Source organism: Mustelus asterias, chromosome 13 (assembly GCF_964213995.1).
Source record: "Mustelus asterias chromosome 13, sMusAst1.hap1.1, whole genome shotgun sequence".
In the NCBI taxonomy this organism is placed as follows: Eukaryota; Metazoa; Chordata; class Chondrichthyes; order Carcharhiniformes; family Triakidae; genus Mustelus; species Mustelus asterias.
The window spans coordinates 87924807-87996895 of NC_135813.1; the positions used below are offsets into that span (position 1 = coordinate 87924807).

A 72089-nucleotide genomic window follows, 5' to 3' on the forward strand; every position below is an offset into this window, starting at 1 on the left:
CACAACACCAGGGACCCAGGTTCGATTCCCGGCTTGGGTCACTGTCTGTGCGGAGTCTGCACATTCTCCCCATATCTGCATGGGTTTCCTCGGGGTGGTCCGGTATCCTCCCACAGCCTGAAATACATGCTGGTTAGATCCATTGGCCACGCTAAATTCTCCCTCAGTGTACCCGAACAGGCGCCGGAGTGTGGCGACTCGGGGATTTTCACAGTAGCTTCATTGCAGTATTAATGTACTTGTGACTAATAAATAAATAAACTTTACTTTATTGCAGTGGTAATGCAAGCCTAATTGTGAAACTAATAATAATTTTTTTATAATGGAGAATTTCACATTTATTTACATTATGCTCCATTTGCCAGATCTTTGCCCACTCTCTGAACTTATATATTTCCCATTGTCTCTTCCTTATGTCTTCTTCACAATTTACTTTCCTACCTATCTTTGTGTCATCAGTAAATTTAGCAAACATACCTTTGGTACTTCATCCAAGTTGGGTATATAAATTGTAAAACGTTGAGGCCCCAGCAGTGATCCCTGTGGTACATCACTGGTCACATCCTGCCAACCAGAAAAAGACCCATTTATACCAACCTTCTGTGCCCTGTTAGCCAGCCAATCTTCTATCCATGCCAATATGTTATCCCTTACACCATGAGCTTTCATTTTCCGCAAACGTGAGATATTGCTTCAGTCAATATATCGTATTATGGGGAACTATTTCATATCACATTTAACCCGAATGGGATCATCTGAAATCACGCTCCAGGTTCCATACCATAGCTGCGATTTTGCACCTATGTTCGCTGCAAGCACAAATGGCAATGTGGGCGCAAAATATTGTGAGACTCGGAAAAAAGGAATCTCGCCAGCAAGATCTCAGTTCCGATTCTCCTGTCCCCATGGGTGATGTAACAAGGTTCCCACCCATGGATGTCAGAAACCTCATTTCACTATTTTTACATAGAACTAAGAACAAAGAACAATACAGCACAGGAACAGGCCCTTCGGCCCTCCAAGCCCGCGCCGCTCCCCGGTCCAGGATTGAATCCTGAATCCAGGATCCCCGCCCAATTTTCCAGCCTATCTACATACCAATATCCTATCCACCGAACTGTCCCTCACAGCTACGATGCTTTGTTCATCACAACCTATTAACTCACCCCCACCCCCCCATTCCAGACCATGTGATCTCCAGGGAGAGGCGAAAACCCAGAGTGAAAACCCCAGGGCCAATATGGGGAAAAAAAAAATCTGGGAAATTCCTCTCCGACCCCCTGAGGCGATCGAAACGAGTCCAGGAGATCACCCTGGCCCTGATCGGAAAATGCTTCCCAACCCTAGTCATTTCCACTTCCACGAACACCATATGAATTCCCTGCCCCCGAGACAGGTTCCCAACTATCCGCAGTCTCGCTCTGTACTGGCACCAGCAAGATGATCATAGAACGAAGCCTTGAAACGAGAAGCAAGGAACAATTAGCCCGCGCCGCTCCCTGGTCCAAACTAGACCACTCTTTTGTGGGCTTTCCCTCTGTATCATCTGCCCACATTTGGAATATCCCCCTCACATCACTTTGGCGAGGTTTACAACTGCTGTTTGAAAACGGGAACCAAGTGGAGGGCACCCACTGGGGGCGCACAGGTATAGACCCTGAGGCTAGAGGAACGTGCCCAAGCAGTACTCTGGCACTGCCTCCTGTGTCAGGGGGCAGCTCTGGGGGGCCCCAACAAGAAGGTCCATTGGAAGGAGGGGTTCATCATGTCTGTGGGGGAGGGGGTTACCCGTGTCTGTGGGGGAGCGGGAAGTTCTTGTGCTTTGTACTGAAGATCAGGGCACCCCTTTTGATCTTGAGATTGCTATCTACCGGCTTTTTCAGCCCCGCCCTGTCAGCGTTTTGGCATGGGCCACACCTGCCGACTTTGTCTGTTCAGAGTGCTGCATTATCTGGCAAGAAAAGCCTGCTGTGCAGTCTGCGAGCTACATGCCAGTTTTCTCACCTCATCCAGCACTCTGTGCAAAAAAAATGGAAAATTCTGCCCCACATGTCAGCGACCCCAGAGAAGATGTTAGTTCTAACTTGACTAACATTAATTAAATGCTCAAAATGAAAGGGATTGCATGCAATGAGTTCTATATATATCATTTAAAGTGATTTTTATTCAATTAATCCAAATCCATGTGGTTTATTTCTTTCCCCATTGCTTTAGATCTGTACATTTATTTTATTTAGCGAATGCAAAGTCCCAAAGACAAGCAGGTTCTTCCAGTCCTGCTGCGTTGAGTGTAGATAGGCCTCTGCTGAGTCTGTGGATTGGACGCTCTTCCATGATGTGGTGCACAGTTTGCTCTCTCCTGCAGGCACATAGGGGGCTGGCACTAATGCCCCATCTGTGGAGGTTGGCCAAGCAGGGGCCGTGGCCACTCCTGGACCTGTTGAGGGTGGACCACTCTTTCCTTGGAAGGTTGAAACTATGCAGCTGTTGGGTTGGGTTTGAGACCAGGTGCTTGTTTGTTGTATCCAATGATTCCCATTCATTTGTCCAGGTGGAATTTGCATTGAGGTCCTGCATGGGAGGGTTTTCCCAGATCAGCCTTCTTGATGGGAGTTGTACCTTGGAGGGGCTGAATAGGTCAGCATTAAGGTGTGGGGCATTGCAAACTTTTTTGATCATTTTGTGGATTGTTGCAAGTTCGCGGAAAAATGGAAGAGTGAAGTTTGCCAGGACAGGGAGCCAAGGGAGTGGTGTTGAATGCAGTGTTCCAGCGATGATACGCATGGTAGCATTCAGCTGGGTGTCAATTGTGTGTATGTGTAATGATCTTGACCAAACAGGAGCGCAGTATTCTTCAATTGAGTATGAGAGTGCGAGTGATAAGGTTCAGAGAGTGGTGGAAGTAGGACCCCACATTGAGCCAGCGAGTTTGGCAATCAAGTTGTTTCTGAGACCTTGGCAGCAGTTGTTTTTAGGTGTTCCCGGAAGGTCAACGTCCTATTTAGGGTCACTCCAAGGTATGTTGGAGTTGGATCGTGCTTTAACTTGTAGCCATTCATTTGGATGTTGATCTCATTACTAACTTTTGCATTGTGAAGATGGAGAAGGCTGGACACTGGATATTGCAGGGTTTGCCTTAAAGTCACCATGTGTTGCAGTATTGTTCAAGTTTTGACAAGTCCTCATTCAGGGTTTGGTCCAAGGTGTCAAAGTGGGGGGCTTGAGTTGCGAGGCAGGTGTTCACATATGTGAATTTTCAGGAGGTAGTTTTTGGAAGATCATTTGTTTACAGGTTGAACAGGGTTGGAGCCAGTACTGAGCCTTGGGGGAGCCCATTGTTATGTCTTTTCCATGTACTTTTTGCCTGTCCAAGGTGGACTCTGAACCTTCAATTGTTTACCAGTATAGTGATGCTATTGGTCACCCAGGGGGGTGGTGAGGGCCCATGACAGCTTCAGGAGGAGACCAGGGTGCCAAATGATGTCGTAGGTGGTTGTGAGGTCGAGGAACACAGCACCTGTCAAGTTTTTCTGAAATCTGTTTTCAATGTAGGTGGTAAGGACCAGTACATGTTCGCCTGTGCTGCTATGGTGTTGTCTTAGTTTACCCCAGTGTGTTTTTGGTGTCACAGATGGTGTCGTTGTCCTTGGTGCCTTAGCTATGACAAACAAGTGTCTGGAGACATGGTTGCGAGTAACTGAGGGGCGGTTTTGAGTGGGTGGCTTTTAGGCTGCTCCGGGGCAAGGGATTAGGCTCCTGCACTACCTGCTGGAGTGTATGAAGCTTAGCTCGACTACAGTTTCCTCCCACTTAGTGCGGTGCGCAGCATCAAGGGTCTCGTATCTCTGGAGCCCCTGATGCTTCCTATGTCTTTAGGGGGGCAGCACTCTCTTCATCGAAGCATGGAATGTAGACGGGTTGGTAGCCTTGAGCTTATTAAGATCAGGACATGATCTTAATAAACAACAAGGTGCACATTTAGAAGAGTGAGTAAGCTACACATAATGGGCCCGATTTTACCATTGTGTCGCGCCCAAACTTGGTAAAGTGGGGTGTGAGGTGATTAGCGCGATCCGCACCCGGGTCCACGCAGATGCCCACTTTATCAAGGCCCGCAAATGGCCGTGATCCGAACTGCGCCTGAAATGGGTGCAACGTCAATTTAAATGCATTTGCATACATTTAAATTGACTTAATGAGCCGGACGCCCAATCTTACCGGCATTTCCCCCTTTACCGTCGCGTTCGACCATCCAGATTCAGCGCAAAACAGACATGCTCAGCAAAGGTCTGTTTCGAGCGCTCCAGTTTCTGAAGAGATAAGTTCAGAGCTTCCAATGGCTCTCTGACTCAGATCGGTGGTGGGGGAGCCGGGAGGGAGGCGGGCCAGTTCGTTCTCTGGTGGGGGGTGGGGGGAGGGAGGAAGAGGCAGGTCAGATGTATCTCTGGTGGGGGGAAAGGGAGGCCCGATCATTCTCTGGTGGGGATGGGGGGTGGGGTGGGCCAGATCGTTCTCTGGTGGGGGGAAGGGGGGGGCAGGGAGACCAGATGGTTCTCTGGTGGGGAGGAGGCCAGATCGCTCTCGGTGGTGGGGGGGGGTGGGAGGAGCAGGGAGGCAGGCCAGATCATTCTCTGGTGGGTGGGGGGGTAGACTAGATGGTTCTCTGGTGGAGGGGGCAGGGGAAGAGGGGGTCTACTGCCACTCTGCGGGCGATCGGTGGGGGGGAAGGGGGGCAAGGGGTCGTGATCGGTCTGGGTAGTTGGGGGAGGGTGGGTGGATAAGGGGGACAGTTATGTTGTGGGGGTGGGGGTGATGTCTGTGGGGGCCATCACTCCCACTTTTTGCTCCCGGGCTGCTTTATCCGCTTTTTGCTCACTGGGAACGATGTGACAGGGGCACGTTTTTCAAATTTTTTCTCACTGTGCATGCGTCGTTGAAGACTCCGATCGGAGCTGCCGCGTTTTGGGCGCGATAAGCCCCGCCCACTGAGCAATTCAGACTCACGATTTTTTTTCAGGCTGAGTGCGTACTGGGGCGCCTGAGAGCAGTTTTCCAAGTCGGGTCTGAATTGTGCCCAGATTCAGCACTTGGAATGAAAATGGTGAAATCGGGCCCAATGTGTCATGCATTCAGTGTGAACATTTTTGGTTGCAGAGTTGAACAATAAACACTATCATATTTCTTAATTTTGAACTTAATTCACTTCTTTCTATCAAATCCAAATCCATAATCAGGTCCCAACAAGTACAGCTCAGCCCCCATCCTTCTTTCCAATGATATTTAAAGTCAGATCAGAATGTGCCAACACCTTTCCCTACCTTAATAAATCAATTCAAAAAATGTTTCCTCATTAACTGTCAGTGTTGTTTACTTGTGTGGTTTCCCCAAACTAATTTTCCAGTTACAGAAGATTGAGATTTAGCTTCAATAGGTGTGAGATCAGGAATGAGTGAATCCAAGGAATAAAGCACTGTATCAATTTTAAATGGATGGAGGTATTATTGGGATGACATCACGCTGCATATTAAAAAGTAAGGCTTGCATAACCCCGAGACATCCAAGGAGCTTCACAGCTAATGAAGTACCTTTGAAGTGCAGTTACTGTTGCCATGCAGGAAGTACATTTACCAGCTAAAACTAGTTGAAGAGTTCATATGAAATTCTGTTGGGCACATTTTTATTAAGTCACGCGAGCCTATTTATTTTAGAAGGATAAATATCTTTGCAAATCAGTTAACAGCTAATACTTTCACATGCTACTATTGCAGTTTGATTTCACTGCACATCTTTGTAGATTGACCTTGCCTTTCTGTTGTTAAGATTAAATCCGTACCAGATTAGAGTGAAAATTCTGTTCTATTGTGTGCTTCTGTCAGTGTTCTGCAAAAATTCAGTAACTTCCTACGGGTAAGTCCAACTGTGACTGTTAACTTGATTTGTGTTTGCAGCTGTATTAATAAAGAAGAGAACTTAGACTGTCATAGCACCTTTCACCTCAGAGTGTCCCAAAGCACTTTACAGACAATGAACTATTTTTTTTGTGAAATGTAGTCACTGTTGAAGTGTAGGAAACATGGCAGCCAATTTGAGTTGATTCAATTTGATTTATTATTGTATTAGTATGAAGTGAAAGTATTGTTTCTTGCGTGCTATGCAAAGCATACCATTCATAGAGAAGGAAGGGAGAGAGTGCAGAATGTAGTGTTACAGTCATAACCAGGGGAAAAAGAAAGATCAACTTAATGTGAGGTAGGTCCATTCAAAAGTCTGACGGCAGCAGGGAAGAAGTTGTTCTTGAGTCGGTTGGTACGCGATCTCAGACTTGTATCTTTTTCCCGATGGAAGAAGGTGGAAGAGAGAATGTCCGGGGTGCATGGGGTCCTTAATTATGCTGACTGCTTTGCCGAGGCAGCGGGAAGTGTAGACAGAGTCAATGGATGGGAGACTGGTTTGTGTGATGAATTGGGCTACGTTCACGACCTTTTATGGTTTCTTGCGGTCTTGGGCAGAGCAGGAGCCATACCAAGCTGTGATGCAGCCAGAAAGAATGCTTTCCATGGTGCATCTGTAAAAGTTGGTGACAGTCATAGCTGACGTGCCAAATTTCCTTGTGCACAGCAAGATTCCACAAATAGCAAAGTGATAATAACAAGATGATTTGTTTCTAATGAAGTTGATTGAAGGTTAAAAACTGACCTGGGAAGAACTTCTCTGCTCTTCTTTGCCATGCGATCTTTCACGTCCACATGAGAGCACAGGCAAGACCTCGGAATAATGTTTCAAATCAAAGACAACACCACCAACAGTGTAGCATTCCCTCAGAACTGCACTGGGAGTGTCAACCTAGATTTTATGCTCACAAATCTTAACAAGTAACTCTTATTTGAGTGGTGGATGGGATAATTTATATGAGCACTTACTACCAATGCAACAAGACTCAATGTATCGGTAACAGCATCTGTAAATTTCAATACAGCTCTTCCAGCTTTGATCACCTATCTGCTGTCTTCTACGTCTTCATAAAAGCTGACCCACAGAGTAAAAAATACATCTCTAAAGTAGTTAGCCAGCATTCAAATATATAAGACTTTTATTAATAGAAAAATATGAGATGAGGAAAGAATCTTTCTGCCCATTGTTGACCCTTAATTATTGAGAAAGAGGATAAAGTTAAACCGCTTTGACTTTTTAGGATTTAATTTTCAAAATTCCCAGGGGGTTCTCTGATCTACAGGAAGTAGCTTGAGAATTAAGAGCTTGGTTGGAGTTTATATTTATCTGATACGTTTACTGGTTGCTGAGAACAGCTTTATCCTTTCAATGCACAAACTGAATAAGATAAAAGGTAGATGATGGGTAATCCTCTCAAACTGTTCATAATAAGAGTTTTTGTGCACAGCTGTCCTTTTTTTGTTGCAGACTAGTCCTAATCCTGAAGTACAAGTAGAGGCCGGCAGTGAGACAGGTTTACAAGGCTGGCTGTACAACCCAAGAGGTGACTGAGCTACAACAAGCAAAGTGCTGGAGGTACTTGGGGCTCTTTTCTTCCTATATGCCTTGAAGATTTCTCACTCCTGGTCTGAAGGAACAACCAGACAATTACAGGCTCTTTCTCTTTAGTTTATATTTCTACTTTTTGAAACTTGACTTCTGCAGTGTGATAGATGCTGACAAATATATTTGGCCCTGAAATTCCACAGGATTTCTTCATTTTCTCCCCCCATGGCTTCAGTGAAACGCTGAAGGCATTTTATAGCCATTGTTTATTGTCTGTTTATTTTCTTATTTTACATCATTATTTCTAATAATCAGATATCACAAGGTATGAAAATGAGACACACATGCAGAAGAGTGTTGAAGCAAGACAGAACATATTAATTAGGGGCAGGAGTAGACAATTTGGCCTCTCAGGTCGACTAAGAGGGAGATTATTCTGCATCGAACATAGAAACGAACATTTGAAATAGTTGCAGAAGTAGGCCATTCACCACCGTTTAATAAGATCATGACTGAACTGTTTGTGTTTCAAGTTCCACATTCCCATCTACCCCCTATAACCTTTGATTCCCTTCCCTAACAAAAATCTATCTACTGCTACCATTTCAAATATTCAATGACCCCCCCTTTCACCACCTTGCGAGGCACAGCGTTCCAAAGACGCACATCTCTCTGAGAGAAAAAATGTTTCATCGTCTGTCTTATATGGACAATCAACATTTTTAAACAGTGCCCCCTAGTTCTGGACTCACCCAGGAGAGGAAACATCCTTTCCATGTCCACTTTGTTAATACCATTCAGGATTTTATATACTTCAACCAAATCACTCCTCACTTTTATAAGTAAATTCCTGTGGAAATAAGCCCAGCCTGTGCAACCTATCCTCATAGGACAGCTCGCTCATTCCAGCTATCAATTCAGTAGACCTCCTCTGAACCACCTCTCATGCATTTACATCCTTCCTTAAATAAGGAGACCAAAACTGCACACCAGTATTTGAGAAATATTCTCACCAATATCCTGTATAACTGAAGCATAGTAAGAAGTCTCACAACACCAGGTTAAAGTCCAACAGGTTTATTTGGTAGTACGAGCTTTCGGAGTGTCACTCCTTCTTCAGGTGAGTGAGGAGTTGTGTTCACAAACAGGGCAGATATAGACACAAACTCAATTTACAAGATAATGGTTGGAATGCGAGTCTTTACAGGTAATCAAGTCTTAAGCACATGTTAAAGAGATGTGTATTGTCTCCAGCCAGGACAGTTAGTGAGATTTTGCAAGCTCAGGCAAGTCATGGGGGTTACAGATAGAGTGACATGAACCCAAGATCCCGGTTGAGGCCGTCCTCATGTGTGCGGAACTTGGCTATCAGTTTCTGCTCGGCGATTCTGCGTTGTCACGTGGAGACAATACTCATCTCATTAACCTGTGCTTAACCCTCTCTCCACTCACATTGTCTGTATCTTTAAGACTTGATTACCTGTAAAGATTCGCATTCCAATCATTATCTTGTAAATTGAGTTTATGTCTATATCTGCCCTGTTTGTGAACACAATTTCTCACTCACCTGAAGAAGGAGCGATACTCCGAAAGCTTGTGCTACCAAATAAACCTATTGGACTTTAACCTGGTGTTGTGAGACTTCTCACTGTGCTTACCCCAGTCCAACGCCGGCATCTCCACATCATAACTCAAGCATAACATCCTTTCTTTTATGTTAAATTCCTCACCTAATAAAGGATAGCATTCCATTAGCCCTTTAGATTATGTGCTGCAACTGCATACTAACTTTTTTTGACTCATGCACTAGAACACCTTGATCCCTCTGCACCTTTGAATTCTAGAGTTATTCTTTGTTTAAGTAACACTCTGCTTTGTTATTCCTCCTGTCAAATAGAACAACTTCGTACTTTCCCACATTATACTCCATCTGCCAGATTTTCACCTATTCACGCAACCCGTCTATATCCACCTGTAAACTCCTTGGGCGGAGTTTTCCCATCCCATCCACCACGGGAATCGTAGTGGGTGGGGGCAGACCATGCAAAGGTCCGTTGACCTCGGGCGGGAATTTCCGGCCTTGAGGCAAGCACGACTGGAAAGTTCCGCCCCTTACATCTTCTTCACAACATACTTTCCCACCTTTCTTTGCAAAGTCATCTGCAAATTTAGCCACCATGCCTTTACTCCCCTCATTGAAGTCATTGATGTAAATTGTAAAAGGTTGATGCTCCAGCACATTCTCCAGCAGGACTCCACATGTCACATCCTGCCAATCAGACACAGACCCATTTATGCATACTCTTTGCTTTCTGCCAGCCAGCCAATCTTCTATCCAGGCTAATATGTTACCTCCTACGCCGTGTGCTTTTATTTTCCACAAAAACCTTTGATGTGGCACCTTATCAAATGCCTTCTGGAAATTCAAGTACAGTACATCTACAGCTCCCCTGTATCCACAGCATATGTTGCTCCTTCAAAGAACTCTAATAAATTGGTTAAACAAGATTTCTCTTTCACAAAACTGCGCTGACGCTTCCTGGTTACCTTGAACGTTTCTAAGTATGATGTGGAGATGCCGGCGTTGGACTGGGGTAAACACAGTAAGAGTTTTAACAACACCAGGTTAAAGTCTTGGAGATCCTCTCCACTTGGAGCCGGCAGTTTGCGGTGTCGATGGTAGTCATGATGTGGAGATGCCGGTGTTGGACTGGGGTAAACACAGTAAGAGTTAACCTGGTGTTGTTAAAACTCTTACTGTGTTTCTAAGTACCCAGCTATAACCTATTTAATGGTTGATTCTAACACCTTCTCCATGACAGACATCAAGCTAACTGCCCTATAGTTTCTTGTTTTTTTGTCTATCTTCCTGCTCGAAAAGAGGGATTACATTTGCTGCTTCCAGCCTCTTGGAACCTTTCCAGAATCTACGGAATTTTGGAAAATTAACACCAATGCATCTATTAATTCATTAAAGTTTTTAAAGTTTATTTATTAGTCACAAGTAAGCTTACGTTAACACTATAATGAAGTTGCTGTGAAATTCCCCCAGTCGCCACACTCCGGCGCCTGTTCGGGTCAATGCACCTAACCAGCATGTCTTTCAGACTGTGGGAGGAAACTGGAGCACCTGGAGGAAACCCACGCAGACATGGGGAAAACGTGCAGACTCCGCACAGACAGTGACCCAAGCCAGGAATCGAACCCGGGTCCCTGGTGCTGTGAGGTAGCAGTGCTAACCACTGTGCCGCCATGCCGCCCACCATTAGCCACCTCTTTTAAGACCCTAGGATGAAGTCCATCGGGACCCAGAAACTTGTTGGCTCAGTACCGCTTTTCAAAAGTGCCCGTCTTGCCACGGACCCTCTGAGTTCCGTGGATCCCAGTTTGGAAACTCCTGGAATAGACCCTAATCACTGACCAGATACTCACCAACTGCCAGCTCCTTTCCCTGTAGTACAGTAAAGAACAAGATGAAAAATGTAGAAGCCAAAGGAAACAAATATTCCCTTCCTCCCTCTCCCTTCCCCCCTATTCTCTTCCTCTCCTCCTCCCTGCCACCTCCCCTCCCGCTTGACACTCCCATCCTCTCCCCTCCCCTCTCACCCTCTCCCTCACTTTCCCTCCCAGTTAATTACAGACCAGATTAGATTTTAAAAACAAAATTAACATTTTAAACTCCCCCACTCACCAAGCTCTCAGGTTGGCACTCAGTTTCCTCAGCCGTATTTGCATCATTTTACACCTGACCTCAACAGCACCAACAACATTCATTTATAAAGTGCTTTTAACATAAGATGCCCAAGACACATCACAGGTTTGTTATCAAACATAATTTGTCATTGAGCCACATGGGGAATTATGAGGACAGACGACTGAAAGCTTGGCCAAAGAGGCAGATTTTAAAGGGGGAGAGTGGTGGAGAGGCAGAGAAGTTTAGGGAAGAATAATCCAGATCTTAGGACCCAGGCAGTTGAAAACACAGACGGTAACAGTGGAGCATTTGAAATGAAGATGCACAGGTGAGAATTGGAGGAATTCAGATCCTGGAGGGTTGTAAGGCTGGAGGAGAATCCAGACACAGAGAGGGTCAAGGCCATGGACATAAGAAGCTAAGAACTAGGAGCAGGAGTAGGCAATTCAGGCCCTCCGCTCCACCATTCAATATGATCATGGCTGATCTTGTCTCAGCCTCAACTCCACTTTCCTGCCGGTTCTCCATAATCCTTCAACCCATTACTAATTTAAAATTTGTCTATCTCATCCTTAAATTTACTCAATGTCCTAGCATCCGTTACACTCTGGGGTAGTGAATTCCATAGATTCATGACCCTTTGAGATAAGTAGTTTCTTCTCATCTCTGTTTTAAATCCGCTACTTTTATCCTAAAACTAGGACATCCTGTTCTAGATTCTTCCACAAGAGGAAGCATCCACTTTACATCTACTTTGTCAATAACTTTTATCATCTTACATACCTCAATTAGATCTCCTCTCAATCTTCTAAACTCTAGAGAGTATAGGCCTAAACTGCTCAATCTCCTCCTGAAGGGATTGGAAAGCAAGGATGAGAATTTTAAAAATAAAGATACTGCCAGACTAGGAACCAATGTGCGTCACTGAGCCTGGGGAAATGTGTGAATGCGGCTTGCTGCAAGTTAGGATATGGGCAGTGGAGTTTTAGTCAGCTCAAGGTTACAGAGGGTGCAAGGTGCAAAGCCAGCTCAGAGACCCAAGTTAGCTTGATGCTGATGCTATATGAATAGAAATGGAAAATGCTCAATTTCCCAGTTTTAACACCTTCACTTTGATGAAGGCACAAAGCACCTGTCAGAATTAACTATAGATGACCTGTAGATGAATGTAGACACTGAACTACAGAATGTGCCTGTGACGTTCTGCAGGTCAATTGTACAGTCATGTGGATAAATAAATCAGATAATAAGCAGACTTCAGCTTGGATATTTTACTTGCATTACACTGGCTTTCCTGAAAACACACTAAGCAAATTTGGCATGTCCACTATGACTCTCACCAACTTTTACAGATGCAGCATAGAAAGCATTGTTTCTGGTTGTATCACAGCTTGGAATGGCACCTGCTCTGCCCTAGAACCGTGTTCTGCGGCACGGTAGCACAGTGGCTAGCACTGCTGCTTCACAGCTCCAGGGACCTGGGTTCGATTCCCGGCTTGGGTCACTGTCTGTGTGGAGTTTGCACATTCTCCTCGTGTCTGCGTGGGTTTCCTCCGGGTGCTCTGGTTTCCTCCCACAGTCCAAAGATGTGCGGGTTAGGTTGATTGGCCATGCTAAAATTGCCCCTTAGTGTCCTGGGATGCGTAGATTAGTGGGTAAAATATGTAGGGATATGGGGGTAGGGCCTGGGTGGGATTGTGGTCGGTGCAGACTCGATGGGCCGAATGGCCTCTTTCTGTACTGTAGGGTTTCTATGATTCTAGACCACAAAGAACTACAGAGGGTTATGAATGTAGCCCAATCCATCACACAAACCAGCCTCCCATCCATTGACTCTGTCTACACTTCCTGCTGCCTCGGAAAAGCAGCCAGCATAATTAAGGACCCCACGCAACCCGGACATTCTCTCTTCCACCTTCTTCCTTCGGGAAAAAGATACAAAAGTCTGAAGACACGTACCAACCAACTCAAGAACAGCTTCTTCCCTGCTACCATCAGACTTTTGAATGGACCTACCTTGTACTAAATTGATCTTTCTTTACACCCTAGCTATGACTGTAACACTACATTCTGTAATTCTGCACTCTCTCTCCTATCCTTCTCTATGAACGGTATGCTCTGTCTGTATAGCACGCAAGAAACAATACTTTCACTTCATACTAATACATGTGACAATAATAAATCAAATTTTTAAAATGTGAACTGGAGTGGGAAATTGAATGGAAACTGCTCTACTTGCTCCCCTGCTATGGAATTTCCTGTCAGAATTGATGGAGATCTATAGTTCATAGTGAGTGGGCATATTTTAATAATAAACTAATGAAAGCAAAGTGCCAAATCGCATAGTTCCCATCATTTATGTTTAGCAGGCAAATAATGTTCAAGAAACTCGACAGTATTCAGACAGATTAGTCCACTTGTTTGGCACCTCATGATACTGGAATCACTATGCATCATCCCAGCACTAGCAAGTACACTGTACCTGCTCTATGCATGTACAGTTCGATTCCCGGCTTGGGTCGCTGTCTGTGCAGAGTTTGCACGTTCTCCCCTTATCAGCGTGGGTTTCCTCTGGGTGCTCCGGTTTTCTTCCACAGTCCAAAGATGTGCGGGTTAGGCAGATTGGCCCTGCTAAATTGCCCCTTAGTGTCAGGGGGACTAGCTAGGGTAAATGCATGGGGTTATGGGGATAAGGCCTGGGTGGGATTGTGGTCGGTGCAGACTCAATGGGCCGAATGGCCTCCTTCTGCACTGTAGGATTCTATGATTATTCACAGAATGCACTATCATAACTCAGCTAGGTTAGTTTGAGAGCACCACCCAACCTTGTGACTTCTACCACGGAGAAGCAGCAATGTTGTCAGAGCACCATCACTTCCTGGTTGCTCTGCAAGTCACTGCCATCCTGACATGGGCATACATTGCTGTTCCTTCACTATGAGCTGGGCCAATTTCTTGGAATTCCCTGCCGAATGCCATTATGGGAGTTCCATCAGCTCGAGGACTGTGACCGGTCAAGGAGAAGGCCCACCACCACCACCTTCTCAGGGTATCCAGGGATGGTTAATAAACAAGGCCTTCATCCACAACCTGAGAAAAAGTCAAGGAAAAATGTAGTCAATGGTCAGAAATCCTGGCCTCAAAGTTAACCTTTGAAGATAATTTACTGACAAGCTTTCCTGAAAAGTATAAGTATCTAATTCTTGAAGGAGAGATACATTACAGTTGTGCTTCAGTTTAATAATATTGTGAACAATATTTATTCTTCTAACATTACTCAAATTGGTTTCCAGCTTCCTGTTTAGCTGTGAAAATATATGATACTATATTATGTTCGCTTCGGGGCTCGTTCATAATCATGAAGATCATTACAGAAGTACTCAGGGCTAACTAACACATGCGTGCAATATTTTTTCACATTAAACTCTATTGCCTCCAGTCACAGAGTTGTATTTTATGTTGTTTGAATAGAGGGTGTTAATTATAAACTGGCACATTTTGGAATCAATATTGTACAATGAGTGAAAATGGCTGAATTTTAATCATGTTTTCAGAGGAAGCTTTCTTTCAAACCAGTATTTGATAAGGAAATAGGGAAACAGTTACAATTATTGATTGTCCTTGGTACATTTCTCACTATTACTGTGTGGCTCTCAATGGCAGCACTACAAAAGGGACTTCTGTAATATTAGAAAATTTCAGTAAACACAGGGAAATAAAGCGAGCATTTGAATTATATTTCATAACAAGAGAAGCAAATTTATGTCTGGCAGCTGCTGGCATTGCAAAGCATCAGAAGAAATCCTCCCACCGAACAGGAAATTGAGGGTATGCCTCTTATCAGCTCCTCTGGGTTCCCCTTTATAATTAAAAGTGTGATCTATAGCATGTAGAGTGCTGGCAACTATGAATAGGGACAGTGTGAGCTGGCCCATGAAGGCAATTGCTATCAACCCTTTCACTACCACAAACCTAAATCCACAAGAAAAACACCCATCCCATTTCACTTCAGACTAGTGTTTCATTTTTTATCTGTCAAAATTAAATAATGAGTGACACTGACACCGCTATTGATGTGGATGTCAAGATGCCGGCTTTGGACTGGAGTGGGCACAGTAAGAAGTCTGGTGTTGTGAGACTTCTTGCCACTGATGTTGCACAGGCCCAGGAGCCGAGACATGCCCCTGTCTACATCAATTGGGGTGAAGTAGAAAGGGTCAAGTTTTTAGGTGCCCAGATCACCAACAACCTGCCCTGGTTCCCCCATGCCGACACTATAGTTAAGAAAGCCCACCAAAGCCTCTACTTTCTCAGAAGATTAAGGAAATTTGGCTTGTCAGCTACGACTTTCACCAACTTTTCCAGATGTACCATGGAAAGCATTTTTTCTGGTTGTATCACAGCTTGGTATGGCTCCTGCTCTGCCCAAAACTGCAAGGAACTACAAAAAGTCGTGAATGTAGTCCAATCCATTACGCAAACCAGCCTCCCATCCATTGACTCTGTCTACACTTCCTGCTGCCTCGGCAAAGCAGCCAGCATAATTAAGGACCCCATGCACCCCGGACATTCTCTCTTCCACCTTCTCCAACGGGAAAGAGAGACAAAAGTCTGAGTCACGTATCAACTCCCCTGACTCAAGAACAGCTTCTTCCCTCCTGCCATCAGACTTTTGAATGGACTTACCTTGCATTAAGTTGATCTTTCCCTACACCCTAGCTATGACTGTAACACTATATTTTGCACTCTCTCCTTTCCTTCTCTATGAACGGTATGTTTTGTCTGTATAGTACGAAAGAAACAATACTTTTCACTGTATGTTAATACATGTGACAAAAATAAAGCAAATCAAATTAAATGTATTTTCTATAGCTGTCTGTAAAGCACATGTGTCCTGCACATTTGGTGAGCAATACTTGTGGGGATGGGGTTGGGAAGGGGAATGATGAGGAAAAGGTGCAGTGGACAACACCTCTTTGAAAGGACAAGATTTCTGGGAATGACTGCCAAAAGGTGCTGGAAGCATTCTTGCTTATTTTTCTCACGGAAAGGGCCTACAATTTTATAAAGATGATGTTTGCTTACTGGGAGAAGGTAATCTCCCTGTATCTGTTCTCACTAATACACCGCTTTGTGTCTCTTTCTAAAAGGTAACCATCTTAGCAGGAACTGAATACTTGGTGGTAAGAAAACAATAAATAAAAAGAAGTCAACGCATGACATGCCTGTGGCACAAACACACCTACAAATTACACACAGCCTCTATCACTGGGTAAATGAAGACTCAATGCTCCATCATAACTGTGTTTATTATCCCTTTCAGTGTCCTTTGTACTGCAAGTAATACCCACAGTGAGCATCATAGTTACTGCCAATGATTGGTGCTGTTGCTATCCTGTCCTTAAAGAGTTCCAACAATGAGCAACACGTGATTGCTGCACTTTCAGGTGCTGGAATGCAAGTGAGATTGATAAATCATTATGGTCAGGCACATAAAACAGCAACTTACATTTGCATAGTGGCTTAAAGGTAGTAAAATGTCCCAAAGCAAAAGTACTTCGTAGAAACATTATCAAACAAAATTTGACACTGAGCCACATAAGGAGATATTAGGACAGATGACCAAAAAATCTGATCAAAGAGAGGCTTTAACGGTGTCGTAAGGGAGGAGAGAGTAGTAAGGAAGCAGAGTGTTTCAGGGAGGGAATTTGAGAATTTAGGGCCCAGGCCAATTGTGTCTGCACCAGCTCTTTTGAAAAGCAATCCAGTTACTACCACTCCCTCACTTTTTTCTCATTTCACTGTAACGTTTATTCATCTTTTTTTTAATCCAATTCACTTTTGAAGGTTGCTGTTGAATGTGTGTTCACCAATCTATTAGGGAATGCCTTAAATAGGCATTGCATTAAAATGTTTTTTCTCACGTCAATCATCTTAAATCTGCGTCCTCTAGTTATCAAATATTCAGCCATTATGGATGATTTTCTTTAGACACTTGAATAAGTTCCAGATTTAACAAAGGCAAGGCAATGACATAGCGGTATTGTCACTGAACTAGTAATCCAGAGATCCAGGGTAACGCTCTGGGGACCATGATTTGAATTCCACCATGGCAGATGGTGAAATTTGAATTCAATGAAAATCTGGAATTAAGAGTCTAATGATGACCATGAAATCATTGTTGATTGTCACTAAAAAAAACCCCTCTGGTTCACTAATGTCCTTTGGGGAAGGAAACCTGTGTCCTTACCTGGTCTGGCCTACATGCGACTCCAAATCTACAGCAATGAGGTTGACTCTTAACAGTCCTCTGAAATGGCCTAGCAAGCCACTCGGTTCGAGGGCAATTAGGGATGGGCAACAAATCACATGAACAAATTTTTAAAATTTCAATGACACTTGTTGCTCATCAGCGAGAAAGGGAAAGCTGATGGAGAGAGACGCAGAGGTATTATAATGTGTGATGGTAAGTATTGGACTAACGTTTCCCATTCCCATGGGGTGAGTTTCTTAGTAAGAAGTTTAACAACACCAGGTTAAAGTCCAACAGGTTTATTTGGTAGCAAAAGCCACACAAGCTTTCGGAGCTCCAAGCCCCTTCTTCAGGTGAGTGGGAATTCTGTTCACAAACAGGGCATATAAAGACACAGACTCAATTTACATGAATAATGGTTGGAATGCGAATACTTACAACTAATCAAGATTCGAGCACAGGTTCGAACAAGACTTCTTCACCGCACGGGACCTTCAACCGATGCTATACACTAGATACATCGATGACATTTTCTTCCTTTGGACTCATGGTGAACAATCACTGAAGCAACTATATGATGACATCAACAAGTTCCATCCCACCATCAGACTCACCATGGACTACTCTCCGGAATCGGTTGCATTCTTGGACACACGCATCTCCATTAAGGACCGTCACCTCAGCACCTCACTGTACCGCAAGCCCACGGATAACCTCACGATGCTCCACTTCTCCAGCTTCCACCCTAAACACGTTAAAGAAGCTATCCCCTACGGACAAGCCCTCCGTATACACAGGATCTGCTCTTATGAGGAGGATCGCAACAGACACCTCCAGACGCTGAAAGATGCCCTCATAAGAACAGGATATAGCGCTCGACTCATTGATCAACAGTTCCAACGCGCCACAGCGAAAAATCGCACCGACCTCCTCAGAAGACAAACACGGGACACAGTGGACAGAGTACCCTTCGTCGTCCAGTACTTCCCCGGAGCGGAGAAGCTACGGCATCTCCTCCGGAGCCTTCAACATGTCATTGATGAAGACGAACATCTCGCCAAGGCCATCCCCACACCCCCACTTCTTGCCTTCAAACAACCGCACAACCTCAAACAGACCATTGTCCGCAGCAAACTACCCAGCCTTCAGGAGAACAGTGACCACAACACCACACAACCCTGCCACAGCAACCTCTGCAAGACGTGCCGGATCATCGACACAGATGCCATCATCTCATGTGAGAACACCATCCACCAGGTACACGGTACATATTCTTGCAACTCGGCCAACGTTGTCTACCTGATACGCTGCAGGAAAGGATGTCCCGAAGCATGGTATATTGGGGAAACCATGCAGACGCTGCGACAACGGATGAATGAACACCACTCGACAATCACCAGGCAAGACTGTTCTCTTCCTGTTGGGGAGCACTTCAGCGGTCACGGGCATTCGGCCTCTGATATTCGGGTAAGCGTTCTCCAAGGCGGCCTTCACGACACACGACAGCGCAGAGTCGCTGAGCAGAAACTGATAGCCAAGTTCCGCACACACGAGGACGGCCTCAACCGGGATATTGGGTTCATGTCACACTATTTGTAACCCCCACAGCCTGCCTGGACCTGCAGAGTTTCACTGGCTGTCTTGTCTGGAGACAATACACATCTTTTTAGCCTGTCTTGATGCTCTCTCCACTCACATTGTTTGTATCTTAAAGACTTGATTAGCTGTAAGTATTCGCATTCCAACCATTATTCATGTAAATTGAGTCTGTGTCTTTATATGCCCTGTTTGTGAACAGAATTCCCACTCACCTGAAGAAGGGGCTTGGAGCTCCGAAAGCTTGTGTGGCTTTTGCTACCAAATAGACCTGTTGGACTTTAACCTGGTGTTGTTAAACTTCTTACTGTGTTTACCCCAGTCTAATGCCGGCATCTCCACATCGTGAGTTTCTTACGCAGCTGTTCAGAGGTGGTGAGCAATGAGACAAGATTCTCCAACTCTCTTCTTCAATGGAATATGGCAAGTGTTCACTCACTGCTACCCCTTGAGACTGATATGTTCCAAATGATAAGAGTAATAAAATGAGTATTAAAATTTGCTTCATTGCTGTAACCAGATGCTAAAAGGGTGGTAAACTGAACTGTTTTAAGGTTGATTTGCAGGTAAGTACAGTTTAGATATAACATATAAGCCATGCAATTTATGAATTGAAAGGAATAAAAGTTTCTACTGATACACTGACAAAAATTTCAACTAAACTTACCCTCATCTGCATAAATGAGGAGGAGATGGGTTTACAGCCAACACAGCTGGCATGCTGCTACATATTCCTTCTTTTTGATTTTTCTAGCACTTTGACTCGATTGCTGCAGGCAATGGTATTCTATCATTTTTCTGAAGTTCCATGTGTACATAACAAAGTATTTTGATTCATATGTGGTTTCAGTTCTTTACTCAGAATCAATGGAGCACGTTTTGACCTGTATTTATTCACTGTGTGGGCTGGGTGCTCTTCCATTCATTTAACCCTTTAAAGAAAGAAAACAAACACTTGCATTTATCTTGTGCCTTTCAGGACATCCAAGCACCTTTTACAACTTCAGAACACCCAAAGCACTTTTCAGCTGATGAAATGCTTTAGAAACGTAATCCCTATTGTAATGTAGGAACCTTTTAGCACTCAGGTGAGGAGAAATTTCTTCACCCAGAGAGTGGTGAATGTGTGGAATTAACTGCCACAGAAAGTAGTTGAGGCCAAAATGTTGTCTGATTTCAAGGAGAAATTATAAATAGCTCTTGCGGCCAAAGGGATCGAGGGATATGGGGGGAATCAGGATATTGAATTTGATGATCTGTCATGATCATAATGAATGGCAGAGCAGGCTCTAATGGCCAACTCCTGCTTCTATGTTTCTAATATGGCAGCCAATTTGTACACACAAAGCTCCAACACAAGCCCCATCATAGAAATCATAGAAACCCTACAGTACAGAAAGAGGCCATTCGGCCCATCGAGCCTGCACCGACCACAATCCCACCCAGGCCCCACCTCCATATCCCACCCACTAACCCCTCTAACCTACACATCCCAGGATACTAAGGGGCAATTTTAGCATGGCCAATCAACCTAACCCGCACATCTTTGGACTGTGGGAGGAAACCGGAGCACCCGGAGGAAACCCACGCAGACACGAGGAGAATGTGCAAACTCCACACAGACAGTGACCCAAGCCGGGAATTGAACCCAGGTCCCTGGAGCTGTGAAGCAGCAGTGCTAACCACCGTGCTACCGTGCCGCCCCTCCATCAGCACATTTAACACACTTGTTTTGGTATCTTCCATGATTGATGGGGACCGCAAGGACAGGAGGATGGTGAATAAATACGGATCGTATTATTTTATTTACATTATATTTGTTTTATGGTTTCGATTTAAATTAAAACAAGAGGCACTTTTGTTTGGCAACACTGGTGCAACACATCATCTCCTCACAGTTTTACAAAGAAAACCACACCTTGAATCCTGTAATAAAAACAGAAAATCTTGGAAATAGCCAGCAGGTCTGGCAGCATCTGCGGAGATAAAAAAAAAATCTGAAATAAAAAAGGCAATGCTGGAAATACTCACGGGTTAGATAGCAACTGTGGAGAGAAAAACAATGTTAACGCTTCAGGTCTGTGACCTTTCACCAGGACTGATTTTGTCACGATGATAGCTGATTGTCGGTGTGGGCTGGAGTATTAGATTCAATACGGTACTCTGGCAAGGTACTGTAAGGTACACTATGTACCACATATGGGGCAATTGACCTGAGGGTTGAAGGTCAGACAGCACATGTTAGAGAGTTAGCCAGCATGGTAGATTAAGTGCAGTTGTTCTTGCAGTTAAATCTGTGACTTGGAGTGTTGTTCTTTCAGCTTGAATTGTAACATTGGTGACGAGGATTTAAAAAATAGAGGAATTTGCTGGAGCTGTTATGTCTGCAGTCTGGAAAATTGAGCCTGTTTGACCCAACAGATGATGCCAGTCATCATCATCATTGTTTGGTCCTTCAGTATTGAAAAATACCATCTTCATTTATCAACACCACAGAACCCAATGCATCCAGCCTGAATCTAAGTCCCCTACACCAATGGAAATGGGGGATCCTCCAACGCAGTAAGCCCAGTAGCCACTGGGTACACCCTAAGGATGCCTGATACCAAACACACTGAGAACAACAACCTGAGGGCATCCCAAGCACAGGCAACTGGCACAAACACATGCACAGGGTGCCTGAGTAAGCCAAATACAAGGTTCAAGGACAAACGCCATGAGCTAGTCTACAAATGAACCATGTTTTCAAAAGTGGAGTGGAGAGGAAAGAGATGCTACATGCCAGCAGCAGCAGCTCAATCGGTGCTTTGCACGAAATAAATAGCTATGCTTTGTTAGCTATGTTTAACTCTGTATGTTGCAAATAGCTTACACCCTGTAACTGTTCTCTTACACTGTTACACCTCTGAACTACCAGTTGTTCCAACTTAAACAGGGAAGATGTAGACTGGGTGGTCACATGGATGCTGGGATGATGTGGGTACAAAAGGGGGCACGTGTCTGCAGTGTGGGAGTTCTTCCCGGGGCGCGGGCAGATGCACATCGTTTAAGAGCTGCTCAGTGCGTTAATAAACCCTCATTGTTGTTAGTATTTGTTGTCAGTTATTGCAACCTGATAACAGACTTCTTCAAGAAAGGCAGTTAAACAAAGGAGTATAGGATCAAACTAACGAAAAGCAAATCTGCCACATAAACATAGATCAACATGGAGAATAAATTCTGGTTGAGGTAGTGGATCTTTGGAGTAGAAACTACAAAGGGTCGTGAACGTGCAAACATGCAAACCAGCCTCCCATCCACTGACTGTCTACACTTCTCACTGCCTCGGAAAAGCAGCTAGCATAATGAAGGACCCCACGCACCCCGGACATTCTCTCTTCCACCTTCTTCCGTCGGGAAAAAGAGACAAAAGTCTGAGGACACGTACCAACCGAATCAAGAACAGTTTCTTCCCTGCTGCTGTCAGACTTTTGAATGACCTACCTTGCATTAAGTTGAGTTTTCTCTACACCCTAGCTATAACTATAACACTACATTCTGCACTCTCTTGTTTCCTTCTCTATGAATGGTATGGTTTGTCTGTATAGCGTGCAAGAAATAATACTTTTCACTGTATACTAATACGTGTGACAATAATAAATCAAATCAAGACACATTTAAAACCATCAGCAGCCGACACTACATTACCCAGCATGCCCCGCAGTGGCCGGAAGTTACTCTTGGAAGGGATTATTCGGATTTGTGCAGCGTTCATTCGCTTACATGGAAATTTAACCGGTAAATAATGTCGCAGGACGAGTGTGAATCTGAAGGTTCCCGGTCGGGGTGGGTTTCCGCGGCGGCGCGGCTCCCTGACAGGCCTGGGCCCAGGCCGCGGTTGCCTTGACAACGAGCCGAGTAGGCCGCAGGCGGCAGCCCCGGCACCGGGCTGAGGAGGATAGGGGAGACCCGGCACCGGGCTGGGGAGCCGCTCTCACTGCACAGCCAGACCGGAGAAAGCCCTCAATGTAAAGAGGGACCCCCCTGTGAGGGAAAACGCTTCAGTGATTTTTTTTTGGGGGGGGGCGGGGGAGAGATTCTGGGGTGGAAAGTCCCACATGCAGTCTTGGGGAGGGGAGCCCCTCACTGGAGGAGGGAGGATCTTGGGGAGGGGAGTCTGGAGTCTTATCTACACAGGGGAGGCCCTCAATGTAAAGCAGCATCTCTGGGATGGGAGTCCACCTGTACAGGGGAGGTCTTGTGGAGGGGAGATTTGCTCTGTGTAGGGGGAGAGGAGTCTATCATACAGGTGGTCTGGGGGACCCTCAATATAAAGCAAGATCTGAGGGGAGGGAGTCCACCTATACAATGGAGTCTTGGGGAGGGGATTCCTTCAAAGTAAAGGAGGGGAGGGGAACCACCCCTTGCTAGTGAATGGGCTGCAAGAGTGACCTTCCTTCATCTCAGTGGGCCGCAAGATCGAAATCGGGCTTGTTTACTAACCATGACCCTTGAATAAGATTGAACACATTTAATACACACTGAATATTTCATAAGTTATAAAAAAAGCTTAATCATTCATATATTAAAACTACAAGTGGTAAAAACAAAATAAATCTTCACACTTGATTGGGCGCAGGGGGTGGCACGGTAGCACAGTGATTAGCACTGCTGCTTCACAACTCCAGGGACCCAGGTTCGATTCCCGGCTTGGGTCACTGTTTGTGTGGAGTTTGCACATTCTCCCACTGTCTGCATGGGTTTCCTCCGGGTGCTCTGGTTTCCTCCCACATTCTGAAAGACATGCTGGTTAGGTTCATTGACCCGAACAGGCGCCGGAGTGTGGCGACTAGGGAAATTTCACAGTAACTTCATGCAATGTTAATGTAAGCCTTACTTGTGACTAATAAATAAAATTTACTTGTGAGAGCCGTGCACTCTTAAAGTAAATGTTGTGTGCAATCCGCATGCATCTCACTTCACGTGCCCTCCCTTCACGTGCGTATCAATTCAATCATACCCACAGGAAAAAAACTCTGTGGATGGAAGCCTGTGGAACGTGGCTGTGTGAGCAACAGTTAACAAAACGTCTCATGGGCCGCACTCAGAACCCTGGGCCGCAGGTTGCCCACCACTGCTGTCTGGGGGAGGGGAACCTCTTGCTGTGCAGGAAAGATCTTACTGAAGTGGGGATGGAAATCCATCATTGTATAGGTGGTCTAGGATAGGAACTAATCAACGTACAGACAAAGGTGAAAGGAGCCCCTAAATTTATACAATTAACTATAAAATAAATGAATTAATATTTTCAATTAATTTACTTTGGTTGAAGAACATTAATTAGTAATAGGAGTCAGCCACTTAACCTCTTGAGCTTATTGTGAGATCATGGTTGATACGTGACCTAAATCTATATACCTGCTTATAGTCAACAAAAATTCAGATTTAAAATTGACAAATGATCTTGCATCAAATTCATTTGCAGGAGAGATCCAAACCTCTGCTGCAATTTATGTGTGAAAACATTTCCTAATTTCACACTTTCAAGTAGAATCATAGAATACACACAGTACAGAAGGAGACCATTCAGCCCATCAAGTCTGTACCGACCACAATCCCACCCAGGCCCTATTCCCGTAACCCCACCCATTTACCCTGCTAATCCTCCTGACACTAGGGTCAATTTAGCATGGCCAATCAACCGAATCTGCACATCTTTGGACTGTGGGAGGAAATCAGAGCACCCAGAGGAAACCCATGCAGACACAGGGAGAAAGTGCAAACTCCACACAGATAGTGACCGAGGCCAGAATTGAACCTGGGTTCCTGGTGCTGTGAGGCAGCAGTGCTAACCACTGTGCCTTCGTACCGCAGTGATTCAGTGAGCTATCTGTGGTGAAGTAAAGCTTTTAATCATGGTGTGTGAGCCCAAAGCTGTAGTTATACTGCTAATTCTGTGCTATTGTGAAGTGTTTTTGGATGGCCGTCGGTGCAAAAGTGGCAGTGTGACCCAGGAACCAAATCCTAAATAACTGCTGAGCACACACAGACTACTAATGTACTGTTGTCTTACTGCTTGGGTGTGAATTTGTTGGAATAGAACTGTACTGTGGTGTGAGACCATGTTGACAGGTGCTGAAGTGAACTCCTGGATGCATTATCAACTTAGTACAGAGTCTTTTTAATGTATCATTTCAGTAAGCCCATTACACCCCCAAGATAATATATATTTCCGAAGGTGTGGTGCCAGAACTGCTGACAGTATTTCAGGTGTAACCGGGGCTTTGTGTAGCTGTACCATATGACTGTCAAGTTTCCAAGATTATTACAGTGTCTACACTCTAAAAAATACCTCTGACTGTAAAGCAAGTCGGGAAATCATGAGATTGTGAAAATTGCTATATAAATGTAAGTTCAATCATTTTTATACTTGCGTGGACTTAATGATAAAGTTGCAATATACAGATTAATATCCACACTAGATGCTAACTGAAATCTTTCTGTTGGCTAGGAGTTTTCAAAGTACAAGTTTCCTCCATATCATAACTGACCAAAATTAATATAATTAACATTTTGGAGTGGAAAAACTAATAATATAGGTATGTAAAACTAAGTTACTCAATCTTTCTGATGTGAAAGATGTTTTACTTAAAGGAGCAGTATGTCTTACTCTATATTATTAATATTGGGATGTATATATACCTATATATATCTATGAAATTGTTGCTTAGAAGTTAGTTTAATCTAGGGCATACTTATGATGCGTTAATGCCTATAACACAGCCGTGTGTAACTTATCACATCCTCAACAGTTACTTTTGAAGTGTCCTCACTTATTTGGTAGGTAAACTAAGCTGCTAAGCTCCCACATGAACAAATATAGGTAATATTTGGTTAGGGACATTAAATTAATAGTTGGACATTGTGATAAAGAAGGGATATCATTATGATCCCATTTTTTAATTCATTCATTCATGGGATGTGGGCATTGCTTGCTAAGCCAGCATTTATTGTACATCCCCCATTGCCCTTGAGAAAGTGATGAGCTGCCTTGAACCACTGCATTCCATACAGTGTAGATGCATCCAAAGTGCTATTAGGGAGAGAGTTCCAGGATGTTGATCCAGCGACCGTGAAGGAAAGGAATATATTAGCAAGTCAGGATAGTGAGTTGCTTGGGGGGGTGGGGGGTCTTCCAGGTGGTGGTGTTCCCATGTTCCTGCTACCCTTGTCCCTCTAGATGGTAGTGGTTGTGGATATGGAAGCTGTTGTCTAAGGAGGCTTGGTGAGTTTGTACAGTGCATCTTTTAGATAGTACACACTGCTACCACTGGGCTTCAGGGGTGGAGGAAGCGAATGTTTATGGATAGGGTGCCAATCAAGCGGTTGCTCTATGCTGGATGATGTCGAGCTTCTTGAGTGTTGTTGGAGCTGCACTCATCCAGGCAAGTGGAGAGTGTTCCATCACACTCCCTACTTGAGCCTTGCAGATGGTGGACGGGATTTGGGGAGTCAGGAGGTGAGCTACTCATTGTAGGATTCCTAACCTCTGACCTGCTCTTGTAGCCACAGTATTTATGTGGCTAGTCCAGTTCAGTTTCTGGTCAATGGTACCCCAGAATATTGTGAAGACTTCTTTGCTGAACTCCTAATTTACCTAACAGTTGTGAGCTGGAAGTAATGGAAAACTCTGTGATTGTTCTACTTCAAATATAATCTTCCCCTGATAGTAATTTGAGCTGAGAAAATCTTGAACATGTTTTGCAATTTTTTCCAAGTTATTTGAACAATGCTGAATGATCTGTCTACTGTGTTTAATTTTTAATTCTCCTAATTTTATTAATAACCTCATTTATAACTGTGACCTAGCATAAGCAGTCTGAGAGAGGTTTGATCCATCGTTCAGGGGGATCAGGAATTTATTTATGGTGGTAATCTCTGTCAGTTGCAATGTGTAATTCATAGGGAAGAGCTGATTGTAAAGGGCCAAATTCTAGTTCATGAGTAGCTCGGTCTTCCCTTTGAATGTGTTCCTTTGCTTTGGGCAGAAGGAAACATGTTTGGGATGTGCTTGACTTGTAATAATCCCATTAATCTCTGAGAACCTTGTGATGAAGTTGTGCTGTTGGACTTGCTGTGCAGTTTTCGGCTCAGTTGCCTCGTAGTAGCAGAGCAAGTGAAGTACAGACCTATCTTGAATTTTGTTGCCTTTGGGCACTAGACAGTGAAACTTCACTTAAAGAAATGATGAGCTTTAATTTCATATTGTTGGCAGTAAATTTATCAATATTGCAATATCAATATGACAATTTTTTAAAGGTTCATTTTCAGTCCTTCTGATAGGTGCTGCTTTATTCAATGTGGGTGGGCTGATGGAACTGTAACTGCATGTTCCACCCGCCCATAGTTTGACCTTGTTTCCCAAGCAATATAGGATGCAGAAAGACAGCATTAGCTTATTAATCATCTCTGAGGCTGATAAATTGGATGTTTCTTTTTCTAATGTTTAAGGTAGTCTAACATTTAGGATTATGTAACGGGATCAGTAGATTTAATTATACAAGTTTAAGGGAATGGATGACAATGCTGGGGAATAGAACATTATATATATACTTTTTAGGAGTACAGTTCTTCCTAAGAGGCTTTCAAATATGGTCAGGGAGAGCTATTTTGTTTTGTGAGTCCAGACAATTGAAAATGTTCACTTTGTGTGCATGCTTTGAACATTTTAGATATGGCTTACCAGAAGAAAATATCAGGGCGTGTAACTAAAAAAAAATATCCGTATGATACCTCTCCCTTAAGAATTTTTCCAGCTGATATCACATGGTGCATCTGTATTAAAAGATTATTTGAAGAACTGCAGTTCTGCAACATATTTCATTCCCAGGTTCGGTAAGGCAGGAATGAAGATAGAAAGTGCTGGAAATATATCTGTGGCGAGAGGAACAAAGTTAGTGTTTCGGGTCAATGAGCTTTGATTTGAATGGGATCAGAATCTGTAAGGGAAGGATCCTCTTTATATAACAGGCCTGTTTCTGCAGCACCAAGTTTCACTTTTGAATGATTGCCCCCGTGTGAAATTGTACAGTTTCAAAGACATGATTTGCAGCTCTGTGGTTGTTGCTGTCTCAGTTTTTGCAATAACTGAGAAAGTGCATGTTGGCCAGTGAGTATTACCCAAATTGTACAAAATGGCTGGATCACACTCCTGTAGGCCAAAAGAGGTGATGGCCGGTACCTTTCACAGCAAGCCGCATTCTCTTCATGTGATTGTCAGAGAAGGTGCTTCTGTCGAAGGTGCCTAAGGGAAATCTGCTTATTGATGGTGTAATTGGCCTGGTGAAGCAAGAGCACCTACAATGTACGTTGCTGGTTGCTGCTGATGGCAGAAATACTTTCGGCACTCAGTCAGCTATGTAAATGTAATCGTGCGCGTGTGTGTGACAGCAGGCAAGCTGAAAGTTTTCAGTATGTACAAGTGTTCAAAATATATACTGAAAGGGCTGGGTGTGGCAAACTGCTTTCTTATGTTTTGTTCAGTTCTGTAATAAGAGCACAGAATGGCATCCTTGGTTTAAAAAAAGGGTTATCTTTATTTACATAAAATAACTTGCATTATGCAGTATCTTCTGTGGCCTTCAGGCACACTGTTACATTTACATAACCATTGAGTGCCAAAAGTATTTCTGCCATCAGCAATGTACGTTGCCAGGAGGCTAGTCACACCATCAACAGGCAGTTTTCCTTTTCACACCTTCCAAAGTGCCCATCAGCCACTGAAGTACCTTTGAATTGTAATCACTCATAATGTGTGAAATATGGCAACTGAACACAGCAAGAGATAATGATCAGTTAATTTTATTTTTAGTGATGTTAGTTGATGGAATAAATATTGCCTGTAACATTAGGAAGATCTCTGTGAAATAGTGCCATGAGCTCTTTGATGCTAACCATAGGAACATAACTAGGAGCAGGACTAGGCCATCTGGCCCCTCGAGCCTGCTCCGCCATTCAATTAGATCATGGCTGATCTTTTCATGAACTCAGTGCCACTTACCTGCCCTTAATTCCTTTACTGTTCAAAAATTTATCTATCCTTGCCTTAAAAACATTCAGTGAGGTAGTCGCAACTGCTTCACTGGGCAGGGAATTCCACAGATTCATAACTCTTTGAGTGGAGAAGTTCCTCCTCCACTCAGTCCTAAATGGGCGGCACGGTAGCACAGTGGTTAGCACTGCTGCTTCACAGCTCCAGGGACCTGGGTTCGATTCCCGGCTTGGGTCACTGTCTGTGTAGAGTTTGCACATTCTCTGCGTGGGTTTCCTCCGGGTGCTCCGGTTTCCTCCCACAGTCCAAAGATGTGCGGGTTACGGTGATTGGCCATGCTAAAATTGCCCTTAGTGTCCGGGGATGCATAGGTTAGAGGGATTAGTGGGTAAATATGTCGGGATATGGGGGTAGGGCCTGGGTGGGATTGTGGTCGGTGCAGACTCGATGGGCCGAATGGCCTCTTTCTGTACTGTAGGGTTTCTATGATTTCTATGATAATGTTGGTGGATAGTGGAGCACACCCTTACTCTCAACGTTACTCTGAATATAGATTTTCCCACCCTGTTGGAGCCACATTGATGCTGTACAGAGATCTTGGTTCCTGATTTCTAAGTTTCTTCTAAGTAAATCTGCTCCCCCTTATATGTTGAGGCCATGCCCCCTTATTCTAGTTTCACCTGCCAGTGGAAACAATTTCCCTGTTTCTATCTTATGTATTCCCTTCATAATCTTGTATGTTTCTATTAGATCTCCCCTCATTCTTCTGAATTCCAATGAGTATAGCCCTAGTCTACTCAGTCTCTCCTCATAAGTCAACCCTCTCAACTCTGGAATCAACCTAGTGAGTCTCCTCTGTACCCCCTCCAGTGCCAGTATATACTTTATATCCTTTCTCAAGTAAAGGGGGGGGGGGGGTGCAAAGGGGGGGTTCTGTTTAAAGTCACATCTGAATGATGGCACCTTGGACAATACAGTATTCCCTCAATACTGCACTGCAATCACAATCACTTTGGGCATTATATGTGCAATGTAACTCTCAGATGCTGCTTTTGAAGTACTCTTAGGTCTCGCCTTGGTTCACAAAGAATTTCCAATAATTTTTCTGTTAAAAGCCAGAGGGGGAAGTTGCCGTGCTTCTCTTTGGCTCCAGAACCTTTTGTTTGGTATGTGAAGTAAAAAGCAATTCGCAAGACCCCATTATTAGACATCTGAGAATGACTTTTCAAAGGAATAATTTATTTTACTATTTAGGGAGTAACTCCTATATTTTTCCCCAAGATCTGTATCGGCATCACTCGAGCAGTAGATAGGAGGCATACAGAGGCAGCTGAGAAAATTCTTCTGCTGGTGAAATTTGCCTGTTAACCAGTGGGGCATGTAGAAATCAGATTCAAATTCCAGTTTGAAATCACTTAGTCTGATAATATTTACATTTCACAATCTAAATGGTTTTTGATTTTGCTGTGCATAAATGATTGTTGAATGAGTGTTATTTTTTAGTGATGTTGATTAAGGGAATAAATAAAACATGTATTTTCAAGGAATATAGGGTGTGAGATTGGTGCCTTCCTTGAGCCCTGATTGTTTTCTCTGATTTTAGGTGTGGGTGTGTTCTAATGTGATTGGCAAGAAATTTGAGCGTTGCTTGATGTTTGTGGAATGGATATGTTTTCAGGTCTACCTTCCAGTATACAAATGTATTTTCCTATAACGGAGTGGTGTTGTCCTGTTTTTGGGGCCAGCCTTTGTTTGCAGCTCACTGCTAGCACTGGTTTATGGCATGTGGTCTCTCAGGATATGTGGTGAGGGATTAATGATTGTGGCCTATTCATTGCAAGCTTTATCTGGTTTATGATGATTAATTGATTACTGGGAAATAATCCAATCTGATTTTCAAGTTATTTTCCAGTCCCAAGTGTTTTAGTTACTTCACACAGTTTTTATAAGTTTTTTGTGTACTGATGTCTCGTTCACATCCAAGTCTGTAGACTAGAAACAGTAACAGCTTCCACTGGATTAACCATAAACATTGTGGAATCAAAATAAAAGCGATGTTGATTAGTATTTGAGAATAACATAATTTCTTGTCAAAACTTTACAATCTGGAAGTAGAATTGGCAAGATTTTCATGTGTTGACTTTGAAAACTTCCTCAAATTTCACCAGAATTCCTGTTTTCAAACTTTATCTAAATCCCTGGCTTACAGATTCCTCTATAAATGCTCATGCGTAACACAATCATGGCGGTTTGATTCTAATCAATCTACCCTGCCATTGTCAAAATGTGGGACCTGGACAGAGTCCATTCCGCTGACAGCGATCATTTTTCTTTTACTCTATGCGCCATGTTCTGTTATGAATGCGTTTCAAAAGTTCGGTGTGCCATTTACCCAATTTTAACGCACAATAGCTAATCAGTATCTTTCTGGAGAGGTAATTTGTGAAATAATGCAGGGGTCAAGGGTGTCACTGTCAGTCATATGGTCGCATCCACTCCCGAGAACGCATCGCTGGCATGCGGCTGTGGGACCTGGATCTTTGAAGCCTGGAGAAATTGCCAAGCAAGTTCTTCCAAAAGCTGAGCTTGATAGTGGTTTCAATTGAATTGGGGTCTCCGGTCTCTCAGGTGCTGACAGAAGCCTGGGCATGTGATTATTTCTGATTTAATAACATGAAGGGGAAGCGAGCTTTGGCTGATAATTAGGCCTAATTAGTGAGAATGTGTTGATGGACAAGCCATCATATGGTCACAAGGAAACAAACTTTCTTTATCCAAGGCTTAGAGTCAGATTACAGTTCCTGTGTTATCTGCTTCTGCTGACTACAAGGCTGACTCTTGGTTACTTCTTCAAAGAGGAATGGGATCCCACAATATATGGGATTGGGATGAGAATATTGAAAAAGAAAATCTCTTTGATTCATTCCAACTAAATTAATTATCTTTCCCCTCCCCGTACCCCCTCCGCCCCCCAATCTTAAATTATCGCTGTCTTAAAGTTTAGATTACAGAAGTGATCCAATTTCAGCTTTGGAAATGTGATGAATAAGAATCTGTACTCAATTTATTTAGTCCGAAGCTGTATATTTTTTATGCGAATATAAAACGTAGCAAACGTTTGTTGGATTTTTGAAAAATGTGCTTTCCTTGCATTTTTGTAACCTGTTAGTCCTCAGTATAAGTTAGAAAAAGTGAAACAAATGCTGTGTTCTAATTAACTTTAGTCGTCATCACATAGTATAACTCTACAGCTAAAATGTGAATGTTTTTATTTACAAATTAAGACAATATATTGCAGACTAATTTATGTAAACTGTGTCCTGTCACAGTACGCAAAGTTAAAATATTTGAATATTAAACCATGTGTTAAGTTTTGATACCATGTTTTGAAATCTTGATATTATGTCAAAGTTACTGTACTATATATAAATGTTAAAAGTGTCTGCCTGCTAATAATGTAGCATCAATTGTGACATTTTATGGCACTGAATATTTAGCCCATGTCAACCATGTGAAATTAATTACTTTGTGCAACAAAAGTAGCGTTTCTTATATTTGGTCAAATGTTGATAAGTAAAAGCCTTTTAAAAAACCTCTGCTCAAATGAGAAGATAACTCACACAAAGTATACTTCCTAATGTTTAGTGGTACATGGCTGTGAGAACAGCTATCTTAAATGCTCAACATTTACTTAGGAAGCATTCCTGGCGCTGGTCTTAATTAGGGAGGCTGGGCTGACAAATCTGTGTGGCTGACAGATTAGCAATGCACAATTAAGAGAGGGCTCCTTAACCAAGCAGTTTTCTAATCAAGACAGGATATCCAATTCTTCTAAATGTTGCTGACATTACCGTAAAAGCTAACTCACGTGAAGGTTTGAAAAATATCATGAGACTTATTATTCAGAGGAAAATACATTTTTATGTGCAGATGTTACACTCTTGGCCCGAGGAGCTAAATTAAACCATCCAGAAGGAGGAGAAACAGTTGGTTTTGTGTGTGACTTGCACCTGATATCCTGTTTTTATGAATGACTCTTCAGCCAGGAATCACAACTGAATATGTGTGAAACTTACCAGTGAGCCAAGTAGCAAAAGAGAATAAAAGTTAGCAGTTGACAGGAAACTGCAGGAGGTGGGGTCAGGGTAGGTAGCTGCCAAATATTTTCTCAACATTTTGGGGGGTGGGGGTTCAGAGTGTGGGGATAAGGAATCCCCTCCCCCATTGTCCTGAGTGACCACTCTCCTGAAATTTTACATCTTTGGAGATCTGTTTTCATGAGGTGTCGCTACCGTTATTGGGCCACTGACATCCTGCAATGATTTTCAATTGAAGTAGTCCGTTCTTCCCCTTCCAAGATGTTTTTCTTTGTGGCTGATTTACACTTTTGGTTCACTTTAAACCCCTTTGTTTTGCATTATTGTCTGTGTCTGCAGCTGGCATTACTGTATTTGGTCACCTATTTTTCTGGTTAAATGGGGCTTGTGTCCTGTTATTCTCCCTGCTTAGTTTGGGGTTTTCTAAAGGTATTGTTTGGGTTATCATGTCATGTTTGATGTTGCTGCATTGCTTTCCAATTTATCACATAATACTACATTAGTGACATGATCTACAAGTGTGGCACGTCGGGAATTCTGAGACCGGGGCACTTTTGTTTTACATGTAACTTATACAAGCTTTGGATATACTGGGACATAATATTAAAACTTGCAGGTCACCCAAAAGTTTGTCAACTGTAAACATGACTTCCAGGGACATCAGGAGAATATTTACAGGTAGACTGTGTAGATGGATATTAGATCAAATTAATTTGGAGAAATGTGAGGTGCAGCTTTGAAGAGTAGGAGGTAACCTGCTCTGTGTATGCTGATCTTGAACAAATAAGGAAATGCACTCCCCCTCCATTAGTTTCTTTATTATTGTCACAAGTAGGCTTGCATTAACACTGCAATGAAGTTACTATGAAAATCCCCTATTCGCCACACTCTGGCACCTGTTGGGGTACACCTGAGGGAGAATTTAGCATGGCCAATGCATCTAACCAGCACGTCTTTCAGACTGTAGAAGGAAACTGGAGCACATGGAGGAAACTCGCGCAGACACGGGGAGAACGTGCAGACTCGCGCAGACAGTGACCCAAGCCGGGAATCAAACCCAGATCCCTGGCGCTGTGAGGCAGCAGTGCTAACCACTGTGCCGCCCCATACAGGCGTATAAGGGAAATTGTCTTGCCATGATTTGGCAATTCTCATTAATTGCATGGTTAAAATCAGAAATTTACCAAATGAAAAATTATAAATGTGGAACTGTATCTAATCGTTCAATTGGACAAGGCTACCCGGTGATGTTAATGGTTTTTAAGCATATATTATGCCAACAGAATCTACTTTGTACCATAACTCCACTTGATGAATAACCATTTGTGGTTTTCTAAATCCACATGGTGATTACAATTATTTATCTATTCAATGCTGTTGATTTGCTTTTAGAATCCATTTCTGCTCTTCTCATGTGATCCATATTTTGTGAAATGCAGAAGAAAGTCTAGATTCTTTAGAAAAGGCAGCGATAGGCATAGCTAATGCATCTGAATTAAGGAATACTGGATCAATTTTTAAACCATCGTTGCATTAATCATTGTATGTTCTCTCCGCAGATTGTCGTGGCAACTCTTATGGCCCTGCAACCACCTGATCCAAAGTTTGTGCTTCGAGGGACTGGAGCTTCAGTAAATACTCTGCATTTCTGCTGCAGAGATCAGGAGGGCTGTGATCCTGTACTCTTCTCAGGGTGAGATACATCTCCTGTGGTGCATGGAGTAGTCTGTTGAAACTTAATACGAAAGTAGCACGTGTGTAACTAATAAAATGGAGAATTTCCTATCATGTTAAGGATTCTGCTACCAGTTCTGGCATCCTGTGGTATGTTGCTGTGTGCAGGAAGATTCTTGAGCCAACTTACTGCAAACTGCTTATGGTGACATTCCAACATCGTCCACTGCCATGATTTCATTAGGCAGCTGTTTTTTTCGTAGCGGCACTGACCATTTTAAAATTTGCAATGTACCATATATCCTCTTGTAAAAGTCAACCCCGTGATCCTGACCTGAAAAAACACTACTTTTCACATACCTCATGTAAAAAATTGACTTTGTTTTTCAGAGATCAAAATCCAAAAATTTTAAAACCAAAGTATAATCCTGGAGATGTTATTGATTTGATTTCAGTATAAATACTAATGAAAAGGAGTGCCGGTTTACTAAATGAATAAATGTTAGAAAACTAATATGATGAAATGTATATAGTTTGTATTGCTATAACATAAATAAATGTTAGATAATTAATATGAATTCCTTAGTGTTGCTGGTTTTTACTTTATTCCATTGTGACGGCCTCTTTTGGATTTCACTTGGGCCTAAACCAAGTGGACATGTCAATCGCTTTAAAACATTGCCTGTGTAAAAATCGACGCTGTGGCTTTTAGCCCAAAAGAATTGGTCTAAAAAATTTGACGTTTATACAAATATATACAATGTATAGTGATAAACTGATGTTGGGTATGCAAATGCATAAATTATTTTCTAATGAGATATTTTTTGGGAGGAGGGAAGGGGTTTCATTTTTAAATACATCAATTTACTAGGAAACCAGTAAAAATAATACGGCACAGTGTTTTTGGATTATTCAACAGCAATCTTGCTAAAAAGACAAATAATTACTGACCACTAATGTGCCCCTGGTGATTGGCCTGCCCTCTACTGGTGGCTAGTTTAATTCTTTGTGCTGCTCTTTAAGTCTGTAAGTGCCTTAATGGCTCAAAACGTTTAGATAAGAACAGTTGTATCTGAATTAACTGTGGAGTTTGGAGGAACATCGGAACAGAAGTTAGCTAATCAGCTCCTCAAAACTGTTCCTCCATCCAACTAGTGATGCCTGCACATTGGCTGAATAATATAGTTTTTCAATTCTTGTGCACTAATTCCTTGTGAAATAGTTGATATCAAAGAAACCTTATTGCAGTGAGGTGCTAGAATGCAGATACTGCATTGTATGCTGTTTGTAGATCCTCTAACATTGTGGATGCAACAGTGCTCCAAGGAATGGCTCAGTCTTATATCTGTGTACATCTTAGAAGGAATCTGAAGCAGGGCTCTAATCTTCCTAAGGGTTACAGGCAGAATTGGGCTCCCAATTGCATTGTGCCCAAAAGAGGTGCTGCATGCAATATACCTCAACCATTTCTAAATATTTGGTGTTGAGATGGTAGATATGCACCCGTTGACATTTTGCCAGGGCAGTCAGGGTTCTGTGCATCCAGCTTCTGCTTTGTGCGAAAAATATGAACGAATATTGAGTCTGTAAATATGAAACCGTAGATATACTGCACAGAAGGAGGCCTTTTGGCCCACCTTGTCCGTACTGGACTGTGCAGCATTTTCTGCTTTCTGGTCACTTCAGCTCAAGTTGATAGAGAGGCCAGTTGATGACAGGTGAATAGACCTTCTGTGTAGAGATCAGCAGATGATAGCTTCGGCAGAAGCAGTAACAATGACAAGAGGCCTTAATTAATATGTGTCATTCCAGCAAAAAAATAATCCTGAGAACCACAGTCATTTACAGCAGCGGCACCGCGAGCTTCAGTATTCTGCACTGAGTGACAAAAACCTGTGGAGAAACTAACCCCTGCAGAAAAATCAGATGCCTATCACAAACTGTCTTTCTAGCAGAACCTATCATTAAAATCAAATATAACTTGTAAAGTGTGCTGAAGTTTTAATGCTCACAAAATATAGGTAAATTCTTTCCACAAGTAGTCATTTGCTCTGTATCCCAAGGCAAGTGAATGGATTTAAGATATGGATCAGCCACAACTAAATGAATAACAAGGCAGGCTTCAGAGGCCGAATAGCCTTCCACTGTTCCTATGTCTGATGCTTAGAAACATAGAAATCATCATAGAAATCATAGAAACCCTACAGTGCAGAAACAGGCCATTCGGCCCATCGAGTCTGCACCGACCACAATCCCACCCAGCCCTTACTCCCATATCCCTACACATTTTACCCGCTAATCCCTCTAACCTACGCATCTCAGGACACTAAGGGGCAATTTTAGAATGGCCAATCAACCTAACCCGCACATCTTTGGACTGTGGGAGGAAACCGGAGCACCCGGAGGAAACCCACGCAGACACGAGGAGAATGTGCAAACTCCACACAGACAGTGACCCAAGCCGGGAATCGAACCCAGGTCCCTGGAGCTGTGAAGCAGCAGTGCTAACCACTGTGCTACCGTGCCGCAGTACAGTATATTAAGGAATATACTGTACTGCTTTCACTCAGAGGAAACTGTGTAGCGCAATTAGGTGATTTTCAGTAAGGTACAGCATAATCTAAATGATTATTGGTTCATTATGACACATAGATAGTTCTGTGTTAAAACCAAAGAGAACCTCCTAATAAGGAGGTCTGGCAGATCTGTAAGTTAGCGTAACTGAGAAAACAAGGAAAAATCTTTGCATGCGGCAGTTATATCCTTAAAGTGGATTGAGTGAGTGTATTCACGGTGGCACAGTGGTTAGCACTGCTGCCTCACAGCGTCAGGGGCCCGGGTTCGATTCTGGGCTTGGGTATGGAGTTTGCACGTTCTTCCCATGTCTGCTTGAGTTTCCTTCGGGGTCTCCGGTTTCCTCCCACAGTCTGAAAGGTGTGCAGGTTAGGTGGACTGGCCATGGTAAAATGCGCTGGGTTACAGGGATAGGGTGGAGGGCAAGGCCTGGGTGGGATGCTCTTTCGGAGAGTCGGTGCAGACTCAATGGGCTGAATGGCCTCTATCTGCACTGTTGGGATTCTATGAATCAATTTTTATCAAGAAATGGGAAATTGCGATGATATGTGGTACATAAGATTGTACTTCCTTGAGATTTTTATAACAAAATTATTAATGAATTATTATTATTATACTGGCATTGGAGGTGGTACAGCAAAGGTTTGTAGCATTAGTTCCTGTGATGAGAGGTTTGTTCAATAATTTGAGGCGAAGTAAATTGGACCAATATTCTCTGTAGTTTAGAAGAATGAGAGATGACCTCACTGAAACATACATGAATCTGAAGGGGCGTGTCGGGGTAGACACTGAGAGGTTGTTTCACCAGCTAGGGAATCTAGAATATGGGTAGAGTCTCAGGTTAAGGAGCAGATCATTTAGGAGAGAGGGAAGAAATTTCTTCACTCGAACGGGTTGTGAATGTTTGAAATTGTCTACCCCAGAGGATTGCAGTTACTCCACTGTTGAATTGATTTAAAGCTGGGGATAAACAGATTTCTTAGGGAATCAAGGGATACGGAAAACAGGCAAGAAAATGGTTGAGGCTCAGGACCAGCCACAGTCATATTGTTATGACCAGATGAGAAGTAATGAACTGGCTCCCCTCTATTCAGTCTCATTGTGTGGTTACAACAGAAGTTTAAGTTTAATTTTCACAAGTGGATATGACTTTTCCAAATCAGAATATATTTAACTATTTACGCAGTGAGCAATATGGAGCCAATCAACAAGGTTTCCTTGAGTTAGAGAAAGAGCAAGTGTGTTAAATACTAAATTTGAGATTTAAAAAAAAATAAAAATGTGTGTGCATGCATGCACGCACACATACTGGTATCAGGAATAAGGGAAGTTAGAGTACAGTAAAAAAAAATATACAGTTAAGTGTCCTTTGATTGCCCTTGAGGGGGTAGACTTTTAATCTTTGCGGCCGATTTGGATTAGCTGGTTTTGTGGATGTGGTCAGGTGTAGAAGATGTTGCAGTTACTACCAGATTTGTAGTAGTCTTCCAAATCTGATAATACATTTGTCCCACTTTGCTTTTACACCTTCAGTTTGGAAGATGGCCTTGCATTTTTAAGTAGTTAGTTTTGTCTCATTTCAAATTGCAAAGCTTCTAGTCCGTTCAAGGTTAAAAACAATTACTTCTGAAAATTAAAGGGACATAGCCTCGTGATAGTATTGAATGGCGGAGCAGGCTCGAGAAGCTGTACCTACTCCTGTTTTTTATGGTTTTATAAAGGAGTATAAACTATAGTCTACATTTCCTTTGTTTGCACTGTTTGATTTCAGGAAGGCAAGTTGGAGTTGAAAATGCATTTCATTCCAGCAGATGTCTGGAACTGATTTGAACATCAATAAGGAGTGAAAACCAAGCCCAAATTATCAATAACAAAATGTCCAAATGGGCTATTTACCCAGCCTCCATCTTGTGTGGATGTTGTCATAGATTTGTCACCAAATTATATGTTTCACCTCTGCGTGCTAGGGAAAGGTAATAATCAAATTGTTTTGAGGGTTGATCTGATTGCAAATTACTACATAATTTAAGCTTATTGTAATAGACTTTTGTGCAAATGCCCCAAAGAATAATTCCTTGTGATCTTTTTGCTCCAAAGTGGTCATTAAAAAATAATTACTAGTAAAGAAACTAAATGATAATTGCTATTGTCTGGTGTTGTGGCATTGCATTGAGTTTGATGTGGGATTTGGACTAACGATGCCTGTCAACAAACTATTGGGTCTGAGCATGCCAAATCACAGGTGATTTCCAATGTTGCCTCACACCATTATTTACAACAGTATATTTGGAATTTTTCCAGATACTTATCTGTCCTTTCCTATTAATGGGTCATGCGGTCAGGTTTCTTCTTGATTTGAGTGTTCCTCACGAAAGAAGAATAAAAACTTACAATTATTTTTCCTCCAAATGTGTGTGTATTTTCATTAGGACTAGAAGTAGCTTATTGGGCAGCACAGTGGTTAGCACTGCTGCCTCACAGCGTGAGGGACCCGGGTTCGATTCCCAGCTTGGATCACCGTCTGTGCGGAGTCTGCATGTTCTCCCTGTGTCTGCGTGGGTTTCCTCCGGGTGCTGTGGTTTCCTCCCACAGTCCGAAAAATGTGCTGGTTAGGTACATTGTCCTTGCATAATTGCACGAGAAGCGGTTTGAAGGAGTTTCACTCGACTAATTCCTGGGATGAGGGGATTATCTTATGAGGAAAGGTTGGACAGACTGGTACCATATCCACTGGCTTTTAGCAGAATGAGAGGTGATCTTTTTGAAACACGAAATGCTGAGGGGACTTGACAAGGTGAATGCTGAGAGGATATTTCCCCTTTTTTGGAGAGACTAGAACTAGGAGTCTCCCATTTAAAATGGAATTGAGGTGAATTTCTTTCTCTCAGAAGGTTGTGAATCTTTGGAACTCTTTTGCCTTGACAGCAGTAGGGAGCGGAGCATTGAATGTTTTTATTGCAGACTGATTCTTGACTAACAAGTTGAGTCAAAGGGTTTGGGGATTGGCAGGAAAGTGGCATTGAGGCCACATTCAGATCAGCTGCGAGCTTATCAAATGGTGAAGCTGGATCAATGCTGAATGGCCTACTCCAACTTCTAATTAGTATGTTCGCAAGGCCTCTGCAAATGCATTTGAGTTGCGTGACATTGATCTGAGGTAGCTTCTGATTTCTGGTTTCTACCCTCTGTGGGGCATGTTAGACGCTAGTTTGATGCTTTATCCTTAGTTCAGTTGAAATCAGGAGCTCAGTCTGCAGGAGATCGCGAGTGTCAGTTTGCACTGCACCACTCTGATAGCATATTGTAGCTCCCATGCTGAGCACCATCACTCTTCATTATGCAATATTTTGTAATGTTTGCGCTGCACTAGCGTGCACTAGAGTAGACCATGGATTGGCCAGTGAAAATCTTATTTTCCAGCGTATTTTTGCCATTGCAGACATGTTAGAGTCAACACTTAGCTTGTAAATCAACCAAGAATCTCTGTCACTGAATATTACTGATGCCCTGAGCTTTGTTTGCCGAATTAGATAATTATGCTTAAGCTTTTTTGTTTTGACACGATGTACAATTTTATGTTGAACTTATTAATTCAATTTTTCTTTGAACAGCTCAGCCAATGGACTAATACACATCTGGAACTTAAAGACACACAGGGCAGATAAAGTGCTGGAGAGCCACAGTGGACAATCTGTTTTATGGATACAATCTTTGCAAGGGAGGGATTGTCTCATCAGGTTCGTTATACTCTGAAATCTGGTCCTTCTCAATGGATAACGCATATGTAAATGTAGAAATTGCTAGTTGGTGGTTGACATTCCTGAGAATCACAAATGTTTTAGGGCAGAGGAAGTTAGATTAAGGTGTGGCTCAGAATAACAGAGGGTATTGAGGTGGGCGTTGCCTCTCTTGTTGCTCCAACAGAGATCAGCTAACTCAGCACAGACTTGGATCAAATTTGGTGTCTTCTGACTTATTGGTTAAGTCGCTGAGTTGTCAGGGGACCTTTCAGAACACTTAATAGGAGGAAATAAATTAACTTATAAATTTGCATAAGGTAATTGAAAAAAAGTTAACCTTTTATCACAGTGCTTTGTTATAAAGATTCAGTGAAAACATTAAAATCTAGTCAAAAGTGTAATCTTTATTATGTCACTTAGTTTATAATATGTGACACCTTCTCCAAATATCCATTATACATTGTTTTACAAAGACCTGCATATGTAAAACACGGAGTTAACTGATCTGCATTATAGAATAAGCACTACAATTCAACTTGATTGCAATGTTATTCCTGTTCACTATCTGATTAATCCTGCCAGAATGTAAGTGCATGTGTGTGGTGTGTGTGTGCGCGCGCGCGCTTGTGTGTCTGTATTGGAGAAGTGTTGAAGGATAGGATTAGACTCAGTTGTATGAATGAGTAGCCTGCTGATACTCACAATAATGCTGCTCTATCTGCCTTGGGGCCTTTACTCTCCTCCTGCTTGGCTGTGGCATGTTGTGCCAACATCTGATTGACTGCTGTTCTTTCTGCTATTCCTACTGTCCAGCAAAAAGCTTTTGGACCTATACTGTTTGTTGTTCTTCCTTTGGTGAAGGGTCCAGCTCATGCTTGACAACTGCCCATGACTGAAATCAGAAGCTTGCATTGAGCAAAGGATTGTAAAGTTGGCAAATTATGTTACAATTGTATAAAACGTTGGTTGGGCCACATTTGGAATACTGGGTCCAATTCTGGTCACCACACTACTAGAAGGACGTGGAGGCTTTGGAGAGAGTGCAGAAAAGGTTTACCAGGATGTTGCCTGGTATGGAGGGTATTAGCTACGAGGAGAGATTAAATAAACAGGGATTGTTCTCCCTGGAAAGACGGAGGCTTTATAATTTATAAAATTATGAGGGGTATAGATAGGGTGAACAGTTGGAAGCTTTTTCCCAGAGCAGAAATGACAATGATAAGGGGGGAAAGGAGATGTGCGGGGAAGTTGTTTTTGCACAGAGGGTGGTTAGGGCCTGGAATGCACTGCCATGTGAGGTGGTTGAGGCAGTTACATTAGCAACATTTAAGATTTATCTTGATAGGCATATGAACAAACGGAAAATAGAGGGATATAAGCAATTAGTTAGATAGGTAAACATGATCGGCGCAGGCTTGGAGGGCCGAAGGACCTGTTCCTGTGCAGCACTATTCTTTGTACGTACAGATTGGTCCTATCGCACATCAGTGCTTTGCGGTGATGCATTGTCTAGAGTGGCTGTAAAGCAAAACTTTGCATTGTGGTCTTTGCTTAAAATATAGGGAGGTTTAGGAACACATGGAAAGTGGTCTCTTGGAATAAGTACTCAAAAACCACTGGCATCCGTGGAATCATACACACCTTGAGTCGTTGCTGTTGGAGAGGAGTGACCTAAATCATTCTGAACTATAGGATACTCTGTTTATGGCTTGGAATTGTTTAAAAGAAAAAGGTTCTCAAATGTTTAAGCCATAGCTTAATTTCGCATGAGTTAAAATCATTGCAATAAGGAAGGCTTTCTTCTGATTGCAAATTATTGCTCATTTAATGAAGGAATTAAATGAGAATATGTTGCGTTCCATATTTTCATACAGCCAGGGACGAGATTCAGCTGTCTGCACATGGAACCTATCCGAAGGGCGCACTGCAGTGATTGACTACATTCCTTTGGATAGCTATGGATTTTGTCAATGCTCGCTAATGCAAAAAGATGTTGACCATTACCTTTTAGCTTCACCGGGCAGCACCTTGTCAGAGGTAATTGTATAATGTACCATACAGTTGTGCTACTCATAATACACAGATAGGAGGTGCCCTTGATCAGGGTCTGTTCAGGTAAGCTCTCATGAATAGTCTGAATCAATGTTAAGTGCCTTCTTTTAACAATGTCTCAATCTCATTTACCAGCATGCATGTGAGCAAAACTAATTTATTTTTTAGCACTTTTGGCACATTTTGTAACATCTTGTAATCGGTGTTGGCTACACTGTCTTGAAATATTTTTTAAAGCTGAATTAAAGAGCATTAAATAACTCTGAGCTACCTCTCCAGTCAACATAAGAAGAGCAAGAATTTGCTTTTCTGTAGTGCCTTTCACAACTTGGGATGTTCCAAAGTGTTTTACAGCCAATAAAGCACTTGTGAAGTGCAGTCACTGTTGTAATATAGGAAACCCAGCAGCCAAATTCTGCCTTGCCAAATCCCACAAATGGTAATGCGATAATGGACAGATAATTTGTTTATGTGCTGTTGGCCAGTACACTGGGGATAATTTCTGGAAGTACCATGAGATCTTTTACATTCAAGAGGGCAGATATACAGTGCCTTGGTTTAATATCACTGCCAAATGACAGCACCTTTGACAGTGCAGCGCTTCCTCATTACTTCAGTAGCCTTGATTTTGTACTTGGGTCCTAGGGCAACGTGGTGACACGGTGGTTAGCACTGCTGCCTCATAGTGCCAGGGACCTGGTTCGATTCCAGCCTTGGGTGACTGGCTTTGTGGAGTTTGCATGTTCTCCCTGTGTCTGCGTGGGTTTCCTCCGGGTGCTCGGGTTTCCTCCCACAGTCCAAATGTGTGTAGGTTAGGTGGATTGGCCATGCTAAATTATCCCTTAGTTTCCCAAGATATGTAGGTTGGGGGGATGAACCATGGTAAAATGCACAGGGTTACGGGGATAGGGCAGGGGGATTGGGCCTGTGTAAGATGCATTGTCAGAGAGTTGATGTAGACTCGATGAGCTGAATGGCCTCCTCCTGCACTGTAGGAGTTCTGTGACTCATGGGGCTTGAATCCACAACCTTCAGACTCAGAAGTGAGAATGCTCTGGGGTGTGCCTGACACTGTGTCACGTATAGACAGGGTATGCTTGAGCGAAGTGTGGTCAACATTTGAAAAGAAGAAATAAAAATAGAGACCTGCTTTGGAAAGGAACTCAATGTGAAACATTCATTGAAAAGTTAATAACAGAAGAAATAAGAATACATCATTCACAGAGTTTTACAATGTGGTAAATCTGCTTTGTGTGCATATCTATTGTAACTGAATAGAGTACTTATGTTACAAGATTATACATGACAGCTTGAAGGAAACAGTCAAATAGTAATTAATTAAAACAGAGTGAAAGTACTGTTTCTACAAGGTTGTATTGTTATATTATTGGATTGCCAGACTTGCAGTTTTTTTTATTTTAGATTATTATCTTTCCAATTGTTATACTTTCAATAAACTCTTGTGATTTTCACCCCGTTATTAGACATCGGGTATTATGTCTCTCACCTTTGACAAAGAACGTGTCTAGTTAAAAATTGCCTCTAGATATCCCATTTACAGCTTTTGGAACAGTGTATAAGAGTAGTATGAGTGTTTACATTCAGAAAACAATGAAAGTATTGAAAGTAATTTGGATGGAGACAAACTGTTTCTTGGTCAGTAACAATGCAGTTTTGCTTTGCAACGAGATAAGGTAGACCAGCTTTGTGCAGTTTTAATTATTGACAAATTGTTGCACATGGCTTTTTAGGTAGGATGCAACAAGTGTAGGCTTAGCACAGTGCTGAATTAATGGTGTTTTTTGACCTTCCACAACGTAGGTGAAGATTTTAGACCTACCTAAGAAGACGCCAGTCTGGATCCTAAAGCCGCCAGCAGATGCTAAACTGGGCATGCCTATGTGTCTGAAATTATGGCAGGTAACACAAACCCTAATGTGTTGCGGAAACCTGAACACTGACTCATTTTGCCTTCAGCATGTGATTCATGTTTTGATCAGGTGCTCTTTTTGTTTTCTGTTTAGCTTGTCTCCGATTCCTCCAGCAAACTATAATTTTCCAGCACAGATGCACTTAGTGTTGCAGACAGTTGGACAGCAGGCGCTGTTTGTTTCATGCGTGTGCGTGTAGGGGGCGGGGGCTGGGTTGTTGGCTGAGAAATTTGGCATGTTGCAAATGTCACGAGCAGGAAATGATAATATTGGCTTTAGATTATTTTGGGATTAACAAGACACTCCTTCAAAAAGATATTTGATTACAAAAGCTACTGGTTATGTACCTTGTGCGATCATTTGAAAAATGTTTCAATATTTCAATGAGAACTGAAATATTTTTATACGGTCCACTGTAGTTAATTGGCAGTTTGTGTGGATTAGGTATGCAGAATACGGGTTTAACAATACTGGAACAAAGTAAAGAGTTTGGGTGGGATTCTCCCAAAAAAATTTTAAGTGTCGAATTTGCGCATAAACTGGAGTAAATCCCATTTTCTTTCAGCGGGACGTTCGAAATTAATCTCCCGCACTCTGTGCACTGCAGAGTGCACTAGCGTGAATATCATTAAAAATCTGTGGGCAGGGCCTATTCCCGCTGGAGAGGCCGGCAGCATAGCACTGAGCAGGCCACTGCGCATACACCGATCTGTCATAGCGGAGATTGGCATATGTGCAGTAGCCCCGCACTGCCGGTCTCCAGATTGCTGGCCGACCCCGTGACCCAGCATCACCCTGATTGTTGCTGCCCCCCGCCCCCCCTGCTGAACGTGTCTGGGTCAGCCTTGAACCCTCCCCCCCCCCCCCTTCCTGGTAGTCCTGATTGCCTCCGCCCACCGGCATCCCCTCTCCCCTGACCAGGCCAACCCCCCCCCCACTCTTCCCCCGGGCTCAGAGCTGACGGCACCATAAATCCGATGGCTGGAGACTCGCGGAGGCCATGGCGCCCAGTGGGAAACCTGCTACACAGCCTCTGCTTAAGTCTCCCGGCCCGCTGCACTGGGAGAATCGCCCCCTTTATCTCTGAAATTACCCAGCCAAATTGTCATAGTTGATAATTTCTTTTGTAAGTTTTTTTGCTGATATTCACAAACATTAGTGTTCTGTAATTGCCCACATTGGGTTCTCTTCCAATCTGTCTGCCTGCTAAATGGTTGAAGTAGCTGTTAGATCTTTAGCAGGAGGACGGGGAATTGGTACACATCTCATTTAGAGTTTTTCAAGGCAGTGTCCACTGGGGTTTGATGAAGTGCCATTGACCATTTCTGATGATGCCTTTGAAGATTTTCCATCCGTCCCAAATGGTTTCCACGCCTTTGGACAGCTCTTAATCTTCCACACCTGTTGTGATGGATGCTCTTTTGGCCTGACATGACCTTTTGGTAGCATTTATCTGTGAAAAATATGCACTTTCAATCAGACAACTCATTTTTGAGTATTTATTATTTTTATTAGTGTCCGAAGTTTGAATGCACTTGGAGGATTCGAGGAGGGTTTGCACACTTTACTGCAAAGAATTGTCCATAGTTTTGGTGGAACTGCTTGCTTTTTTTAATACCCAATACAGCCTAAACATTGTACTCCAAATTAACAAACGGCTGCAAAGCATAAATAACTTGTGTTTTCTCAACAGAATCTTGATTGTGCCCTTTGTAGGGAAGCATTATAGAAACGAGCAGTGGACAAAGTTAATGGACTAAAGCAAAACAAAGTAGTAACATAAAGAGCCATGAAATGGTGGGGATGAGGAAGAAACAAAATACATTGGAAGAAATATTGCAGATAGGAATGAGGACATTAAAGAATAGTAAGGCAAAAGAGAAAGGAAGAGAAAAATAAACAATTACTTCAGAATTGTTAAGAACTTGAACCATGTATGAAGAAATCAGTTAATTCACATATAAAACAAATGTAACATAGTCCTATTGATGCTGGAGGGCCAATACTTTTTCACGTACTCATGTTTGTGTAAACCGGAATACAGGAACAGGAGTAGGCCCATTCAGCCCCTTGAGCCTGTTCCAAACATTGAAAATTCTGCAGCAGTTTTCCGAGTGAGAATTTATTCTCCACCTAGCCCTTTTCTGTAGTCACACTGGGAGACCTGTACGTTTTTTAAATATATGCTATCAAAATGTGTTGCGCTAGGTCTGAATCTTTGCTGTATATTGGACTGCAGCAACAGTGCGAATTTCTCATAGCACATTTCATGCTACGTTACTATCCCTTTCTCTATCTTTCTGACTAGCCTCTTTCCTGTACTCGGCCTTTATTACTGGTTGGATACGAGGATGGGTCTGTGACCCTCTGGGACCCATCGGAAAAGAAAATGTTGAGCCGTCTCGCCTGCCACAGTGAACCAATCATGTGTCTTGACTTTGACCCAGAGAAGGTCAAGGGTATCTCCGGCTCCTCTGAGAAGGTTCTCAGCTCCTGGAGACTTGACAAGCAGCAGAACCTTAAGGTCAGCAACAATGACCCGTGTGTCATTTATTCAGTGTTGCACCAACAGTCTGATATGCTGAAAAAATATTTAGTCATGAAGAAGAGTTGTTGCAGAGTCCAAGCTAATTAATCATGTACCAGTTACAATATATGAGCATAGAGTATGTTGTCTGGATTGTCATTCTAGCAGGAACTGAAATTTTAACTTTTTTCATGTTCTATGTTTTCAAGAGTCTTAGAGTTCTGGCAAATTATCCTCATATGCCTTCTGTTTGTTCCATTTTGCCTATAGTGCCAAAAACACACAATTTTATAGCAAGCTATATCTGCTAATAGTTCTAAAGAAAGCTAAAGAAGAGGATTAACTTTGCCAGAATTTTGTATCTTGGCCTATGTTCATCTTGTTATGATAGGGGCGGCACGGTGGCCCAGTGGTTAGCACTGCTGCCTCACAGCGCCAGGGACCTGGGTTCGATTCCCGGTTTGGGTCACTATCTGTGTGGAGTTTGCATAGTCTCCCTGTGTCTGCGTGGGTTTCCTCTGGGTGCTCCGGTTTCCTCCCACAGTCCAAAGACGTGCGGCTTAGGCGGATTGGCCATGCTAGGTTGCCCTTTAGTGTCAGGTTTTGGGGGTATGGCCTGGGTGGGATTGTGGTTGGTGCAGACTCGATGGGCCAAATGGCCTCCTTCTGCAGGAAGGATTCTAACAGGGCAGTCAGGTCCCAGAATATAGCCCTGGCTCAATAGATCAGAGCTTTTATTTTTTGTTTAGAGATGTGGATGAACTGAGTCATGGAGTTGCCAATTATCTTTTAACAAAAGAATGAAACATTTATTAAACATGAAAAGAGTGACTGCATATAATACTCTTTCACCCCATCTATAATTTCATAGATGTACATGGATTTTAAGGATAACACAAGTTTCAAAATATATCTTATACTATGATGTTCTCAGTAAGTACCGAGGCTCCACTGCCCAGTCCATGTAGTCCAAAAGGCTAACTGTAGTCAGACACACCACACTGGCAGGTGCCACCCAATAGAACTTCTGGCGATTTCTCATCTAAGCTGCCCACATGCTTATCACACTGATCTCACTGAAATCTGACTACCACACAAGTGTTTCCAAGTTCCACTCTCGAAGAAACATGCCTTGGAATTTTCTCCCCAACAATGCTTTCTTTCAGATGCCTTCAGCAAGAAACCACTCCATTTTCTCCTTTCACTATTCCTCTGGCCTGGATTGCCAAGTGCATTCAAGCTTCCACACAATCTCTCAGGTACCCATCCATGCCAATAGAACACCACTGCTCCACGGGCTGTGTTAAGGTGTCACCAACCTTAGGCTTACTTCAGGTGTCTGGCTTCTCTCTAGCTGACTTTACCAGGCCTGCAACTTTCAGTCTGTCTTTAACTGAGAGCCTCTCTCTGCCCCTTTCTTTAACTTCAGTGAACAGTACCATGTTCAGATTCCAGTTCTTTATCCTTTTGACTTCATTCTTCCTTGGACTTTTCACTTGTTGGTTTCTAAAACTGTCTGTTCTTTAGCTTCTGGGAGTTGCCTTTTGCCCCTTGCTCCATTGCCCAGTGTGTCTGCTGGCAGTTTCTGTGACAGCTGCTTGCTTCTCAGTTACCTGGTTCCAACTGAACCACAAGTGCTTATACTTTCAGTGTGGGACCCTGGTTACTAAGCAACAGCCTAGTCTTTCTTTAAACCCTGTTTGTTTTCATGTCATAAACTTTTAATTACAATACAGTTTGAAGTGTAGCTAACCAAAGTTTTAACCTCTTCTTACACAAAAACAGAAAATTAAACTCATTTAAAGCTATACTTTGTTTCTAATACCCACAAATCCAAATATAGATTACTTAAAGCTACCTCTGTTTCCTGACAATCTGCACATTCTCTTTGCTAGGTTGACATACTATCAAAATAAGCTGAAGATCATAAAACCAAAAGCATATTTCAGATCTGCTGCATTACTCATTGTGATTGAATGCTCTTCATAGAATCATAGAATCCTACAGTGTAGAAGGAGACCATTCGGCCCATCGAGTCTGCACCGACCACAATCCCACCTAGCCTCTATCCTCATAACCCCATGCATTTACCCTAGCTAGTCCCCATGACACAAAGGGGCAATTTAGCATGGCCAATCCACCTAACCCGCACATCTTTGGACTGTGGGAGGAAACCGGAGCACCCAGAGGAAACCCACGCTGACACGGGGAGAACGTGCAAACTCCACACAAACAGTGACCCAAGCCGGGAATCGAACCTGGGTCCCTGATGCTGTGAGGCAGCAGTGCTAACCACTGTGCACCGTGCTGCCCCAATGATATTATGATATTCATGTCTTCAGAGTTAAATATTATTTTAATGCTACATTTTGAAGATCAGACTGTGTGCAATCATACTAAGATTAATTTTATTTCCCTAAGGCTAAATGTTCTGATTATCTCAGTATTGTATTTCAGTGAACAATAGCTCTAAAATTTGAGTCATAACTACAGTTATGTTATGGTTGAATCCCACATATTAGAAACCAAACCTGCAGCTATGAAGAGAAGCTGGTTAGGTTAGAGGTGCCTTCTGCAGACCAGAGAAGGCTGAGGGGGAACCTGATTGAGGTGTACAAAATAATGAGGGACCATAGATAGTGTAGATAGGAAGCAACTTTTCCCCTTAGTAGAGGTGTCAATAACCAAAATAGGTTTAAGATAAGGGGCAGGAGATTCAGAGGGGATTTGAGGAAAAACGTTTTCACCAAGAGAGTGGGGGGAATCTGAAATTCACTGCTGGAAAGGGTGGTAGAGGTGGGAACCCTCACAATATTTAAGAAACATTTAGATGAGCACTTGAAATGCCATAGCATTCAAGACTACGGATCAAGTGCTGGAAAATGGGATTAGAATGGATAGGTGTTTAATGGCTGGCGCAGACATGATGGGCCAAAGGGCCTCATTTTGTGCTGTAAACCTCTATGGGTGGGATTCTCTGGCCCCCCCTGTGGCGTGGGTCTTGGCAACAGGAGGTGGCCCAACCCACCATTGACCAGCGGTGGGGATCCTCTGTTTCCCTCAGTCCCGCCACTGTCAATGTGATTTCCATTGAATCCACCCGCAGCACTAGGGAGCCCGGGGCAGGGGTACACTGTCGGCACGACTGGAAGATCCCACTCCATGACTCTTAAAAGAATTAACCCCTTTATCCTGAGACTGTGCCATGGGGTTCTAGATTCCCCAGCTAGGGGAAACAGTCTCTCAGTGTCCATCCTGTCAATCTTATATGTTTCAATGAGATCACTTCTGATTCTTCTAAACTCCAGAAAAGCCCAATTTACTTAGTCTCTGATCATAAGACAACCTTCTCATCCCAGAAATTTCCCTCCATCATTCTAAGGCAAGTATATCCTTCCTTATTTATGGAGACCAAGGCTGTGCACATTAAATCAGATGTAGTCTCAATAAAGCCCTTTATCAAGATTTGGAAAGATGTTACAATTACTAGCTGCTACATTTACACTTTCGTTTAAAAATGGCATAAAAATAGTTTAGTCTTAAAGCTGAAACAAAGTGGAAATCACTGGGGGGAAGAAATTAGATGTTGAATATTTTACAAGAAAAATCATTATTATTTCCAATTAATTCCTTAGTTGCAGAAAACCATGACGCTAGTAAATGCTGGGATAGCTGACACCTGCATTCGCCAAGACAAGAAGATATTAGCCACAGCTGGTTGGGATCATCAGGTCCGAGTCTTTGGTTGGAAGCAGCTGAAACCCCTGGCCATTTTACCGTACCACACAGCCAGTGTCCACTGCGTGACATTCTCAGATCATGTTGCCTTAAGTGAAAGGTTAATGGCTGCAGGATCTAAAGACCAGCGCATAAGTTTATGGTCACTCTACAATGAGCCATGAAAGAGTTAATTTTATACGGAAGCATTATCATCTGTATTCTGACTATGCTGAAGACTGTGTGAGCAATATTGCCTGATTGTTAATGGATGATGTATGTCGGCCTTGTGGGCATTTTGTACTAATTCTATTATGGCTGTAAATCTTGTTATTTTCTTTATGGGTTGTCTCTTATTGAATTTATAATTAAAGAAAATTTATAAGTAAAGAAGGAGCTTGTATATATACATGTGCCATTTTTCACATCCCAAGACTGTTTACAGCCAATTAATTGCTTTTGAATTGTAATCACTTGGTTTGCAAGCAAGAGCAGCTGCTCTTTTGCACACACAAAAGTCCCACAAATAGCCATGAGGTGAGCAACCAGTTAATCAAAGTTTTAGTTGGTTTTAATGAGGTAAGTATGGAGGAATAAATGTTGGCTAGAACATCATGAGAACTCCCATACTACATGAAAATCACCATGGGATTTAAGAAAAAACAAAAGTTAAAATCAGAAATAACCATTTAAGATCCTGCAGCACATTGTAAGGATAAGCCTTGCAACCCATTGCCACAACTCTAAATTCTACAGCAACTTGTTAGCATGAGGTTAATTTAACAAATTAATTTAACTCTAGTACCTCATGAGACTTCATTGTGTTTAACACAATGCTTCCTGTGGAAAGAGACAGAAATAGTGTCGATTTTTTAAAACATAAGCTCATACTTAATTGAAATGTCTTTGTTTTAAAGGTATGTTTTTTATATGCAATACTCCTTTGTGTAACTCTTTACTCCATTTTGTTCAACAAGCAAAGGAGTACACAACGAGGTGACATCAGCTAAGCTGGTCCCATTAGACTTGTGGCCATGAATGTTGACGTGACTGAGATTGGTCTCTTCAGAAATTGTACATGGGCCATTATTTTATTTTAGTTTTTTATCAATATATACCAAAAATATGATCTAAACTTGCCTTCAGTCTAAAGTCCTTATTAATTTCCAATTATTTCTTGGGTCAACCATTACCAATTTAAGGTAATACATTTAATGTTTGTAATCCATTTGTTTCTCTAATTGTTTGGCATTTGAATTAGCTTCCACCCTTTTATTATTCTAACTGATCTGGCAGAAGCTGCTTCCGGATCAGACTTTTCCTGTACGATACAGAATTTGGTTTTGCCTGCAATTTTCCTGTAATTCTTTAATTTCTTGCTTGTGTTCCAGTACATTTCCCTATATGTGTACACAGGATAAAGTTTATTTATTTATTAGTCACAAGTAAGGCTTACATTAACATTGCAATTGAGTTACTGTGAAAGTCCGGCACCTGTTCGGGTCAATGCACCTAACCAGCACGTCTTTCAGACTGTGGGAGGAAACCGGAGCACCAGGAAGAAACCCATGCAGGCACAGAGAGAACGTGCAAACTCCACGCAGACAGTGACCCAAGCCGGGAATCGAACCCGGGTCCCTGGCACTGTGAGGCAGCAGTGCTAACCACTGTGCCACCGTAGAGAAGAATAGAAAAAACAGAACAGTAGTTTGATCCAAGGCTATATTCGAAACATTGGAATAGTCATAAGCTTGACCCTCTAGTATCCCTGCTCCTTAGTACAGCATCCAATGATTTACCTGCAGTTTTATCAGCGAATCTTATAGCACGAAAGGAAGCTATGTTGTCCATTGTATCCGTGCCAGTTCTTCGAAATAATAATTCAATTCGTATCAGCCCCTGCTCTTTCCCTGGAATTCCTTACTGTTTTAATTATATATCCACATCCCTTTTGAAATAAGCTGGATAAGGTAGTCAAGAAGGCAAACGGCATGCTTGTCTTCATCGGTCGGGGCATTGAGTATAAAAATTGGCAGGTCATGCTGCAGTTGTACAGAACCTAAGTTAGCCTCATTTAGAATATTGTGTACAATTCTGGTCACCACACTACCAGAAGGATGTGGATGCTTTGGCGAGGGTACAGAAGAGGTTTACCAGGATTTTGCCTGGTCTGGTGGGCATTAGCTATGAGGAGAGGTTGGATAAACTTAGTTTGTTCTCACTGGAATGACGGAGGTTGAGGGTGACCTGTTAGAGGTTTACAAGATTATGGGTGGCATGGACAGAGTGAGTGGTCAGATGCTCTTTCCTAGGGTAGAAAAGTCAAGTACTAGGGGACAGAGGTTTAAGGTGTGTGGGGAAACATTTAGAGGAGATGTGCAAGGCAAGTGTTTTATACAGAGGTTGGTGAATGTCTGGAGTGCACTGCCCAGGGAGATGGTGGGAACAGGTACGATAACGGCATTTAAGGGGCAACTAGACAAATACATGAATAGGATGGGAATGGAAGGATACGAACTCCGTGAGTGCATACGGTTTTAATTGAGGCAGGCATCATGATTGGCGCAGGCTTGGAGGGCCGAAGGGCCTGTTCTTGTGCTGTACTGTTCTTTGTTCTTTGTCCTTTGAAAGTTACCAATTATTTTGTTCCCCATCTTTTCAGGCAGTGCATTCCAGACAATAACTTTTTGTAAAATCTCCTCACCTGCTTGGATTCTTTGCTAATTATCTTGAATCTCTTTCCACTGATAGCTGTTCCTTTTGCCATCATTTTGATTGTGTCTGTTAAATTTCCCTTGTGTGGGAAAGTATTTGGAGAGCATTTGGGCTTACTGTACATGGACTGGCACAAACCTCACATTCACTCAAAACTAACTGACTTAAAAAATAACACATTATGTGCAATTTATTTACAAGTTTGGTTTCAAAAAACTTGTGGAGCACGGGTAATTGGGCTAGTTCCTGTGCTGTAAATTCTGTGTAAAAACTCTTACACATGTTATAATACCTCAAAAGTACTGTGAAGAAAATGTTTTTAATTTTTTGGGGTCGACTGTAGTTTTCATGTGTATGTGTGTGAGAGACTAATTAATTAGGGTTTTTGTGTCTACGTAGATGAGGTGATCAAAGAGGCTAGGTATGAAAGGTAAAAGTAAAAAATTACCAAATTGGATTTTCTACAAGTAAACACAACATGCATAAAATTTGCATTAGGAGCTAAGTGAGTAAGTGGGTTTTTAGCTGTTTGAATTTCAAAAGGGTGATAAGAAGGGGTTTACAAGTTAGACAAGATCATAAATACACGAGGAAAAATTATTAAATGTTAATATGCCTAAAAGTGATGGTCATAAGGAAAACATTAAAGGATTATATTTTTGGAAAGGCAAATTTCAAAAAAAGATAATGACAATGGAAAAAGATGAAAGCGAAAAAAAACATATTTGAAGATAGGTTGGGTATAGGCGTGGCTGTGTAAGACCTCCTGGAATGTCCTCTATGCTGGCAGAGAGCTGTGAAAAGAAGCAAAGTGAAGCAGTTTGGAGCCAACCCAGAAAAATATCTTTATTCAGAATGCAAGGTTTTTTAAAGTTTTTGGAATTTTCCACAGCAGAATGGGAGAGAGAGAGAGAGAAGCCCTGAGAAACTTCCCTACAGCAACAGTGGGTGCTTTGTGTTAATATTACTGGATTTTAATAGATTAAATATCTATGGGGACTGTTGCCTAACGGAGTGTTTATTTGTGAGTCTAACCAAGTAAGAGTCTGTTTGGGGAATGTCCTGTAAGACTAATTTTAACTGTAAATGTAATGTGTGTTTAAGTTTTCTTTTAATAAATGTTTTAATTCCATATTTAAAATCTCCAAAAGCGATACTGAAATTTGGGGCTGCTGACTTTAGTACACATAATTTCTTCTCCTAGTGCAATGCAAATGGATCTATACAAATAGAAAATAGTTGTGACTGCTTGCCAAATTGCCCTTTGGGATTTGGTTCGCGCGGCACTTACCACCTGCTGTATCATAACAGTACTATTTCAAAAAAATAGGAAATCAAGCTCCTCCTTGAAAATTATGTCTTTCATGACTCTGTTTACCTACCCAGCTAACTATAACTTCCTTAAAAGTTTGAGCAAGTGCACAAAAGTTTAATTTTTAATAAAATGGATTAGCCAAAAAGTGAATTGAATTGATTTTTATTGTCACGTGTATTGGGATAAAGTGAGAAGTATTGTTTCTTGCACGGTATACAGACAAAACATACCATTTATAGAGTACAGAGGGGAGAAGGAAAGGAGAGGGTACAGAATATAGTGTTGCAGTTACCGATAGGGTGAAGAGAAAGATCAGTTTAATATGTGATATGACCATTCAGAAGTCTGATGGCTTCAGGGAAGAAGCTGTTCTTGAGTTGGTTGGTATGTATTTTTAGACTTTTGTATATCTTTTCTGATGGAAGAAGGTGGAAGAGAGTATGTCTGGGTACATGGGATCCTTGATTATTTTGTCTGCTTTTCCAGTGCAGCGGGAAGTGTAGATGGAGTAAATGGATGGGAGGCTGATTTGCGTGATGGACTGGGCAACGTTCACAATTCTTTGTGGTTTCTTGCAGTCTTGGTCAGAGCAGGAGCCATACCAAGCTGTGATACATCGGGAAAGGATGCTCTCTATGATGCATCTGCAAATATTAGTGAGAGTTGTGGACATGCTGAATTTCCTTAGCCTTCTGAAAAAGTAGAGGCTTTGGTGGGCTTTCTTAACTTTGGTGTTGGCATGGAGGGGCCAGGACCGCTTGTTGGTGATCTGAACATCTGTGTGTTCAAAAGCGTAACAGTGGTGCTCTCTAATACCTTCAATAATTAAAGACTCTGAAGGAACTGGCAGAGGCACAATGAGCACCCTTCTGTGCTGTAAGAATATATGATTCTATTCTAACTTCCTCATCACAACCTCACACTTTAGTCTTTCCTCTTGTTCTATTCCTGCAGCTGTGATCCTTAAAATGGGCCTTGGGTTGTGGTATTATTTTGTCCAGTCCTGACTTTAGAGTTCACCGTTGCTTTTTTGCACCTTGATGCACACATGTTTGATTGAAATGTATTTTTGCCTTCCATTCTTGTGGAATTTAGATATTGACTTTGGCATGTCTGATTAAAACTTTCTCCCGATTTCCCTTATCCCATGCTCTCGACAAGCTAACAACCTATGCCACAGGAAATCTAAGTATATTTAACAAAGTAATTAATTGAACTTGTATGTACAATGCAAAAATAATAATTTTATAATATATAAAAAGCTATTTGTGTTTTAGACCTGATTAATCACAGCTGGAAACTGGACGGTTTCTTATAAATTCTGTAATCTTGCGGAGAAAATATTGTGATATGTATGTGACATTCTGTTATCAGTCTTTTTTTAAAGTTTATTTATTTGTCATAAATAGGCTTACATTAACACAGCAATTACTGTGAAAATCCCCTAGTCACCACACTCTGGTGCATGTTCGGATACACTGAAGAAGAATTTAGCATAGCTGATGCACCTAACCAGCACATCTTTCAGATGGTGGGAGGAAACCGGAGCACCAAAGGAAACCCATGCAGACATGGGGAGAACATGCAAACTCCACACACAGTTACCCAAACTGGAAATCGAACTTGGTTCCCTGGCGCTGTGAGGCAGCAGTGCTAACCACTGTGCCACTGTGCCGCCCACCAGTCATGTTAATATATTAATAAAGGCTAACTTTCCCGTGGTTTAGAGAATTAGGTAATGTTTAGTCGATGTTGCTTCTAGTTGGTTTGTTACAGAAAAGTCTTAAAATTTGCAATCATGTTGTGCAATCCCTTTAAGTTGGCCACTAGCAATTCAAATCCATTTAAAGTTACTGTTCTGCATGGGATCATGACAAGTGGTGTTACTGTAATTCTTTTTAGGAACTAAAAATGTAACTGCTTTTGTGAAGATTGTGTTTGTGGTGAAGGTGACTTGTTAATATTCTAGTAGTTCAATATAGTTTTCTCTATTAAAGGAAATGGGTTATAATGGTGGTGGAAGGAGAGTTATTAATATTCTAGTAGTTTAATATAGTTATTCTATTAAAGGAACAGGATTATAATGGTGCACTAAGAAACAAGGATGGTGTTTGTACAGTTTAGGCATTGACCCATGACCTTGTGGGGTGGGGGGTTGGTGGTGGTGGTTTCTATCAATTGTAAAGAGAATGTTCAGTTTAAAGTTGAGGAATGCTGCTCATATTCCTGAAATTGACCACGAGTTTGCAACTGAATGCATCTTGCAAAACTCCATTATTTTTGTGAGAGACAAGTGCACAGAACATTTGAATACTAAACCTCCAAGTAGTGAAAACAATTGGAAGGTCAGTGTGCAGTTACAGATGGGTTTGGGACATTTTCATTTCTTTATTATGTTTAGGGATCCATTGTTAGATATGCTTGTTTGGCAATTCTCAGTTGGACTTGCAAGGATTGATATTGCTGGTCAGTTTTCCACTGCAGTCCATCAGGTGTAGGTACACTCACAGTGTTGTTAAGGAGGAACAGCAACATGCTTGCAAGTCAGGACAGTGAGTGGCTTGGAGGGGACCTTCCAGGTGGTGGTGTTTTCATGTGTCTGCTGCTCGTGTTTTTCTAGGTAGTAGTTGTTCATGGATTTGGAAGGTATTGTCGAAGGAGCCTTGGTGAATTGCTATAGTACATTACATCGATGATGCACACTGCTGCCACTTTGTGTTAGTAGGCTAATGAGTGGATATATGAGTTGGCGCTTGAGATGCCAATTAAGCGGGTTTCTTTGTGCTAGATGGTGTTGAGCTTCTTGAATGTTGTTGGAGCTGCACTCATCCAGGCAAACGGAGAATATTACATCACACTCCTTACGTGTGTTTTGTAGAGGGTGGACAAGCTTCAGTCAGGAGGTGAGGTACTCACCACAGAATTCCTGGCCTATGTTCTGCTCTTGTAACCTTAGTATTTTTGCAGTTGGTCCAGTTCAGTTTATGGGCAATGGTAACCCCTAGGATGATAGTGAGGGATTTAATGATGATAATGCCATTGAATATCAATGGAAGATGGTTGGATTCTGTCTTGTTGGGGATGGTCATTGCCTGGCACGTGTGACGTGAATGTACTTGCGACTTATCAGTCTAAGACTGAATATTGCCCGGGTCTTGTTGCATTGGGCATGGACTGCTGCAGTATCTGAGGAGTTGTGAATAGAAACATAGAAAAACTACAGCACAAAACAGGCCCTTCGGCCCCACAAGTTGTGCCGAACATATCCCTACCTTTTAGGCCTACCTATAACCCCCCATCCTATTAAGTCCCATGTACTCATCCAGGAGTCTCTTAAAAGACCCTATTGAGTTTGCCTCCACCACCACTGACGGCAGCCGATTCCACTCGCCCACCACCCTCTGTGAAAAACTTCCCCCTAACATTTTCCCTGTACCTACCCCCCAGCACCTTAAACCTGTGTCCTCTCGTAGCAGCCATTTCCACCCTGGGAAAAAGCCTCTGAGAGTCCACTTGATCTATGCCTCTCAACATCCTGTATACCTCTATTAGGTCTCTCATCCTACGTCTCTCCAAGGAGAAAAGACCGAGCTCCCTCAGCCTACCCTCATAAGGCATGCCACTCAATCCAGGCAACATCCTTGTAAATCTCCTCTGCACCCTTTCAATCTTTTCCACATCCTTCCTATAATGAGGCGACCAGAACTGAGCACAGTACTCCAAGTGGGCTCTGATGAGGGTCTTATATAGCTGCATCATTATCCCCGGACTCCTAAACTCAATCCCTTGATTGGTAGTGGTCGAAGGGTCTTTTTCCGGCTGGAGGTCTGTGACCAGTGGTGTTCCGCAGGGCTCTGTACTGGGACCTCTGCTATTTGTGATATATATAAATGATTTGGAAGAAGATGTAACTGGTGTAATCAGCAAGTTTGCGGATGACACAAAGATGGCTGGAATTGCGGATAGCGAAGAGCATTGTCGGGCAATACAGCAGGATATAGATAGGCTGGAAAATTGGGCGGAGAGGTGGCAGATGGAGTTTAATCCAGATAAATGCGAAGTGATGCATTTTGGAAGAAATAATGTAGGGAGGAGTTATACAATAAATGGCAGAGTCATCAGGAGTATAGAAACACAGAGGGACCTAGGTGTGCAAGTCCACAAATCCTTGAAGGTGGCAACACAGGTGGAGAAGGCATATGGTATGCTTGCCTTTATAGGACGGGGTATAGAGTATAAAAGCTGGAGTCTGATGATGCAGCTGTATAGAATGCTGGTTAGGCCACATTTGGAGTACTGCGTCCAGTTCTGGTCGCCGCACTACCAGAAGGACGTGGAGGCATTGGAGAGAGTGCAGAGAAGGTTTACCAGGATGTTGCCTGGTATGGAGGGTCTTAGCTATGAGGAGAGATTGGGTAGACTGGGGTTGTTCTCCTTGGAAAGACGGAGAATGAGGGGAGATCTAATAGAGGTATACAAGATTATGAAGGGTATAGATAGGGTGAACAGTGGGAAGCTTTTTCCCAGGTCGGAGGTGACGATCACGAGGGGTCACGGGCTCAAGCTGAGAGGGGCGAAGTATAACTCAGACATCAGAGGGACGTTTTTTACACAGAGGGTGGTGGGGGCCTGGAATGCGCTGCCAAGTAGGGTGGTGGAGGCAGGCACGCTGACATCGTTTAAGACTTACCTGGATAGTCACATGAGCAGCCTGGGAATGGAGGGATACAAACGATTGGTCTAGTTGGACCAAGGAGCGGCACAGGCTTGGAGGGCCGAAGGGCCTGTTTCCTGTGCTGTACTGTTCTTTGTTCTTTGTAAAGGCCAGCACACCATACGCCTTCTTAACCACCACCTCCACCTGCGGGGCCGATTTTAGAGGCCTATGGACCCGGACCCCAAGGTCCTTCTGATCCTCTACAGTACTAAGAGTCTTTCCCTTTATATTCCTTCATCCCATTTGACCTGCCAAAATGGACCGCTACGCATTTATCTGGGTTGAAGTCCATCCGCCACTTCTCCGCCCAGTCTTGCATCCTATCTATGTCCCTCTGTAACTTCTGACATCCCTCCAGACTATCCACAACCCCACCAACCTTTGTGTCGTCGGCAAACTTACCAACCCATCCCTCCACTTCGTCATCCAGGTCATTTACTCCCAGTTCCTGTAAATCATTAAGAAAAATATTGCACTGCTAAAACTAAAATTTTTATGCAAATTAAATACTGTAAGAATTCATTTCCATTATACAAATAAAAAGTTAGCGATTGATTGATCGCACATTATCAGAACAAAATTATACATGGTGCTGAAGATTGTGCAATCATCGGAGAACATCCCAATTTCTGACCTAATGAAGGAAGGTCATTGATGAAGCAGCTGAAGATGGTTGGGTCTAGGACACTACCCTGAAGAGCTCCTACAGTGATGTCCTGGAACTGAGATGATTGACCTCCAACAACCAGAACCATCTTCCTTAGTGCCAGGTAGGATTCCAACGAGTGGAGAGTCTCCCCCCTGATTCCCATTGACTCCAGTTTTGCTAGGGATCCTTGTGCCACACTCAAGTCAAATGCTGCCTTGAAGTTAAGGGCAGTCATTCTCGCCTCTGGTGTTCAACTCTTTTGTTTGTATTAAGGCTGTAATGAGGTCAGGAGCTGAATGACCCTGGTCAAACCCAAACTCAGCATCGGTGAGCGGGTTATTACTGAGTAAGCGCTGCTTGCACTGTCAACAACTCCTTCTATTATGATCCAGAGTAGACTGATGGGGAAGTAATTGGCCAAGTTGGATTTGTCCTGCATTTTGTGGGCAGGACATACCTGGGCAGTTTTCCACATTGCTGGATGTATGCCAGCATGGTGGCTGTACTTGGAAAAATTGGCTAAAGACACAGCATTAATAGGATCAGCCAATGGAAAAATGAATTCCATTTATATGGCACCTTGTCAAGACCTCAGGACATCCCAAAGTGCTTTACAGCCAATTATGTACTTTACATTGCACTCCTACATTTAAAAAGATCTTTGTTGTTCACTGTTTAAAATTGCGGCTTGATGTTATGCTGAACCTTGTGAAGCAGAAAGATTCCAGGTTTAGTTTCCAGTCTGAACTGGGTTAACTAATGTCAACCATGGTGACACGCGGGTCGATACAAATAACCTCTGTGCCCGAATGCTGGGGAGGAGGAGGAAGTCTGCCAGGGTTCCCTCTCCTGACTGCCAATCAGTTAACCTCGCAGGAAAAGCTTGTACTGGTGTTGAGTGAAAAGAGGATCAGGACAACTGTGCTACCCTTCATGATTGAATGGCCTTCCAACATTCACCCACTCAGCTTACATATAGAGAGTGGTAACTTGACCACATTACTGGAAGAAGGCCAAGAGTCAAAACATGAACAAAAAATTTCACGTAAGGTCAAAAAAAAGTTTGAAGTGATAATAATGCATTAACATTAGTGTGAGAAATACTTCCAAAGTTTTGCCTCAGTTTTAAAAAGTTAATTATATATTTTCAAACTGACAGGCTACTTGTTGTCTATGACTTCTTCCTCGATGTTAATTCCTGCACATTCCCAAGCCAGAGACTGAGGTATCTTTTGCTGATGCAGTCTCTTTCTACATGGTGCCAGTCAGCTATTGTCACAAAGTTGGGGACTTCTGCATGTTTGAGAATACACTGCTCCAATGGATGCTTGCATAGAGTGCCTGGTTTATTAGCTTGAGTTACAGCAGTTCCTACTTATATACAGTACACAGAAACTAGAAGCAAGAGTAGGCCATTCAGCCCTTCGAGCATGCTCCATCATTCATTTTGATCATGACTGATCATCAAATTCAATATCCTGATTTCCCCCCCCTTCCCCCCCAATTCCCTTGATTCCTTTAGCCCCAAGAGCTACATCAAATTTCTTCTTGAAATCAGACAACGTTTTTGCCTCAACTACATTCTGTGGTAGTGAATTCCACACATTAACCACCCTCTGGGTGAAGAAATTTCTCCTCCCCTCAGTTCTAAAAGGTTTGCCCCTAATCCTCAAACTATGACCCGTAGTTCTGGACTCCCCACCATCGAGAACATTCTTTCTGAATCTACCCTGTCTAACCCTGTTAGAATTTTATAAGTTTCTATGGGATCCCCTCTCTTCTAAACTCCAGTGAATATAATCCTAACTGACTTAGTCTCTCCTCATATGACAGACCTGCCATCCCAGGAATCAGCCTGGTAAACCTTCGCTGTACTCCCTCTATAGCAAGGACATCCTTCCTCAGATAAGGACACCAAAACTGCACATAATAATCGAGCCACGGCCTCACCAACGCCCTATACAATTGCAAGAAAATGTATCTTTCCCTATACTCAATCCTCTCGCTATTAAGACCAACATACCATTTGCTTATTTACTGCCTGCTGTACCTACGTGCTTACTTTCAGCAACTGATGCACGAGGACACCAAGGTCTCGCTGAATATTCACCTCTCTCAATTTACACCCAACTAAGTTAATACCAACTAACCCCATTCAGTTTTGATTGTTTTTGAATAACTTTGAAAAAATTACTTACACATATGAAACATAACACCTTTCATGACCTTAGGATGTTCCAAAGCCCTTCATTGCTAATGAAGTACTTTTGAAGTGCCATTACTGTTGTAATGTGGGGAAACTGGACAGCACATTCCACAAAAAGGAATAAGATAAATGGCCAGGTAATCTGTTTTATGTTTTGGCCGAGGGACAAGTATTGGCCAGAGAACTAGGGAGGTCTTTGGAGTAGTTCCTAGGGATCTTTTACATCCACGTGAGGACAAAGGAAGCCTCAGTTTAACGTCTGGTATGAAGGATGGCACCTCCAACCATGCAGCACTCCCTCGGGAGTGTAGTGCAGGAGTAACTAAGTTGCATTCCTTTGCAGAATTGCACAATCAGGCGGTGCCCTTGCCAACAACACGAAGGTCCAATTCAAGGTGTTTCTGCAGTGACGGTGCCACAACACATGGGGCAGCACTTCACAGAGTTATAGATTCGGCCCTATAATTAGTCTGGGGTGACTTCCTAAAATTAGAGCTGCCAATTAGAGCTGCCAATTTGATTACATAGTGCATTTGTGTTTGTAAAAACAGGTCTCCTTCTGCTTTGCATCCTGGAGAATAGCTCTGTTCCGCCTCCAATGTATTTCTTGTAGTCATGAATTTGCAACATTTTTGTGTGGGGGAGGGGGTTATGTTGGTTTCATGGGGACGGTGAAAATTAACCAGTGCAATTTCTAGAAAAGGCAGTGTCACTAAAATAACTGAAGTGAGTGCGCTGTTGATCGACTGGTGTTTGGAACCTGCCTGGTCGGCATTTGCTGCATGTTATCTTGTACAGAACCGCCATCAAAGGAATTTGAATGCAGAATCATAACATTGTGGGCAAAGAGAATTGATTTATTGATAAAATTGTAAGAGATTATTTCATTGAAATCCATCGTCAGCAGCCAGTCAGATTTACCGCTTTAAATTCTACAAGATTGATAAGCTATTGAAGAGTGTGAATTGATGGTGTGGAAATTGATGGGTGGCACGGTAGCACAGTGGTTAACACTGTTGCCTCACAGCGCCAGGGACTCGGGTTCAATTCCGGCCTCGGTCACTGTGTGGAGTTCGTACTTTCTCCCAGTGTCTGCATGGGGTTTCCTCCGGGTGCTCCGGTTTCCTACCACACTCCAAAGATGTGAGGGTTTAGGTGCATTGGCCACGCTAAATTGCCCCTAGAGTAGATGCGTGGGGTTACGGGAATAGGGTCTGGGCGGGATTGTGGGTCGGTGCAGACTCGATGGGCCGAATGGTCTCCTTCTGTACATGATTATTTTAAAATGCAGCCATCAGATTTCCCTTAAAGAAGACGCATGAATCGGAAGCGTGCAGGGAGGGAGAGAACAATTGAATGGGACACACTTTGCAGCATAATTAACCCATGCCAGTTGTATGGGTCGCCGTTGGAAATGCCTGTCTGACAGACAGTGACACTGCGGAGTGATTGATAGTGATGGAACACTGGCTTCTTTTATACACACACACCTGTATTTGTGTGGAGCGGTTACCTAGCACCCACCAGCACAACAACTCACAAGCGGGAATCCAGCCTGCAAAAAGGCAGCCAGCTCCCGAAACAGGAGCGAACCCATGAACCATTTCATAACCATTCCATCTAACCGTTTTAAAACCAGGGGGCGAGAGGGTATCTCCTCAGACACATTCTATATCAATGCTTGGTTAAATTGACATTGGTCTTACACTGAATGGAAATACTGGACAGGGAAAATTCCAATAATCCTGCATATTATGAGGAACCGGCAGGGAATGAGTCACTGGCACACACACTTCAGCTACTTCATTGCCGAATATTTTTGCAAGCGATAACTCTTTTGTTTTGGGCTACTCCAATTCTAATGACTCATTTGGCAATCTTCCTTTCTGCAAAATTGTGGTGTCACAATGTGGTCTATCCATTCGCTTCTGAGTCCCCCCTAATAAAGATTCCACAACCTTCACCATCTAAATTCAACAGAAACAGCTACTAAGGGTAAGTTTATTCCAGTAAATGATTTCACTTTTCAGATTTCATTTCCCTGTCACTATGTAAATCCGGGGAGATTGCTTAGCCACTCGGTGCCTGTGGCTTCCCGAGAATGTGAAAGCCAGTTACCAGCTTGGGAAAGGGCGAGTGTCGGGAATATTAGAATGGACAGATAGTGAATTCCGAACCCCTCCCTCTGTCTTATTCTCCTTCCATCCCCACCCCCCACACTCCCCAACACCCCCTCCCACTCCCCCCACTCCTCCTCAAACCCCACCCACTCTCCCCAAACTCCCACTCCCCCTAATCCCCCTCCCACTCACCCTCAAACCCCACTCACTCCCCCCAACCCCCTCAAACCCCCTGCCCTACTCTCCCCAATCTCCCTCCAGCTCTCCTTTAATCCCCCTCCCACTCTCCCTCAATTCCATCCCAGTCACCCTCAATCCCCCTCCCACTCACCCTCAGTCCCCCTCCCCTACTCTCCTCAATCCCCCTCCCACTCTCCCTCAATCCCCCTCCCACTCACCCTCAAACCCCACCCACTCTCCCAACCCCCTCCCACTCCCCCTCAAACCCCCTGACATACACCACCTCAATCTCCTTGCAACTCTCCTTTAATCCCCTCCCACTCTCCCTCAATTCCCCTCCCTCAATCCCCCTCCCCTACTCTCCTCAATCCCCCTCCCACTCCCCCTCAATCCTCCTCCCACTCTCTGCTCAATCCCCCTCCCACTCCCCCTCAATCCGCCTCCGACTCTCCCTCAATTCCCTCCCACTCTCCCCTCAATTCCCCTCCCATTCTCCCCTCAATCCCCCTCCCATTCTCCCCAATCCCTCCTACTCTCCTCAATCCCCCTCCTCCACTCTGCTCAATCCCTGAATTCTCTTCAATCGCCCACTCTCCCCCAAACCCCCCTCTCCACCAATCCCCCCACTCTCAATTTCCCCTTCCACTCTCCCTCAATCCCCCCCACTCTTGCCTAATAGCCCCCCTCCCCCCGCACACTCCCACTCCCATCCCCGCATGTGGGGATACTGCTAAATCGGAACAATAGCAATAGAACGTAGAACATAGCACAGTACAGCACAGAACAGGCCCTTCGGCCCACGATGTTGTGCCGAGCTTTATCTGAAACCAAGATCAAGCTATCCCATTCCCTATCATCCTGGTGTGCTCCATGTGCCTATCCAATAACCGCTTAAATGTTCCTAAAGTGTCTGACTCCACTATCACTGCAGGCAGTCCATTCCACACCCCAACCACTCTCTGCGTAAAGAACCTACCTCTGATATCCTTCCTATATCTCCCACCACGAACCCTATAGTTATGCCCCCTTGTAATAGCTCCATCCACCCGAGGAAATAGTCTTTGAACGTTCACTCTATCCCCTTCATCATTTTATAAACCTCTATTAAGTCTCCCCTCAGCCTCCTCCGCTCCAGAGAGAACAGCCCTAGCTCCCTCAACCTTTCCTCATAAGACCTACCCTCCAAACCAGGCAGCATCCTGGTAAATCTCCTCTGCACTCTTTCCAGCGCTTCCACATCCTTCTTATAGTGAGGTGACCAGAACTGCACACAATATTCCAAATGTGGTCTCACCAAGGTCCTGTACAGTTGCAGCATAACCCCACGGCTGTTAAACTCCAACCCCCTATTAATAAAAGCTAACACACTATAGGCCTTCTTCACAGCTCTATCCACTTGAGTGGCAACCTTTAGAGATCTGTGGATATGGATCCCAAGATCTCTCTGTTCCTCCACAGTCTTCAGAACCTTACCTTTGACCCTGTAATCAACATTTAAATTAGTCCTACCAAAATGAATGACCTCACATTTATCAGGGTTAAACTCCATTTGCCATTTTTCAGCCCAGCTTTGCATCCTATCTATGTCTCTTTGCAGCCGACAACAGCCCTCCACCTCATCCACGACTCCACCAATCTTGGTGTCATCAGCAAATTTACTGATCCACCCTTCAGCCCCCTCCTCTAAGTCATTAATAAAAATCACAAAGAGCAGAGGACCAAGCACTGATCCCTGCGGCACTCCGCTAGCAATCTGCCTCCAATCCGAAAATTTTCCATCCACCACCACCCTCTGTCTTCGATCAGACAGCCAGTTACCTATCCAATCAGCCAACTTTCCCTCTATCCCACACCTCCTCACTTTCATCATAAGCCGACCATGGGGGACCTTATCAAACGCCTTACTAAAATCCATGTATATGACATCAACTGCCCTACCTTCATCAACACACTTAGTTACCTCCTCAAAAAATTCAATCAAATTTGTGAGGCACGACTTGCCCTTCATGAATCCGTGCTAACTATCCCGGATTAATCCGCATCTTTCTAAATGGTCGTAAATCCCATCCCTAAGGACCTTTTCCATCAATTTACCAACCACCGAAGTAAGACTAACCGGTCTATAATTACCAGGGTCATTTCTATTCCCTTTCTTAAACAGAGAAACAACATTCACCACTCTCCAGTCCTCTGGCACCATCCCCGTGGACAGTGAGGACCCAAAGATCAAAGCCAAAGGCTCTGCAATCTCATCCCTTGCCTCCCAAAGAATCCTAGGATATATTGCATCAGGCCCAGGGGACTTATCGACCTTCAGTTTATTCAAAACTGCCAGTACATCCTCCCTCCGAACAACTATTTCCTCCAGCCTATTAGCCTGTAACACCTTCTCTTCCTCAAAAACATGGCCCCTCTCCTTGGTGAACACTGAAGAAAAGTATTCATTCATCACCTCGCCTATCTCTACTGACTCCATACACAAGTTCCCACTACTGTCCTTGACCGGCCCTAACCTCACCCTGGTCATTCTTTTATTCCTCACATAAGAGTAAAAAGCCTTGGGGTTTTCCTTGATACTACCCGCCAAGGACTTCTCATGTTCCCTCCTAGCTCTCCTAAATCTCCAATAGATTTATATATTTATATATATTTATATATTTGGTCATGTTTAAGTCTTTTAATTGGTAGAAGTTATGTTAAATCTTTTTGTTATATTCTAATTGTGCTCTTAAACAAAGTTTGTTTGATAAAAGCTTCCTAGTGGGTCGCTTGAATCATACCTGGAGTGAAACAGCTTATGCTCACCCTAATGCCAAAATCAAATGTAAAAGTTAGAGTCTAGGCTAACTTCATAAAATACCTTGAAGTTTCTGATCTGGTCCTTAACAAAATCCTACTTGGTCTCTGAATCCTCCAATGCTGTTTGCAGTGTTGGTAAAAGCTCACTCTGCTTTTTGTAGTTTAATTTCATGCCCATGGAGTGACTGTCTTTCTCTGAGAGGAAGCATTGTCTTATTCCCAAGAAGCAGTGTACATATCCTGCAATCAGATCACTTACATCTGGAGTTCCAATATTTGCTGCTACCTTAGATCCCGATAAATAAATTAGTGTATTTGGAGAGATTGCTAATCTCAATCAACTCTGAAATTGTCTGGATAATGACTGTGTCCGATTTGTAATTTTATATGTATGTGTCTGACTGTATAAATAGTGTTACTGTGGCTCAGTGGCACTTGCTGCCTCTGAGTCAGAAGATTGTTGGCTCAAACCCCATTCTCGAGACAAGCACAAGATGCGGGCTGACGCAGTATGGTGAGAGTGCTGCCATGTTGGAGGTGCCCTCTTTCAGGTGAGACATTAAACTGATGCCCCATCTGCCCTCTTGAGCTCTAAAAGATATCACGGGAATTCTCCCAGGTGGAGTGGCCAAATATCACCGAATTTGATTACCTGGTCATTATCATGTTGCTGCTTGTGGAATATTGCTGTGTACAAACTGGCTGCTACATTTCCTACATAACAACAGTGACTACATTGATGGTGAAGGGCCTTGGGACTTCCTGAGACCATGAAAAGTGCTACATAAATGCAGATGTTTCTTTAGCAGTGTAGGATGTAGGCAGACATCTTTAACCTCTCTTTATACCAATCTGAGGTCCCCATCTGCTTCAAGAAGAGATGACCATCATTCCAGTACCAAAGAAAAACCAAGCAGCATGCCTTAATGACTATTGTCCGGTGGCTCTGACATCCATCATTATGAAGTGCTTCAAAAGGTTAGTCATGGCACGAATCAATTCCGGCCTCCCAGATTGCCTGATCCACCACAGTTCACCTATCGTCGCAACAGGTCCACAGCAGACGCCATCTCCCTGGCCTGACACTCAACCCTGGAACACCTGGATAACAAAGACACCTATGTCAGACTCTGTCAGGGGCGGCACAGTAACACAGTGGCTAGCACGGCTGCTTCACAGCGCCAAGGAGCCGGGTTCGATTCCCAGCTTGGGTCACTGTCTGTGTGGAGTTTGCACGTTCTCCCTGGATCTGCGTGGGTTTCCTCCGGGTGCTCCAGTTTTCTCCCACATTCTGAAAAGACATGCTGGTTAGCTGCATTGACCCGAACAGACACGGACTGTGGTGATAATGGAATTTCACAGTAACTTCATTGCAATGTTAATGTAAGCCTTACTTGTGACTAATAAATAAACTTTACTTTACTTATTTATTGACTACTGTTCAGCCTTTAACACCATTATTCTGACAAAACTCACCTCCAAACTCCGTGGCCTGGCTCCTCCCTCTGCAACTGGATCCCTGACTTTCTAACCTACAGACCGTAATCAGTAAGGATAGGCAACAATACCTCCTCCACTATCATCCTCAACACCGGTGCCCCACAAGGCTGTGTCCTCAGCCCCCTACCATACTCCTTATACACCTATGACTGTGTGGCCAAATTCCCCTCCAACTCAATTTTCAAGTTTGCTAATGACACCACTATAGTGGGCTGGATCTTAAACAACAATGAGACAGAGTACAGGAAAGAAATTGAGAATCTGGTGAACTGGTGCGACAACAATAATCTCTCCCTCAATGTCAATGAAATGAAGGAGATAGTCATTGACTTCAGGAAGTGTAGTGGAGGACATGCCGCTGTGTGCATCAATGGGGATGAAGTGGGAATGGTCGAGAGCTTCAAGTTTCTAGTTGTCCAGATCACCAACAACCTGTCCTGGTCCCTTCACGCCAATACTATAGTTAAGAAAGCTCACCAATGCCTCTACTTTCTCAAGAGGCTAAGGAAATTTGGCACGTCTGATCAGACTCTCACCAACTATTACAGATGCACCATAGAAAGCATTCTTTCTGGTTGTATCACAGCTTGGTATGGGCTCCTGCTCTGTCCAAGACCGCAAAAAACTACAAAGGGTCGTGAATGAAGCCCAGTCCACCACGCAAACCAGCCTCCCATTCATTGACTCTGTCTACGCTTCTCAATGGCTTAGAAAAGCAGCCAGCATAATCAAAGACCCCACGTAGCCCGGACATTCTCTCTTCCACCTTCTTCTGGTGGGAAAAAGATACAAAAGTCTGAGGCCATGTACCAACTGACTCATTAACAGCTTCTTCCATGCTGCCATCAGACTTTTGAATGGACCTATCTTGCATTAAGTTGATCTTTCTCTACACCCTAGCTATTACTGTAACATTACATTCTGCACTCTCTCCTTTCCTTCTCTGTGTATAGTATGCTTTGTCTGTATAGCAGGCAAGAAACAATACTTTTCATTGTATATTAATACACATGACAATAATAAATCAAATCAGATCAAAATGTAGCTAATTTTGTACCATTTTTTCTCTGAATATTCAGAGATGGTTATGTTGCGTATCAAACCGGACCAAACAGGGAGTTATTGGTTAATTTTAAGGGATGGTCAATTGCAGCAGATGCTGGGATGGGAATTGGATTCTTTCAGACAGCACACAATAGGGAATTGATTGAGAACAAAGCAGAATGCTGAAATCAGCAGATCTGGCAGCATCTATGGAGAGAGAAACAGAGCATTTCATAGAATCATAGAATCCCTACAGTGCAGAAGGAGGCTATTCGACCCATCAAGTCTAGTTTGCTAATGACACCACTGTAGTGGGTTGGATCTTAAACAACAATGAGACAAAGTACAGGAAAGAAATAGAGAATCTGGTGAACTGGTGCGACACAATCCCATTTAGGCCCTATCCCCATAACCCCACATATTTATCCCGCTAATTCCTATAACCTACTCATTCTGGGACACTAAGGGGCAATTTAGGCATGGCCAATGTACCTAACCTGCACATCTTTGGACTGTGGGAGGAAACCGGAGCACCTAGAGGAAACCCACGCAGACACGGGGAAAAAGTGCAAACTCCACACAGATAGTGATCCAAGTCAGGAATCGAACCTGGGCCCCTGGCGCTGTGAGGCAGCAGTGCTAATCACTGGGCCACTGTGCCATCAGTGACATTTCAGCACTTTAAGGGAAACGTAATGTGGTTCCAGGAGAAAAGGGCAGGGGAGGGGGGAGGGGGGTGTGGTGTCGGTGGGACTGGCTAAGTTGCTCTTGCAGAGAACAGGCACTGTGGGACAAAACTTCTCCTCCTGTGCTATAACCATTCAAGATTCAATCTGGTGCTATTGTACCTGAACTGACTAAGGAGTGCCAAGTTGTTGGAATGGACATGGTTATTCCTCCTATTGGAATACAAGTTCCTGATCAATTGGATACTTCTACTCAAGACAAAGTTTCCCCTTCCGTGCTGTATGTGCCTTGTTCTGTTACATATATACTAGAGTTCCTTTAAATGGGAGAGTTTATCATTCCCTCTCTGTTTATATTCCTCTCATAATTTTCTGCGCTGCCCCATTTACCCCCCATTCATGCTCAGTAACGAACATGGTGCAATTCTCCAAATATGGCTGATATTTGGAGAACAACGGGCAAAGAAGTGAAGCGGGACTAATTAGCCAGCATAGGCACAGTGGGCCGAGTGGCCTCATTCTGTGCAGTCTGATTTTATTTGTGAGACAAATCAAACTCTGCTCCAAATGTGAAACAGATGCTGAACTTTTGTATCACAACCCCTGGTCAAATAACAATTTTTAACTTTAAAAAAAAATGTGGAAAAATCATCTGACAAACAGGAATCAATTCACCCGGCTATATATCTGTTGAATACATGTTGTTTAAAAAACATTTGGGAACATATCCTGCATGGAAATGTGTGTAAATGGCATCAATGGGGTGGCCCAGTGGT

At 43.1% G+C, this 72089-nt stretch overlaps 1 protein-coding gene across 3 annotated transcripts; it reads left to right on the forward strand.

Moving 5' to 3' along the window:
* Window positions 1–22741: 22741 nt before the first annotated feature.
* gnb1l (guanine nucleotide binding protein (G protein), beta polypeptide 1-like) lies at window positions 22742–51724 on the forward strand. Of its 3 annotated transcripts, none has more exons than XM_078227669.1 (7): window positions 22742–22817; window positions 34727–34860; window positions 41027–41152; window positions 43030–43192; window positions 45029–45127; window positions 47447–47662; window positions 51301–51724. In XM_078227669.1, exons 2-7 carry the CDS (start codon window positions 34745–34747, stop codon window positions 51565–51567), a joined length of 987 nt encoding a protein of 328 aa, XP_078083795.1. In that variant the 5' UTR covers window positions 22742–22817; window positions 34727–34744; the 3' UTR covers window positions 51568–51724. The 3 variants fall into 3 exon arrangements, with proteins under 3 accessions (XP_078083795.1, XP_078083797.1, XP_078083796.1); XM_078227671.1 differs by lacking the exon at window positions 22742–22817 and adding an exon at window positions 22930–23047; XM_078227670.1 differs by lacking the exon at window positions 22742–22817 and adding an exon at window positions 24984–25427.
* Window positions 51725–72089: the final 20365 nt, after the last annotated feature.

Bases quoted from the DNA above. Each gene is read 5' to 3' on its own strand.
- gnb1l (XM_078227669.1), top strand. From the start codon at position 34,745: ATGGCCCTGCAACCACCTGATCCAAAGTTTGTGCTTCGAGGGACTGGA. The intron at 34,861-41,026 runs GTGAGATACATC...TTCTTTGAACAG, and splicing joins GATCCTGTACTCTTCTCAGG to CTCAGCCAATGGACTAATAC. The intron at 47,663-51,300 runs GTCAGCAACAAT...TTAATTCCTTAG, and splicing joins ACAAGCAGCAGAACCTTAAG to TTGCAGAAAACCATGACGCT.